The sequence below is a fragment of the Phyllobates terribilis genome, unplaced genomic scaffold, assembly GCF_046119375.1.
Source record: "Phyllobates terribilis strain yellow unplaced genomic scaffold, ASM4611937v1 Scaffold_29__1_contigs__length_15306474, whole genome shotgun sequence".
Lineage (NCBI taxonomy): Eukaryota > Metazoa > Chordata > Amphibia > Anura > Dendrobatidae > Phyllobates > Phyllobates terribilis.
Window position 1 is genome coordinate 8,348,944 of NW_027362789.1, and position 66,253 is coordinate 8,415,196.

Consider the following 66,253-nt stretch of genomic DNA (forward strand, 5'->3'; position numbering starts at 1 on the left):
GGAGAATGGTAACTTGCGGCTTCTTCTCCAAACTCTTCTCCTCTTCCGAGCGCAACTATTCCATAGGAGACCGAGAATTATTGGCCATTAAGCTGGCATTGGAGGAGTGGCGTTACCTGCTCGAGGGGGCTCTTCACCCGGTAATAATTTACACAGACCACAAGAACTTGGCTTACCTCCAGACTGCCCAGAGACTTAACCCGCGCCAAGCCCGGTGGTCCTTGTTTTTTGCTCGCTTTGATTTTGTTCTTCATTTTCGCCCGGCTGACAAAAACATCAAAGCTGACGCCTTGTCCCGATCCTTCCTGGTGTCTGATCTTGAGGAGGAACCTAAACACATCATCAATCCCGCCAGAGTAATGCAGGTGGCCCCAGTGAGTCTAAATCGTCTCCCTCCCGGTAAGACGTTTGTAATGGTACCTGATCGGGAGAAGATCCTACACTGGGGTCACTCGTCTAAGCTTGCTGGCCATGCCGGTCAGAAAAAGACCCTCCAGCTTATCACCCGGCACTACTGGTGGCCTACCCTGCACAAGGACGTAATAGACTTTGTTTCTGCCTGTGTGTCCTGCGCCCGCAACAAGGTTCCGAGACACCTGCCAGCCGGTCGCCTCCTTCCTCTTCCAGTACCTGCTGCCCCCTGGCAGCATATAGCAATGGACTTCATAACAGATCTCCCTGTCTCTGCCGATTGTACGGTCATTTGGGTGGTCGCTGACCGCTTTTCCAAAATGGCTCATTTCATTCCCCTGCCAGGCCTCCCGTCTGCACCCGAGCTGGCTAAAGACTTTATCCGCCACATCTTCCGTCTCCATGGCCTGCCCCTCCACATCGTGTCAGATCGTGGGGTTCAGTTCACCTCACGCTTCTGGAGAGCCACATGTAAGCTGCTAGACGTCACCCTGGACTTCTCCTCCGCATACCACCCACAGTCCAATGGTCAAGTGGAGCGGATCAATCAGATCCTGACCAGTTACCTCCGGCACTTCGTTAATGCCCACCATTCAGACTGGGTGGATCTCCTGCCATGGGCCGAATTCTCTTACAATAATCACGAGAGCGAATCTTCCTCCAGATCCCCGATTTTTGTAGTCTTCGGTCAGCATCCTCGGATCCCATTTCCCGTCTCCACCTCGGTGGACAATCCGGCTGCGGAATCTCTCGTTAGCAAATTTTCCTCCATTTGGGAGAGTACCCGATCCGCACTCCTTCAGTCGTCCGAGCGGATGAAAAAACACGCTGACAAAAAACGCCTGGATCCTCCACAATTCCGTCCTGGAGATAAAGTCTGGCTCTCGTCCAAGTATGTCCGGCTCAAGATTCCTTCCTACAAGTTAGGGCCTCGGTTCATCGGCCCACTAGAAGTTATCAAACAAATCAACCCAGTGGCCTATAAATTGAAACTCCCGGCCAACTTGCGGATCCCTAACTCCTTCCATGTATCTCTCCTCAAACCCGTGGTACTTAACTCTTTTTCCAAGTCTACAGGTACGCCTCCTGCTCCAGTTTCCGCTGAAAACGAGTTTGAGGTAGAGAACATTCTGGCCACCAAAAGGGTAAGAGGAAAGACCTTTTTTCTGGTAGATTGGAAGGGGTTTGGTCCTGAGGAGAGAACGTGGGAGCCCCGTGAGAACATCCATGCCCCTCTCATCCTTGATAAATTTCTGTCTGGCCTAAAAAAGGGGGGGGCCTAAAGGGGGGGGTACTGTAGCGTCGGCGTCCCTGCCTCCTGCTAGGCAGGGACGCTGTTCCCCTCACCTCTCCACTCCGTGCCCGGCGTCCTCCTCCCGCTCTGCTGGCAGCGCGCGCTGCTTCCCGGCCACTGTGCTTAGGGCGCGCGCGCGCGCTCCCCCTCTCTTAAAGGGGCCGCGCGCGCCGTCCTAAGGAGTCCCCGGCCAATGGCCGGAGGACCTCATCATATATAAGGCACCTCCTCCAAAATGGAGGTGTCCGAGCAATGTTGTTGCAAAGCCTTCACTCTGCTTCAGCCCTCAGGTCCCGTTACCAGTTACCTGCCAGTCACCTGCCAGATTCCTGCTTGATACCTGCCTGATATCCGTTTACCTGCTTGCAAGCCTGCGGTCCGACGGTCTGCCTTCCGACACCTGTCAGTCTGTCTATGGACCAGCCTGCCCGCTCACCTGGGAGCGCTCACCTGCTACCTGCCTGCTAGCCTTCCTGGAGGCTCTGCCGTCACTTGCCGTGACCACCTGCCTGTCCAGAGACTCTTGCCTGCTCACCTGGGAGCGCTCACCTGCTACCTGTCTGCTAGCCTACCTGGAGGCTCTGCTGTCACTTGCCGTGACCACCTGCCTGTTCAGAGACTCTCGCCCGCTCACCAGGGAGCTCTCACCAGCCACCTGCCTGCTGTCCTTCTACCCAGAGACTGTCCCTGTCACTTGCCGTGAGTACCCGTCCTTCTACTCAGAGACTGTCCCTGTCACTTGCCGTGACTACCTGCCCTTCTACCCAGAGACTGTCCCTGTCACTTGCCGTGACTACCTGCCCTTCTACCCAGAGACTGTCCCTGTCACTTGCCGTGACTACCTGCCCGTCTTCCCCGGGAGCCACCCGCTTCCTTACAAGGACCGCCCCCTTGTATTGTTGCTCAGAGGCTCCGCCTCCCAGACCCGTTACACCCTATGATGCGTAGACGGCTGTGAAGGTCTTGTGTTGAGTCTTGTTTTATCCACCAGTATTGTATGTTTTATACTTGTGTACTGAGGACGGTGGAGATGGCAGGATTAGAGCTGATCATAGATGGGACTTCTCATCTGTCTGTGACTTTTACAATATTTGTTTCAGGGTGAAGATCCGACCCATATTAATACTATAGAGGCATATGTGAGGGGTGATGAGTGGTGTAAAGAGGAGATTCCTACATATGACTACCCAGGTGAGTAGTAACCACTAAATGCAGAGAAGTCACAGATTCTTCTCAATCACCGGCTGTGGCTGCTTTATCAGTGGTGTAGTCCGGCTGTATCACAATTGTGTGATCACCATTTTGCCGCTAGATCACAACATTCTCCTCGACCCAAAACAAAACTGTTCAAATGACTTTGGGCATTAAAAGTCCTTTCTGTGCCACTGAATGTGCTCATATGGTCCCTACAAGACCAGGTCCAGTCTTTTTGACCAAACTTTGCTTTTATAATCGACAATATCAAATGTGCAGTGAGGCCAAGTGTGAATTTCTGTACAATAACAACAGAGTTTGCCTTTATCCTCACTTTTCAATTTATTTTAAAACCAACTAACTTCAAACAAGATTGCGATAAACTACATAAAAAACATTACACCTGTGCCATGATATATCTCTAAGCTAAATTTAAGACACCTCAGTTCTGCACTATTATAAAAAGTTCTCTTTGAACGTCTAATATTTCATCTTGAAACTCATCTGACAGAAAATATTGTCCCTTACGATAGTTTAGATTGCCAAGAGCCACCGAGCCCCATACTCTAATTACCCCCGAGAGGTTTCACCACTAGTTACTCACTTCTTACTGATGGAGACTGTTGAGTTTGATCATTTCAGTAGATGTTACTGTCTATACTTACAGTTTTCGACTACAGTGGTTAGTTCCCAAAATACTCTGATTAATCCACTTCCCGCAGCCAGTTTTCTGTTCCTAATTAGGCCCCATTTTTTAAATCTGACGTGTGTCACATTAAATGGTGATATCTTTGGAATTCTTCACAAAGGATAATAAGATACAGATGGACCTTACAAATTATTTTCCACCTTCCACCAACAATACCCTATATACGGTTATATCCTACTATCTGGTCACATGGCAGAGTTAACCCTCCGTCAGGGGCAATTGATCTGACAGGCGCAGCTCACTTAGTTTCATTTCTCTATTTTCAGTGGTTTGTCTGGTTAGTAAACATTTTTTTTCCACCTGATTATGTGTATTCTCATTTATTACATTCCTATTAAGGTAACTGATCACTTTTAGAGCATTGAAATTTAAAAAAAAGGAAAATATAGTCAATTTTCTAGGCTGTGCCTGACAGGCGCAATGCCCCTAAACTCGTTATGAAACATATTGCCCCTGACGGAGGGTTAAGAAGGGAAGGAGCGCCATTTAGCTATTTGAATGCAGATTTTGCTGGAATATATTTCAGATACAATGTATTGGGGGCGCTGTTCATGGTCACCTGACAGCTCAAAAGATGGTCACCATGAACAGGCTTGGCGCGATCTACTCCGTTTTCTCCGTATCTGGACTTACACAGAGACCCCTAGGCTTGGGCCACGGTGTTACCTGCTATTCGGTGGAGTGAGATGAGAAGAAGAATAGTCAGGTAGCCGGGTCAGAACCTGGAGAGAAGAGAAAATGCAAAATCAGAAGACACAAAAGTAGTCAGTAAACGGGCCGGGGTCACAACAGGAAACAAATACACAAGCCAGGAGCTGAGCCCAGAGGACTGAACCAGAGGAGAACAAGGCTGTATCTGGCAGCTTCCGGCAATATGCTTCCAGCTTTAGTAGGGTGCGGTGCTTTCCAAATGGCTGATGTAGGGAGCAGATTACTTCAGTTGGACAGTACACACACCCATACTGCCAGACTGGATGGTACTACAGGTCCCAGGCAACCTAATCTTAGTGGCTGGACAGGGCCTGGGCCGCCCAGAGCTTCTGGTTCTGATGTCTCCTCCATCACCAGCGCTGCCTGCAGGATGAATAAGATGGCACCTGGTGACAGAAGCAGACCTCGCAGGAGCAGAACCCAAAGGAGATGGGACCCACCATTTGCAGAAGCCATAATATGACAAAAGGCTGAAAACTAGAGCAGTAGAAATCCCCATAAAGTGACTCCATTTTAGAAATTATAACCCTGAATGAATTACTCTTTAGAAGTAGGGAATATTTTGACTCCACAGCCTCTTTCCAGAAATTAGCACGCAGTGGATGTTATAGAGTGAAAATTGCACATTTGCCATTTTGTTACCCAACACATAGTGCCCAGATTGTGCTCCAGGAGACACACTCTGTAAATTAAATGGGTTCTTCTCACTATAGTAATGCCAAATACATGGAGGCTAAATGTGGTTTGAGCACACTGCAAGGCTCTGAAGTGAGGGGGAGATTTTACTTTGGGAGAGCAGATATTGCTTAATTGGTTTATGGAAGCCATGTTGCTCTTCAAGAGCCTTTGAGACACTAATAATGTGGAAACCTCCGTTTTTCCACCGACAGATGATAGGCCTGAGTGGGGGCTTGTTCTTTGCGGAATGAGTGGAACTTTTTATTGGTATTATTTTTCCCAACATAACAGGTTCATCCTATGAGGTTTTCTATTAGATTGTGAACTGTCATTGTCTTGCTGAATAATTCATATTTTTACAGAGCGTTTAAGTAGAAATGTTAAAGAATATAAAATTCAAGGATATTTTATTGAAACATAATAATTGATTTTTATCATAGCAGATGACTGTACCAGGAGATCAGAGGGACAGCTGACATCTTCAATTTTTAAATCAGATGATCTTGAGATCCCACAGGATACAATTGAAGTGAATGCCATTACTGCAGATATACCATCATCCCTTCACAGCAAAGATCTGTCATCTGATCATTTGAAACAGGTCCTGTCTTCTGATTCATTACCGACTACTAAGGAAAATCATAGTCACAAAATAAGCATTAAAAAACGAACTGCTCCTAAAGCAAAGACGCCATTTTCACGTTCAGAATGTGGTAATAGTTTTCCCCACGAAAAGTCTTTTCCTATACATCAAAAAATTAATACGACAGAGAACAGATTTTCTTGTTCCAAGTGTGGGAAATATTTTAGCAGGAAATCAAATCTTGTTATTCACCAGAGAACACACACAGGGGAGAAGCCTTTTTCCTGTTCAGAATGTGGGAAATGTTTTAGCCAGAAAAAGAGTCTTAAGAGCCACCAGAGAACCCACACAGGGGAGAAGCCTTTCTCATGTTCACAATGTGGAAAATGTTTTCCACATATGACTAGTTTTGTCAGACATCAGAGAATTCACACAGGGGAGAAGCCTTTTTCATGTTCAGAATGTGGGAAATGCTTTCCACACATGACTAGTTTTATCAAACATCAGATAATTCACACAGGGGTGAAGCCTTTTTCATGTTCAGAATGTGGAAAATGTTTTACACAGATATCAACTTTTATCAGACATCAGAGAACTCACACAGGGGAGAAACCTTTCTCATGTTCAGAATGTGGGAAATGTTTTAACCAGAAATCAGCTGTTATACACCAGAGAACTCACACAGGGGAGAAGCCTTTTTCATGTTCAGAATGTGGGAAATGTTTTACACACATGACTAGTTTTATCAGACATCAGAGAATTCACACAGGGGAGAAGCCTTTTTCATGTTCAGAATGTGGAAAATGTTTTCCACACATGACTAATTTTATCAGACATCAGAGAATTCACACAGGGGAGAAGCCTTTTTCATGTTCAGAATGTGGGAAATATTTTAACCAGAAATCATCTGTTATACACCAGAGAACTCACACAAGGGAGAAGCCTTTTTCTTGTTCAGAATGTGGGAAATGTTTTACACAGTTATCAACTTTTATCAGACATCAGAGAACTCACACAGGGGAGAAACCTTTCTCATGTTCAGAATGTGGGAAATGTTTTAACCAGAAATCAGCTGTTATACACCAGAGAACTCACACAGGGGAGAAGCCTTTTTCATGTTCAGAATGTGGGAAATATTTTAACCAGAAATCATCTGTTGTTATACACCAGAGAACTCACACAAGGGAGAAGCCTTTTTCTTGTTCAGAATGTGGGAAATGTTTTACACAGTTATCAACTTTTATCAGACATCAGAGAAGTCACACAGGGGAGAAGCCTTTTTCATGTTCAGAATGTGGAAAATGTTTTCCACACATGACTAGTTTTATCAGACATCAGAGAACTGACACAGGGGAGACGCCTTTTTCATGTTCAGAAAGTGGGAAATGTTTTGTGAAGAAATCATCTCTTCTTAGTCACCAGAGCAGTCACACAGGGTAGAAGCTTTTTTTATATTCTTAATTTGGGAAATGTTTTTCTTGAAAATAAACTCTTAATAAACTTTAGAGAAGTCACACAGGGGAGAAGCCTTTTCCATGTCCAGAATGTTGGAAATGTTTTAACTGAAAATTGTACAATCTTAAAGAGGTTGTTCACTACTAGGACAACCCGTGTCATTCCTCATGTTTGGCCTAGTTAAAATAAAAACACTCATACTCAGCTCCCATGCCAGCGCCGTTCCAGCGGTGTCGGGACTCACATTACCGGGGTTGTTACATCACATGAGCCCTGCGCCCAGTCAGTGCTGACTTCACTATCACCTGTCACCACCTTCGGACATATTGAACATCAACAGGGAGCCAGGGCTGCAGCTGCTCTCAGATTTCCTCATGTTCGATTTTTCTGAAGGTGGAGACAGTGATTCCAGCACTCACTGGGCTCAGACGACGTAACAACCTCACATGAGCCCCGGGAACGCACGTGCCGACACCGCTAGAATGGCGCCGGCATCGGAGGTTTGATACAAATCTTACAGACTGTTTGATAAAGAAAATATAACATAATAAAACATCACATTTACAGGATTTAAAAAAACACCCTCAACCTTCCCCTCCAGAACCCCCCCTTTTCATCCCTTACCCATCTGATTTTGCATAAGACTATCGTCCCTCCTTGACGTAGAAATACTAAATGTATCATGAATTGCACAACATTCTATCCGTCCTATTATGTTGCTATTAAAGAACTAGCATATCAAATATTATGTCTCTGACCAACTCATCCAACGCCACACTTGAGCATTTAACCCAATCCCCCCACTGTTTCCCAAATTTAGCTGTGGCCCCTTTTTATATAGACCCGTTTTTCCATTAGAATAGTACTGTTTAAAGCTCCACTACTTCTTCTATTAAGGGAGCATTGCTTGCCAACCAATGCCTATGTATAGTCTTTCTAGTATGATATAGAATCTTGGCTATTGGCAATTGTATAGGAGGCAAATCCCTAGCCTCCTCCACATACCCAGCACACATACCTTGGGAGCTAGAACATATGGATGAAATCTGCCCCTTCCTCCCCTCCATGGACACCGATCATCTGCTCTAATGCCCATTCTAAACAGTGTTCTAGGAGTTCTATAGGCTCTGTGTAAAAGAAATAATTGAGATCTTCTTTGGGTCCAATTTATAGATAATTTTCCTGGTGACTCCAGGCTTTCCTCCCACTCCTCCTGAGTGACTAATCTCACATCCCTCTCCCATTTAGGTTTAATTGTAGCCAGAAGATCTCCCACAATCTTTAATAGCAGAGAATTATACATCAGAGAGATAAGATCTCTCATGTTCTTTGCATTTATTACTGAGTCCAGTATCCCATTAAGAGAAATGGTCAAATCTGAGATAGACTCCTGAGCTCTAACGGCGTGACGCAATTGTAAATATCTGAAAAATTCTGAGTTATCCCAATTAAAAGTTTGCTTTAAATATTCGGATGAGCAAAAGTGCCCTTCCACGTATAATTGGTGTAGATATTTCATTCCCTTACTTTTCCATGTCCCAAAGCCCTCCGACCTTTTGTAATTCTTTCAAATAGGGGTTGGTCCACATAGAAGTATATTTCGAGTACACATCCATTCTCAACCATTTCTTGCAGGGCCACCAAATTTTATGCATAAGAGTTAGAGTTGGAAAACCTCTCAAATCACCCTTGAACTTTTTCATCTCTAGGATATCTACAAAATTGTAACAAATGCGGTAGCATAGCTACTGGGGGGGAGAGGATGCGTCGCTCCTGGTTCCTTGCTCAGACAGGCCCACCCGGAGAAACTGCTACTCTAAACTATCACTGTGTGCAGTGCGCCGATCTGGTTAAACTGCAGTGGAGCGGGGACACATGATCTCTCTGCACTTCCGCTTCACATTCTGTAGACTGCAGGTCGATTTAACGATTAATCCTGTGGTCTACAGAAAAGTAGGGAGATAGGACAAAGTGGATTCTACATGCCCCAGCATGATGATATCACCCTATTGGTCCTCTCATGCCTTGGTCCGGTCTGCCAGCGGACTTTCGGGAACCATGGTTGAGTATAAGATGTTTCTTTTTATTTTAATAGCGCTCAAGGGGGGACTACTGGGGGCCATCCACACAGTGTGAGGCAACTACTGGAGCCATCATACATTGTGGGGGGAAGACTGAGCTCCAGCCATACAGTGTAAGGGGCTACTGGACTACTGGGGGCCATCCATGCGCTGTGTGGAAAGACTGGGGGCCATCCATAGTGTAGGGGGACTAATGAACTACAGGGAGCTATCCATACAGTGAGGGGGACTACTTGAGGCCATCCACACAGTGTAGGAGGAAACTGGGGGCCATCCATACAGTGTGGAGGGAATACTGGGGACCACTTACAGTGTGGGGGAACTACTGGGGGCCATTATACAGTGTGGGGGACTATTGGGGACCATCATACAGTGTAGGGGACTACTGGGGGCCATTTACAGTGTGTAGGGACTACTGGGGGCCATCATACAGTGTAGGAGAACTACTGTGGGGGCCATCATACTGTGTATAGGGAGCGGTGGGCCCAACATGTTGTGTATGTGGGAGCTGTAGGGGCCATAATGCTGTATAGAGGGGAAATATATATGGGGGACTTGGGACATTATTACATTTTAAGTGTGCACTTAAGATGCATAATTAATATAGGGACACTCAGGGTATTGTGAATGCCAAATGTGCCCACTGGAGGCATTATTATTTTCTATGGGAAAAATGTGGGCACTGTTTTCGGGAGCACAGTTTTACCATCTAAGGGCACAAAGGAGGCATTTTACTTTGTAAGAGGCACATTGGTTGGCATTATTATGTGGGCACTAAGAGGATCAGGAATAGGGACACAGCAGCGGTTCAGCATTGGGGTGACAGTGGAATGAGGAGTTTGTGCAGGTTGGGAATAGATGGGGACGGTGCTGGAGGTGTGAGAAGTCAGATGTGTCTTAGTTGTAATCTCTGCAGTCATTGCTGGAGAAGTCGTGATATCGGCCCGGACCAGATGGAGAAGACGGGAAAAGTGAATGACTACATCAGAAAGAAAACGTCAGCTGTGAGTTAATTTAATATAACACATATACAGTTGAAACCAGAAGTTTACATACACTATATAAAAAGACACATCTGCATGTTTTTCTCAATATCTGAAATTAAATCAGAATAAACCTTTCCCGTTTCAGGTCAATTAGGATTACAATAATTTGCAATATTTGCCAAATGCCAGGATAATGAGAGAGAGAGAGAATGTTTAAGGCATTTTTATTACTTACTGCAAAGTCAAAAGTTTACATACATTTCATTAGTATTTGGTCCCATTGCCCTTAAACTGAATGACTTGGGTCAAACGTTTGAGATATCCTTCCACAAGCTTCTCACGATAGTTGGTTGGAATTTGGGCCCATTCCTCCGGAGAAAACTGGTGTAACTGATCCAGGTTTGTAGGTCGCCTTACTCGCACCTGTCTTTTCAGCTTTGCTCATAAATTTTCAATAGGATTGAGATCAGGACTTTTGTGATGGCCGCTCCAAAACATTGATTTTGTTACCCTTAAGCCACTTTGTTACCATTTTGGCAGTATACTTCGGGTCATTGTCCATGTGGAAGACCCATCTCCGCCCAAACTTTAACTTCCTGGCTGATGTGTTGAGATATTGTTTCAGTATTGCCACATAATCTTTTTTTCTCATGATGTCATTGTGACAACACAGCTTTTCTTCTTAATTATGCCAGACATACTTTCTGATGGCAAGAGAAATATACCTTTATTTTTATGTTGACTTTTTAACCTGTGATCTTCTGTGGTTGATTAACACAGACTATTGTTTGAATAATCCTGATTGTTGACACTTGAGTTAAGATGATCTACAACTTATTGTCTGCAAATCTTGCAAGATAGGGTGAGCAATACTGTTTGATAATATGCTGATTACATATTATACCAGCTAAAGGGAGTTGTTGATTTGCCGAGCAATAGAGGACAAACTATTCAAGTTGATTAAATGCTCAAACATGAGCTCTTTCCACCTTCATCCCTGACCCTTGACTTGTGAATGATGGCTGCAAGGACAATTGTGATCAATAAAAAGGGGGTCTCTGTCTCTATTCGGTGAGCATGTCAGCTTAGGGGACTTCGGCCCCAGCTGGAGGAATACAGATTGGCTCCATTGACCATTGCTGAACCCTCAGAGAAGTCTTAAAGAATCCAGGTTGGGACAAACAGGTCACCTGGCCCCAGATCTCACTGCCCTCGGCTAGTTTCCTAAGCTTGTCATTACCTCCTCTCTTTGGGGGCACGCAAAATGCGGGGTGCCACTAGTGGGGGTAGTCAGCCCTGGAAGCCCCAAAATCGCGACTGTTCTATCCCAGATGGGCCAGTGGAAGGGTGAGGATTCTGTAATTTGCACCATCTTGTGTACTTGCTGGGACTGTTCTATGTGTTTATTGCCCTATTTTGTGGTTCAATAAAGTATTGCCACACTGTTTAACCCTCACCCTGTGTTGTCTGAAAACCCCGGGTTTTCACGGCCATCTATTTTGTGAAGTGCACCAGTCCCTCCTGCAGCAAAACAACCCCACACCATGATGCTTCCACCCCTGTGTTTCACAGTTAGGATGGTGTTTTTAGGCTTACAAGCTTCTCCCTTTTTCCTCCAAACGTACCGATAGTCATTATGCCCAAAAAGTTAAATTTTAGTTTCATCAGACCAGAGGACGTCTCCAAAAATTAAGGTCTATGTTCCTGTGTGCATTTGCAAACATTAATCTGTCTTTTTTATGTTTCTTTTGGAGTAATGGCTTCTTCCTGGCAGAGTGGCCTTTCAGCCCATGTTGATACACTACTCATTTCACTGTGGATATTGACACACTCTTATCAGCTTCCGCCATCATCTTCACAATGTCTTTTTCTTTTGTCCTTGTGTTGATATGCAAATATCAGAAAAAAGCATGTTCATATCTGGAACACAGAACCCATCTCTTTCCTCAGCGGTATAATGGCTGGACATTCCCATCTTTTTTGTACTTGCGTATAATTGTTTGTACAGATGAACGAGGCACCTTCAGGTATCTTGAAATTGTACCCAAGGATGAGCCAGACTTGTGCAAGTCCACAATTCTCTTCCTGATATCTTGGCTGATTTCTTTAGACTTTCCCATGATGCTACACAAAGAAGCAGTGTGTTTCAGGTGTGCATTTAAAAACATCAATAGGTGTGTCTCAAATTAACTCAGATGTTAATAAAAAAAAAACAACTTCCAATTATATGGGCAGTCCAGAATTGTTAAAAGGCATAATGATCCTGGCCCCGGGCACTTCAGACTGTGTGGACCCCCGACAGGTCACATGACGGGTCATCATATACCTGAAACAGATTATTTCTGAAAAAAATAGCTGCTGAGTGAAACTATAACCAAAAAAAAACATCAATTAATATAAAATTTACCTACAGTTAAAAGATTGTTTAAGCCATAGTATTGAACAGACCAAATTTAATATGTAAACAAGTCTCTTTCCAATTGTCACAAGCTTTTCATATCAATAGTGCAGCACACAACACACTCTAGAAAACATTTACAGTATCATATTTCCAGTATGTGACACGTGCTGATCGGACACTGCAGCTCTCATCTCAGTCCTGTCCTGCTGCTGTGAGACGAGAGCTGTAGTGTGCGATCAGCATTTATCCCAGGTACCGGGAAGTTATTCCCCAAAGCCTGGGACGGATGCAGAGCAGTATATGGAATCACACATCTCAGCATAGTAATTGCTGGAAGTGAGATTTTTTTCTTAACTAGTTAGACGTGTATTATATCAGATCCTGAGAAATCCAGTTCTGATATTCTCTGGGGGTGTGCTCTTTATCCTCTGCCTGACACCTCTTGCATATTATTGGACAACGTCATACAGGGGAAAAGTAAACGCCCCCTTAGTTGAAAGGAAAATTGGCGTAAAGTTTACAAGTAAATATCTCTTCAATGCAGATGAGAAATGAAAGAAACCATGTTTTATTCATATCTTCAGCCACTTGAATGTAAAGTAACTAGTTCCTCTTTAAAGGGAATCATTTAATAATATGAACCTGGCCAAAACCACATATATAGACATGCAGGTCCTTGAAACCTAAATCCAATGACACCTTTATATCTTTTATCTGCTGCTGCATACCCAAGAAATCAGTTTTGCAACTGGACTTGAAATATAACTAATGGGTGACTGGTCTGGTGGGCGCTGTTTTCCTTAGACTAATTGTTCCACAGTCCCACTAATCATGTTATCATGCCCTGTGGGTTTAAGTGACATTATTTGCAAGAGCGGTGCCACTAACAGCCCTTTGTAAATTTCAGCATCGCTGATAATGCACAATAAGCCAGGTGTCTACCTTGGCTTCATCGGAACACTGAGCATGCGGGGTATGCAGCACGGACGCAGGACACAGCCAACTGTGGAATTTGCAGAGAACCGTCTGTGAAGGCTGGCTGTGTCCTGTCATCATTGCCTGCAGTTAATACACTGTGCCCTGATAAAATTGGGGTGCATACGCCTGACTTACTGCGCAATGTCAAAGAGCCAGTGGTAACAACGCTCTTGTAACTAATGTGACTCATGCTCACAGGGGTATAACGTGATTAGTGGGACAATTAGTCTGGGGAAAACAACACCCCCACAACTAGTCCCCCACTACTTATCAAATTGCAAGCCCTGTTATAAAACTGATTTTATGCATAGGCAGCAATTAATAAGCCCAAAAAAAGCCTTGTAAGAAAGGTATAAAGGGATCAATAAATACGTGGTTACAGATTGGAGATCCTGACCAGTTCCCTTTAAAATGAAAATTTAGGGGAAATTAATAGACATGAATATTAGTGAAGGGCGAGCACTAAAATGCTCGGGTGCTCGTTGCTCGGGTCGAGCACATTGGAATACTCGGGTTCTCGACCCGAGCAACGAGCCCAATGTAAGTCTATGGGAAGCTTGAGCATTTTTTAGGCGGCTCCCCCCAGCGGTGTGCAGAGTGCCTAAAAATTGCCCAAATCGATGGGAACAGTGCTCAAATGGCATGGGAACAGCATGGGGAAGACCCCTGGAAGCATTTCTGACTCCCAGGTCACTGCTGTCAACAATGTTGTCAGAGGTATTACGCCACTTTTACGGACTCACAATAAAACATACAAAAACAAAATGGATTTTCCTGGGAAATATGTTAAGGAACATCCTTTCCAGGGTAATGACTTGTATATAAGGCAAAATAAATAACCATAAACAAAAACACTCCTCCGCACCATAGGCTATGTTCACACGTAGCGTTTTTGATGCGGTTTTGCACTTTTGTATTGCTTTCAACCTTGACATATGCATTCACCAGTAAATGTCATTTTAACATTTTACAACATTATCTGGCCATGTGGTGTGTGAGTCATGATCAGACACATCCTGTTTCATTTATGAAGGAGGGACTCTGAAAGTCACAAAACCTATTTTTATAGGGCCATCAGGCGGCCTTTACTATTCTTAAAGGGCCAGCAGCCGGCTATGCTTTGTTGTTCCCATTACTAAAGAGTGGGTCTCCTATACTGTTATTGTTTATGCAGTGAGTGGCAGGGCTGCCCCAAATTTGGATGCACCCCAATACCCCTTTGAAAATTTCGATGCACCCCAATACCCCTTTGAGACGACTTAGAGGAGAGCCTCCTGAAAACAATGTTCCCATTATTAGGAAGTGTGTCTCCATACTGTTTACCTATGCAGTGAATGCAAGGGTTGTCAAAAATTTGGAGGCACTCCAATGCCCCTTGGAAGAGACGCGGAGGTCAGAGGGCCTCCTGAAAACAATGTTCCCATTATTAGGAAGTGGGTCTCCCATTGTGTTTGCCTATGCAGTGAATGCAAGGGCTGACAAAAATTGGGAGGCACGCCAATGCCTCTTGGAAGAGACGCGGAGGAGGGCCTCATAAAAAAATGCTCCTATTAGAATGGAGTGGGTCTCCTATACTTGTAATGCCCATGTACTAAGTGTATGAATGTATGGGCTGACAAACATTTACCCCTGGGGGTATACATGAACATACTGTATAAAAAATTTTTTTTACGGGCATCATAAACACCCTTTAAAAGAATTGGGTGGGTGTTGCATCACGGACCATGGTCACCCTGGTGATATGTGGTGGAGGATGAGGAGAAGGAGGAGGACAAGAGCAAATAGCCAAAATCAGGAATCGTATACCCATGTGTGGGTGTGAAAAGGTGCATGGGAATACACCTCCCAAAAAAAGACACTGGATTTGAGTTTATGTTACCCTGCTATCGTTCAGTGGTGTTGATAGGTCTGGCCCAATCCAGCCCTTGTTCATTTTTATAAGAGTCAGCCTGTCAGCATTTTCAGTTGACAAGCGGATGCGCTTATCAGTTATAATTCCACCAGAGGCACTAAAAACCCGCCCTGATAAAACGCTAACGGCAGGCAGGCCAGGACCTCCAAGGCATAGAGAGCCAGTTCATTCCACGTGTACAGCTTGGATACCCAATAATTATAAGGCACAGAGGAATCAAGGAGGACATTGGTACAGTCGGCAAGGTACTTCCTCAGCATCTTCCCAAACTTTGCACTCTTTCTGAGAGTAACCAGCGCTTCAGGGCCTGTGCGATGGGAGGGGCTGAGAAAACTCTCACAGAACTTTGACAGTGTTTCCCTGCCTCTGTTGGAGTTGTGTCTCTCTCGACTGTACTCCTTGGTTCTCCAATGAACTGTGACCTCTGCCGCCAGCAATTTCAGATGGGAATTTTTTTAATAGTTCCGCAAGAAGGGCCTTCTGGTACTGCCCCATTTTTGCAGACCTGTCCGCCTCAAGAATAAGAGATATAAAGTTCTCCTTGTAGCATGGGTCTAGAAGTGTCACCAACCAGTAATGACTGTCACTCAAAATTTTGAGAACGCGAGGGTCATGGGAAAGACAGCATAACATAAACTCAGCCATGCGTGCCAGATTGCTAACAGGCAAGACTTCCATGTCCTCACCAAGAGGACGACTGACCATGCTCTCCTCCTCCTCCTCCCTGTCTTCAGGCAATCCACGCTGAACAGACGGTATGACAGTTGTACAGATAGTACCATCTATAGCGCATGAAACTAGCTCCTGTTCTTCCTCCTCCTCTTCCTCATTGTCACCCAATCCACGTTGGGACGAGATGGGGCTGGGCTGTGTGTAATCACCCTGTATGGTTCCTTGCTCCATCTTCTTGTGCTACGCCTGCAATGCATCCTCTTTGACTGTGAGCTGAGAGCGTTTCAGAAGACAGAGAAGCGGGATCCACTCCTGAGGCCTTATGTGTGGAGTCTGAACTGAATACCGACGGCCTTGTTGATGCAGGTAGTCAACAACTGCCTTCTTCTCACAAATCGTTCATAACATCTGCAGTGTAGAGTTCCAACGCGTTGGGACATCACACACCAATCAGTGAGCCGGAAGCTGCAAACGCTGCTGAAGCACGGCAAGGGCGGCGGAAGCTGTAGCTGACTTTCTAAAATGGGCACACAGGCGGCGTATTTTGACAAGCAGATCCGGCAGCTCCGGTAGCTTTTGAGAAACCGCTGAAACACGAGGTTAAGCACATGGGCCAGGCATGGTACATGTGTGAGCTCGCCTTGCCTCAGAGCCGCCACCAGGTTCCGGCCATTGTCACACTCGACCATGCTTCGCTGTAGGTTCACCGGTGTCAGCCACAGATCTGCCTGCTCTTTCAGAGCTGTCCACAACTCTTCAGCATTGTGCGGTTTGTTACCTAAGCATATTAGCTTCAGCACAGCCTGTTACCGCTTGGCCAAGGCAGTGCTTCCAGCTTATGAGTGATGTGGTCATTTCGGAGATGGAGGCTGAAGAGTAGGAGGAGGATGAGGTGCAGGAGCTGTAGACTGTGGGGGCAACCCTGATTGACCTAGGGCCCACAATCCTCGGCATTGGGAGGATGTGTTCCGTCCCAAGATCTGGTGGGTCCCGGCTTCCACTATGTTAACCCAGTGTGCCGTCAGCGACATGTACTGTCCCTGCCCACAAGCACTTTTCCACGTGTCCGTGGTTAGGTGGACTTTCCCTGTATCTGCATTGTTGAGGGCACTGCCGATGTTGTGGGACACATGCTTCTGTGATGCGGGGACGGCACACCAGGAAAAATAGTGGGGGCTGGGGACCGAGTACAGAGGGACGGCCACTGCAATCAGGTTGCGGAAAGCTTCCGTCTCCATGAGCCTAAAAGGCAACATTTCGAGCGCAAGAGTAGTGAAATGTGGGAATTTAATAGTGTGGCCTGTGGGGCGTCGGCTGCGTATTTGCACTTACATTCCAAAGACTGGGGTATGGACAACTGAACGCTGTGCTGGGACAAGGACATGCTTGCTGATGGTGCTAGTTAAGAGTGTGCAACGAGAGGTGCAGGGCAGGAGGCATCTTCGCATGGCATGCGCCATGGGCAGGGGATTGGCTTGCATGCACAACAGCAGAAGAAGCAGCGGTGTCACCCGCAGACACTGTTCCTGGACCCTGGGATTCGGTCCACAAAGTCGGGTGCTTTGCTGCCATGAGCCTGATCATGCTGGTGGTGGTCAGGCTGGTAGTTTTGCTACCCCTGCTGATGCTGGCCAGGCAGGTGGTGCAAATGACCTTTTTGGGGTTATCGGAAGAGTATTTAAAAAACAACCAGACTCGGGAAGACGTAACAGTTGTACTGGCAACTTCAGTCGTGTTGGTGTTACGGGGAACGGTTGCCCGCCTTCTGTCTGTGGTCACCACACTGCTTCTTCCTGCCTGTTGGGGCGCTCTGCCTCCCTCCTCCTGTGTGCTGCTGTCCTTGCTCTGCATGTCCTCCTGCCAGGTTAGGTCAGTTACTATATCATTCACCACCTTGTCTTCCACTTCCGCACCCTGGTCTTCCTTCTGACTTTCTGGCAATTGTACCTCATCATCGTCCACCTCTTGTGACACTTTCCTACCGTCACCTTCGTATGACCGTGGCTGCTCAAATATTTGGGCATCACTACATGCGATCTCCTCTTGCCCCGCTTCAAGTGGACCAGGTGAGACGTCCGAATCTATAAATGGAAAAGTGAACAGCTCTTCAGCCTGTCCAAGTGTGGGATCAGTTGTCTCTGGGCACTCGGCATGGTGGGAGGAAGGAGGTTCAGGGTGAGGAATATGTGGTCCAGACTCACAGCTACTGAGACTTGACCGCGTGGAAGACACGGTGGTGGTGGTGGCTAAGTGACGGAAGCATTATCTGCTATCCAACCAATAGCCTTTTCACACTGCTCTGTGTTCAATAGTGGTGTATTGCAGTCCCCTATTAACTGGGACAGGAAGGTCGAGCGAGAAGATGTGGGTGTTTGTTGTGGCACAATTTCAGCTTGCCCACGGCCTCGGCATGCACCATCACATCCAGTTCCCCGTCCCTTGTCACGTGCCTTGCCCATTTTAAATGGAGGACAATATCTTCCACGCTCACTACAAATGGCTGAATTTGGAGCAAACTTAAATGTGATCCGTGTGACGGACAAACCACAGTTTAAAATAGCCGGCCTGTAGGTCACTATTTTTAACAGCATCGACCTCGTGTCAATAAGTTCACTGACACACTGCAACAAAATTTCAATGGAGGCCAGAAATGGCAGTATTTTCAGCACAATTATATGTGATCCGTGTGACGGACAAACCACAGTTTTAAATAGCTGGATATTTAGCGCTTTAATATGGAAAGGACCTGGCTGTATTCTGCATTGCCAACAAGCAAATGGCACAGATAAACGGTATTCTCTGGACTGCTTTTTAAGCAAATAATCAGGATTAAGATAAAAAATAAATTATTCCTGGCCCCTGATACCTGGGCCTATTTCTACAAATAATAATCTTTATTTTTATATAGTGCTAACATATTCCGCAGTGCTTTACATACATTATTGTCGCTGTCCCCATCGGGGCTAACAATCTACATTCCCTATCAGTATGTCTTTGGAGTGTGGGAGGAAACCGGAGAAAACCCACGCAAACATGGGGAGAACATACAAACTCCTTGCAGATGTTGTCCTTGGTGGGATTTGAACCCAGGACCCCAGCGCTGCAAGGCTGCAGTGCTAAGCACTGCGCCACCATGCTGCCTGTAAAAGCACCAGCAGACAGAACTTGAATGGATCCTCCTGCTATGTGCACTGCCGTCTGCTATATACCCTGCCTGCCTGCTTAGCATGGCGGCGCCAGGTCTGATATAGACCTGATGACACTGTGCGGCCAGCCAATCACTGTAATGCCACAACCAACATGGCTGCGGCATTACAGTGTGTGGCCGAAAATCCCTGCATGTTGATTGGCGTTCTAAAGTGCGCCAAACATGCAGGGTGGGGACCCAAACTCCCACCGAGCAACCCCGGAAAGTGTCACAAGAGCAGTGAGATGCTCGGGCGAGCACCGAGCAGTAGCGAGCATGCTCGCTCATCACTAGTTACGGTTCATTACAACATTCCACTCTAAAGCGACAGAATTACGTGACTGTCTTATTAAATCATGGCCCATCTTAATGGCTGACCCCATATTAGCAAAATATCTACCAGAGAGGCAGCAAATCACCTTCAGAAAGGCAAAAAATCTCTGTGATCATCTTATGAGAAGCCACTATTATCCTACCACTCCCCCTAATTTTATGAAAAGACCACCTCCAGTAAATGGATGTGTACCATGTGGTAGATGTGTGGCGTGTCCTAATGTCGAACATGCTAACTCTTTCACAGATTCTCAGGGCTCTAGGACCTATTATATCACCAAACCGATAACTTGTACCTCTAAAGCGGTGGACTATTATGCAACATGCCTGTGTCCTAAAATCTATGTAAGGTTCACAACTAGACAACTTAGGACAAGAATACGTGAACACGTCCTAGGTATTGAAGCGGCGGTAAATTAAACTGATATTTCTACGTTAAAAACTATTCCCAAGCATTTTAGAATACACCATACGTGTGATGCATCTAAACTTAAAGTTCAGGGTATTGACATGATCACCACTAATATTAGGGGAGGTAGAGTGAGCCAACTATTAGCCCAGAAAGAGAGCAGATGGATTTGGACTTTAAAAACACTCCATCCATTGGGCTTGAAGGAAAATATTAGTTATGCCCCATTTCTCTGATCTATATCCACATTGTTTTAGCTATTTTGTCTTACCTTTTTATCTAGTATGGTTGGGTAGTTTTTTTTGTATTTTAACTTTTTTCTATTTCTTTAGTGTTCCTCCATGAGAGTTCGCCGTCTTTTTCTACCAAATTTTCATAAAGGCATTACATGGTGATTGGCATGTTTGTATACGTGATATCTCCATTTCTATCCGTCAATGACGTTGATGACTTCCATTCTGCTATTTGATAACATGGACATAATTGCTGGCACTGCATTGTCTCTCAAGATCTGTAACTATTTTCTGTGTGCGCATTTTTTGTCCATACAGTTATTATTGTATATATTTCGCATTTATAGATCGATATTTTCTTATATCTTATTATGCATTTATACTATAATCTCATATAATCATGTTATATTTCATGCTTTTCTTAAAGATATACTTTATTTGTTTTGTCATGGTCAATTAACTTCTCTGACTTATTTATAATTGTCTATCGCCTACACCCCTTAGATATACAGTACAGACCAAAAGTTTTGACACACCTTCTCATTTAAAGATTTTTCTGTATTTTCATGACTATGAAAATTGTACATTCACACTGAAGGCATCAAAACTATGAATTAACACATGTGGAATTATATACTTAACAAAAAAGTGTGAAACAACTGAAAATATGTCTTATATTCTAGGTCCTTCAAAGTAGCCACCTTTTGCTTTGATGACTGCTTTGCACACTCTTGGCATTCTCTTGATGAGCTTCAAGAGGTAGTCACCGGAAATGGTTTTCACTTCACAGGTGTGCCCTGTCAGGTTTAATAAGTGGGGTTTCTTGCCTTATAAATGGGGTTGGGACCATCAGTTGTGTTGTGCAGAAGTCAGGTGGATACACAGCTGATAGTCCTACTGAATAGACTGTTAGAATTTGTATTATGGCAAGAAAAAAGCAGCTAAGTAAAGAAAGACGAGTGGGCAAACTTTGAAAGTGTCCCCAAGTGCAACTGCAAAAACCATCAAGCGCTACAAAGAAACTGGCTCACATGAGGACCGCCCCAGGAAAGGAAGACCAAGAGTCACCTCTGCTTCTGAGGGTAAGTTTATCCGAGTCACCAGCCTCAGAAATCGCAGGTTAACAGCAGCTCAGATTAGAGACCAGGTCAATGCCACACAGAGTTCTAGCAGCAGACACATCTCTACAACAACTGTAAAGAGTAGTGTTGAGCGATACCTTCCGATATCGGGAAATATTGGATCGGACCGATACCCAAAAAGTATTGGATATCGCCGATTCCGATACCGGAACCCAATGCAAGTCAATGGGACAGAAATATCGGAATAAAAATAAACCCTTTCTTTCCTTGTAGGTTAATTCTACATCAAGGAAAACAACTAAGAATAATGTAGAATGTATTGGGGGAGGTGGGGGAGACAATAAAGGCATAGAGGTTTAGCCCAATCAAATGGAATAGCAGGAATTAATATTTTTTTAAGACGTTCTGAGTTACGGAAATATTGACTATGTTAAGTTTTTTTATATTTTGTCAGATATTTATGTTTCACTACTTCCATGCTCTTCACCTTCTTTTTTACTACTCCCACACTTTCTCCTTCATCATCCTCAGCATCAGCATCTTTTTCATCAACTTCTTCTTCACCTTCTTCGTATTATTCTTTTTTTTTACATTCTTCATATTCTTCTTATTCAACTATTATTCTTCTTCATATTCTACTTCTTCATCTTCTTCATATTCTTCTTCTTCATCATATTCTTATTTGTGACAGGCATTCCTGTAGTTGTTATCTATAAAAGTTTGAACATTACACCTTTCGTTCTGCCCGTCACAAAAGATTTACAACAGGATTTGTCCGCATTCAGTTTGGCCTGCAGCAGCAGGTCTTTTCCAGGGGCACCACGAGGAGGAACGGACTCACCCCCATACACTGCTTAGTCATCTTCTGCTTATAATTTAGATAATATCTTTTGCTTTGATTTTTAGTCTTATGCTTAATGTTCTTCCGCTTTTTGTTCTGCAGCTTCTTGTACTTCTGTTTCTTGGTTTTCTGTCTCTTGTTCTTCTGTATCTTGGTGGTTGTCTTCTTGTTCTTTGTCCTCTTGGTCAACTTCTTCAGGGTCATCTTCTTGGTCTTCTTTGGGGTGGTCTTCAGGGTCGTCATCTTCAGGGTCGTCGTCTTCGGGGTCCTCGTCTTCTTCGGGGTGGTCTTCAGGGTCCTCGTCTTCAGGGTCGTCGTCTTCGGGGTCCTCGTCTTCTTCGGGGTGGTCTTCAGGGTCCTCGTGTTCAGGGTTGTCGTCTTCGGGGTCCTCGTCTTCTTTGGGGTGGTCTTCAGGGTCCTCAGGTTCAGGGTCGTCATCTTCGGGGTCCTCGTCTTCTTCGGGGTGATCTTCAGGGTCGTCGTCTTCAGGGTTGTCGTCTTCAGGGTCCTTGTCTTCTTCGGGGTGGTCTTCAGGGTCCTCGTGTTCAGAGTCGTCGTCTTCGGGGTCCTCGTCTTCTTCAGGTTGGTCTTCAGGGTCCTCGTCTTTAGGGTCCTCGTCAGGGAGATCCAGTGTGATTACCAAGAACCATTTCAAAAAGCTTGAACTTGGAAATGTAGCAGAAGGTACAAGAAGGCTGAGGAACTGCCGAGAACCAGCTGATGGTACTGGAAACCGGATGGGTAGCAGAAGGTACAAGAGCCAATGGAACTACCGAGGACCAGCTGACGGTACTGGAACTCGGTTACTAAGCAGGAGGTACCTGTGCAGAAAGCACTACCAAGGACCAGCAGACGTTGGTGGAACTTGAATACCGCGAAGGAGGCACCTAAGCCAAAGGCACTGCCGAGAACCAGCTGACGGTACTGGAACCTGGATGGGTAGTAGAAGGTACAAGAGCAAATGGAACTACCGAGGACCAGCTGACGGTACTGGAACCCGGATGGGTAGCAGAAGGTACAAGAGCCAATGGAACTACCGAGGACCAGCTGACGGTACTGGAACCTGGATGGGTATCAGAAGGTACAAGAGCCAATGGAACTACCGAGGACCAGCTGACGGTACTGGAACTCGGTTACTAAGCAGGAGGTACCTGTGCCAGAAAGCACTACCAAGGACCAGCAGACGTTGGTGGAACTTGGATACCACGAAGGAGGCACCTAACCGAAAGGCACTGCCGAGAACCAGCTGACGGTACTGGAACCCGGATGGGTAGCAGAAGGTACCCATGAAAAAAAAAGTTGCAAGGCCGCGAGCCGGCCGCAGTTACCAAATCCCACAGTCCTACAGGGGGTGCTTGTCCTATTGCCACTATGGAACCAGCCTTCATTGCCAGATCCCGCAGCCCACATAGGAGTCACCTAAACTGAAGGCATCATAGAGTCGGCTAACCCGGCCGCAACACGACAGCACAACGCATTGGAGGCAAAGTGACGTTGACACTACCCGGAAACAGCTGGCGTGCTGGAACCAGGCTGGGCAGGAGGGAGTACCCGTGCCAAAGACACTGCCGAGAACCAGCTGACGGTACTGGAACCCGGATGGGTAGCAGAAGGTACAAGAGCCAATGGAACTACCGAAGACCAGCTGACGGTACTGGAACTCGGTTACTAAGCAGGAGGTACCTGTGCCAGAAAGTACTACCAAGGACCAGCAGACGTTGGTGGAACTTGGATACCGAGGAGGCACCTAAGCCAAAGGCATTGCCGAGAACCAGCTGACGGCACTGGAAGCCGGATGGGTAGCAGAAGGTACCCATGAAAAAAAAAGTTGCAAGGCCGCGAGCCGGCCGCAGATACCAAAACCCACAGTCCTACAGGGGGTGCTTGTCCTATTGGCACTATGGAACCAGCCTTCATTGCCAGATCCCGCAGCCCACATAGGAGTCACCTAAACTGCAGGCACCATAGAGTCGGCTAACCCGACCGCAACACGACAGGACAACGAATTGGAGGCAAAGTGACGTTGACACTACCCGGAAACAGCTGACGTGCTGGAACCAGGCTGGGCAGGAGGGGTACCCGTGCCAAAGACACTGCTGGGAAACAGCTGGCGGTGCTGGAACCCAGGGTAAATACTAAAAACAGAGTGGAGCCAGAGGCGTAATTGGAGCAACTTTAAAATCTGTAGTAGTGTGAATGTGGACAGAGCAGGAGAATTTGCCAGACACACAGCAGGGGAACAGCTGACGTTACTGAACCCCAATAACACGGCAGCAAGCGTTGACTGTGCAGACGGCACTTCTGAGCAGCAACTAGCGGTATTGGAGCCCAGGGTAAATACTAAACATAGAGGAGCCAGAGGTGTAATTGGAGCAAGTTTTAAATCAGTAGCACAGTGGATGTGGACAAAGCAGGAGAATTTGCCGGACACATAGCTGGGGATCAGCTGACGTTACTGAACCCCAATAACACGGCAGCAAGCGTTGACTGTGCAGACGGCACTTCTGAGCAGCAACTAGCGGTATTGGAGGCCAGGGTAAATACTAAAAACAGAGGAGCCAGAGGTGTGATTGGAGCAAGTTTTAAATCAGTAGTACAGTGGATGAAGACAGAGCAGGAGAAATTGCCGTCCGCACAGCATGGGAACAGCTGACGTTACTGAACCCCAATAACACGGCAGCAAGTGTTGACTGTGCAGACAGCACTTCTGAGCGCCAACTGGCGGTGCTGGAGCTCAGGGATAATACTGAAAACAGAGGAGCCAGAGGTGTAATTGGAGCAACTTTAAAATCTGTAGTAGTGTGAATGTGGACAGAGCAGGAGAAATTGCCGTCCGCACAGCAGGGGAACAGCTGACGTTACTGAACCCCAATAACACGGCAGCAAGTGTTGACTGTGCAGACAGCACTTCTGAGCGCCAACTGGCGGTGTTGGAGCTCAGGGATAATACTGAAAACAGAGGAGCCAGAGGTGTAATTGGAGCAACTTTAAAATCTGTAGTAGTGAGAATGTAGACAGTGCAGGAGAAATTGCCGTCCGCACAGCAGGGGAACACCTGACGTTACTGAACCCCAATAACACGGCAGCAAGTGTTGACTGTGCAGACAGCACTTCTGAGCGCCAACTGGTGGTGTTGGAGCTCAGGGATAATACTGAAAACAGAGGAGCCAGAGGTGTAATTGGAGTAACTTTAAAATCTGTAGTAGTGAGAATGTAGACAGTGCAGGAGAAATTGCCGTCCGCACAGCAGGGAAACAGCTGACGTTACTGAACCCCAATAACACGGCAGCAAGTGTTGACTGTGCAGACAGCACTTCTGAGCGCCAACTGGCGGTGTTGGAGCTCAGGGATAATACTGAAAACAGAGGAGCCAGAGGTGTAATTGGAGCAACTTTAAAATCTGTAGTAGTGAGAATGTGGACAGAGCAGGAGAATTTGCCGGACACACAGCAGGGGAACAGCTGACGTTACTGAACCCCAATAACACGGCAGCAAGTGTTGACTGTGCAGATGGCACTTCTGAGCGCCAACTGGCGGTGTTGGAGCTCAGGGATTACAGTTCAGGTGGTAGAAACATGAACACAACAGGAGACCTGGATACTGTTGCCAACCAATTATTTATTCTGGAAGAGGACTGGCAAATTCATGAGAGATCCAGGCCTTGTTCATTTTGAGAAAAGTAAGTCGGTCAACGTTATCGGAGGATAGTCGCATGCGACGGTCTGTTATACACCACCTGCGGCACTAAAGACGCGTTCCGATAATACACCAGCAGCAGGGCAAGCTAGCACCTCCAATGCATACTGGCTAAGCTCTGGCCATGTATCCAGCTTACAGACCCAAAACTTGAAGGGAGAAGAGCCGTCTGGGAGTACACTGAGAGGGCAAGACATGTAGTCTGTCACCATCTGACGGAAACGTTGCCTCCTGCTGACTGGAGCCGTCTGTGATGGTGTAGACATTTGTGGCGGCGGGGACACAAAACTTTGCCACATTTGGGCCATACTGGTCTTGCCTTGTGCTGAGGCGCTGCTTCTGCTCCCTCTTTGTGCAGAGCTTCCTCCACTGCCTCGACGCACTGAGCTGCTTTGTAAAGCACTAACAGCACTGCTCTCGGTTGGAATGGAGAACATGATGGAATGCACCAGTGCGTCTTGGTACTCCACATTTTACGCTCCCGGTTCAACGGTGTTATGAGGCTTTGTAAGTTGTCCCGGTAGCAAGGATCTAGGAGGGTGGACACCCAATAATCAGCCGTGTTGAGAATGTGGGCGATGCGGCGGTCGTTTCTCAGGCACTGCAGCATGAAATCAACCATGTGCTGCAGACTGCCAACTGGCCAAGAAACGCTGTCCCCTGCTTGAGGCGTGATCTCTGCCTGCTCTGCATCACCCCACCCTCGCTCTAGATACTGACTACTAGAGCATTGTGTACCTCCCTCCTCTGGACAGATGTCTTCCTCCTCATCCTCCTCACAGAGTGTCCCCTGCCTAGGCCTTTGTGAGGAACCACGTTGCGCAGACTGTAGAGAAGCAGATGGCATTTGTGACTCCTCATCCTCCAAAACCTCGTCCCTTAGTGCTTGCAGTGTTTTTTCAAGCAGGCAGATAAGGGGGATAGTCATGCTGACTAGTGCATCATCTGCACTCGCCATCTGCGTGGAATAATCGAAGGCACGCAAAACGTGGCAAATGTCCTTCATAGAGGCCCACTCAGTGGTGGTGAAGTGTGAACGGCGTGCACTGCGACTTGTTTGCGCCTGCAGCAGCTGGTACTCCATTACTGCTGCCTGCTGCTCACACAACCTCTCCAACATATGTAACGTTGAATTCCACCTGGTGGGTAGGTCACATATGATGCGATGTTCCGGAAGACATAATCGGCGCTGCAGAGCTGCAATGCGCGATCTTGCGTTGCTGGAACGCCGCAAGTGAGCGCACTCTATGGGGACCTTGTGAAGCAGTGCATCAAGATCCGGATAGTCCCTCAAAAAACTCTGCACGACCAAGTTGAGCACATGTGCCAGACATGGGATGTGAGAGAGGTTGCCTAGGCCCAGAGCTGCCACCAGATTTCGGCCATTATCACACACTACCATGCCTGGCTGGAGATTCGCTGGCACAAACCACACGTTGCTCTGCTGCTTGATGGCATTCCAGAGCTCCTGCGCTGTGTGGCTTCGATTCCCCAAAGAAATAAATTTTAATACGGCCTGTTGACGTTTGGCCACGGCTGTGCTCATATCGGTCATCAGTTCACGGGTCGATGTGGAGGTAGACCGTGACGGCTCCTGCAGCGCTGATTCAGAGGAATTGGAGTATGAGGAGGAGTCAATGTGTACAGACTGGATTCCTGCAATCCTTGGAGTTGGCAGAACACGTACAGCGCCACTCTCAAGATCTGTACCCAGCTCCACAACATTTACCCAATGGGCAGTGAGGGAAAGGTATCGTCCCTGTCCATGCTTACTGGTCCACGCATCAGTGGTCAGGTGGACCTTGCTACTGACGGCGTTTTGTAGCGCATGTTTAATTTTTTCCTCCACATGCTGTTGCAGGGCAGGGACGGCTTGCCTGCTGAAATAAAAGCGGCTGGGCATGTTGTATTGTGGGACTGCCAATGTCATAAAGTTACGGAAGGTGTCAGTCTCCACCAGCCTGAATCATAGCATTTCAAGGGCCAGTAGTTTAGCAATTCCAGCATTGAGAGCCTGTGCTCGGGGGTGGTTTGCCGAGTATGGGCGCCTTTTCTCCCATGCCTGTGCTAACGATGGCTGTAGACTGGCCTGGGAGTGTGAGGATGACAGGGAAAGTGGTGCTGTGGGTGGAATTACACTGTGTCTCTGTACAACAGTGCCAGAGATTCTTCCATGGCGATCCTGTGAGAAAGCCGAACCAGCTGCGTGTGAGCTGGAGGAAGAGGCTACAACACGAGCTGAAGAGGTGGTAGGTGGTGCTGTAGGTTGGCCTAGGTCTTCAGTGTGTTTTTGTAACTCCACCACGTGCTTGGTCCGCACATGTTTCCACATATTTGTCGTATTGAGGTTGCTGATACTTTTCCCTCTTTTCACCTTCTGATTACACAGCTTGCATTTGACAAAGCAAATGTCATCTGCAACTGTGTCAAAAAAGGACCAGGCACTACAAGTCTTGGGAGCGCCCGCTTTGGATTTTGGAAGAGCCATGCTCCTAATGGGTGCCGAAGTGGAGGCTACAGGCAACCAAGTCTGCCCCCTCCCCCTCCCTCCTTTTTGGGCCGTTTGGAACCAATGTAGCTGAATACGGATGGAACCACTACACTAATAGGAGAAATCAGGAAAAATGATCTATTAGCAAAAAAGGACAATGTATGAGGCAGTGACGCACACTGAGTGCACTACAACCAGACGTGGCTGAAGCACACACTACAGCGTGAGCTGCACTCACACACAGAGACCATGCAGACAGGCGTGAACAGTGCAGATGCAGAGCACTGTGCACTAGCGCTGAAAGACCAAAAAAAATTCTCTATCTACTCCTATATAGTGTGTTTGGAACCAATTTAGCTGAATACGGATGGAACCACCACACTAATAGGAGATATCAGGAAAAATTATCAATTAGCAAAAAAGGATAATGTATGAGGCAGTGATGCACACTGAGCGCACTACAACCAGACGTGGCTGAAGCACACACTACAGGGTGAGCTGCACTCACACACAGAGACCTTGCAGACAGCGGTGAACAGCACAGAGAACTGTGCAGTAGCGCTGCAAGGCACAGCGATTTATAAAGTAGCTTGGGTAAAGCAGAATAGACCAAATAGGTAGCTAAAACTGTCCCTCAGAACAACAGTGTCCTATCCCTAACTGAATTCACAGCAGAGTGAGCTCAAAATGGCGGCAGCGGCTTTTATAGTGCATCATGACATCATTTCAGCAGCCAATCACAGCCATGCCATTAGTTAAGATGCCTTAACTGCCCACACTTCTTAGGATCCTCATTGGCTGAATAAAATGAAACTGGCTCATTGCATTATGGGAACTTCCGATTCCGGTATACGATATTGTAAAAGTATCGGAATTAAGTATCGGAATTCCGATACTGCGAATATCGGCCGATACCCGATATTTCAGTATCGGAATGCTCAACACTGGTAAAAAGGAGACTTTGTGCAGCAGGCCTTCATGGTAAAATAGCTGCTAGGAAACCACTGCTAAGGACAGGCAACAAGCAGAAGAGACTTGTTTGGGCTAAAGAACACAAGGAATGGACATTAGACCAGTGGAAATCTGTGCTTTGGTCTGATGAGTCCAAATTTGAGATCTTTGGTTCCAACCACCGTGTCTTTGTACTACGCAGAAAAGGTGAATGGTTGAACTCTACATGCCTGGTTCCCACCGTGAAGTATGGAGGAGGAGGTGTGATGGTGTGGGGGTGCTTTGCTGGTGACACTGTTGGGGATTTATTCAAAATTGAAGGCATACTGAACCAGCATGGCTACCACAGCATCTTGCAGCGGCATGCTATTCCATCCGGTTTGCGTTTAGTTGGACCATCATTTAATTTTCAACAGGACAATGACCCCAAACACACCTCCAGGCTGTGTAAGGGCTATTTGACCAAGAAGGAGAGTGATGGGGTGCTACGCCAGATGACCTGGCCTCCACAGGCACTAGACCTGAACCCAATCGAGATGGTTTGGGGTGAGCTGGACCGCAGAGTGAAGGCTAAAGGGCCAACAAGTGCTAAGCATCTCTGGGAACTCCTTCAAGATTGTTGGGAGACCATTTCCGGTGACTACCTCTTTAAGCTCATCAAGAGAATGCTAAGAGTGTGCAAAGCAGTCATCAAAGCAAAAGGTGGCTACTTTGAAGAACCTAGAATATAAGACATATTTTCAGTTGTTTCACACTTGTTTGTTAAGTATATAATTCCACATGTGTTAATTAATAGTCTTGATACCTTCAGTGTGAATGTACAATTTTCAGTCATGAAAACACAGAAAAATCTTTAAATGAGAACATGTGTCCAAACTTTTGGTCTGTACTGTATATATATATATATATACATACATACATTTGGGATACGCTATTATTGACAGTTTACCGCATTATGCTAGTTTCTTTTTCTATCCGCTTGTATTTGACTATATATGTCTGTGGACTGGGCGGTACGCATGGCTTCACTGTTCTCTGTGGTGTCCTCACTGGCTGTATCAATATGTGCTCACATGACGCGGTTGCCGTGGATGGCGGTGTAGCGGTGATTGCCATGTGTCATGCCACACCCTTCCCACACCCATTGGCGGAGACTACACACCCCCTTTTCTATTGGCTCAAGGGTTTCTAAACCCTACCCACCTTCATTGACGCCACCTCCTGACGAAGGCAGCCGTGCTGAAACGCGCATCAGGGTGAGCGCCATTGAGGAGCGTGTTCACATCCACTGTGGCTGTAAGTATTCTATAGGATTCATGATGCTCTCTTTTTGCTGCCGTTCTTTAATCTTTTTTCCTACTTAGGTGCATTTTCTAGGCTTTAATATGTATTAGGATATACTTTTACTCTGTAGCCTAAGAGGTCAGGACACTGATACCACTTATAAAGATCTGCTGTCCCCGGTATGAGCTATCTATATTAGTACCTATATATAGACAGCGGTATGACTAACATCTTATATAGCAACTACTTCTGACCTGCCTCATAAGCACCTGCACTTTTATTGAATGCTTCACGGCATTTTAACAATATATTCTTATTTTTTTGGCAGCCCAATTATGTATTTACATCAGAAAATAATCATCTTAATTTGTCTCATGCTCCTCATTAGTGATCCTCCATTGTTTTACTATTAACTGTCTCTGTGATTCATATTTTTTTCCTGTATAAATTATAATTAATAAAATGTTATTTTTTCACTGTTATATGGGACTCTGACTTGAAGTTTTTCCCTCTTGTTTCTTATGTATGGAAGACTATGTGGGGCCCATTATACTGTATGGAGGACTATGTGGGGCCATTATTCTGTATGGAGGACTATGTGGGGCCCATTATACTGTACACTGGTCGGCCCACGACTTTGTCCAAGTTTTTCATTTTGGCCCTCTGCATGTTTTGCGCTTTACATTCCTGATGTAAAATCAGTATGGGTAATGTACATGGAAATGGCAATAATGCAAAGCTGCTAATTGGACTTTGCTACAAGCCTCCTAATATAGCTGAACACGTAGAGGATGATATGCTGCAACAAATTAAAAAGGCAAAAAAAACAAGTTATGGTCAAAAGTGTTGAAATTGTTCCAGAAAATGAAGTCATTCTCTCAGAAAATTATTGCAATTACAAGTTTTGTTATACACGTTTATTTCCTTTGCATGTATTGGAACAACACAAGAAAACAGAGAAAAAAAAGGCAACTTTGAACATAATTTCACACAAAATAGGTCGGACAAAATAGGTGGCACCTTGCCAAAATTGTGGGTAAACAACTTTGTTTCAAGCATGTGAAGCTTGTTCAAAAGCAATTTTGGGGAAGCACGCATCGTGCAGGTTCCCAGTCTCCCACTCAGGTAACTATGCTGGATTTTGACCGTGTGAGATACTAAGGGAAGGGATATCTATCTTTGAGATATAGCTATTTATAGCATATAGATGGTTGTTTTCATGTTGTCCCTTCACATGCGTTATAGTCTCTTTAAACATTTGACAATGGGGAGGAAGGGAGTTGTGAGACGAGATACCGGCATCCTATGTGTTACCTGCTTGTTTTTATCTATGTTTTAATGTTTTGTATGGTGATTTGGCACCGATTTGTCTCCTTAGACACTCTGCTCTATTCTTTATGTAAAAAATCTTTTTGAATAAAGTTTATACATGTTTTCTACATCATTGGCCATGTGATCGTTGTTTCCGCTTCGGCACCCCCTAGTCAAATGCAATTTTGGCAAGTAACAGGTGTGGGCAATATGAAAATTACACCTAAAACCAGATAAAAAAGGGAGAAGTTGATTCAATATTTGCATTGTGTGAAAATGTGTGGCACACTAAGCATGGAGAAAACAGAAAAAGGAGAAGAGAACTGTCTGAGGACTTGAGAACCAAATTTGTTGAACAATATCAACAATTTCAAGGTTATAAGTCCATCTTTAGAGATCCATATGTTACTTTGCCCAAGGTGCACAGCATAAAGAATTTACAACCCATACAGTCAAATATAGTGGCGGTTCAAAGGTGGTTTGGGGTTGCTTTGCTGCCTCCGACTGTGTGCAAGGCATCATGAAATCTGAAGATTAGCAAAGTATTTTGGGTCACAATATAGTGCCTAGTGTCAGAAAGCTGGGTTTGCATCCTAGGTAGTGTTGAGCGAGTATGTTCGATTAACCCTTTCGCCGAGTATGCTCGGGCCGAGTTCCGAGTATTTACAGCTGCTCAGTGATATGTTTGAATCACTCCCATGTGCATGATTTGCAACTGTTTGACAGCTTTATTACATGTGAGGAATATCTATTTCTTACACATTCCTCACATGTAATAAAGCTGTCAAACAGTCGCAAATCATGCACACGGGAGTGATTCACACATAACACAGAGCAGCTGTAAATACTCGGAGCTCGGCCCGAGCATACTCGGAACAAAACACACTCGCTCAACACTAGTCCTAGGTCATGGGTCTTCCAGCATGACAATGAGCCCAAACATACTTCAAGAAGCACCTAGAAAATAGATGGAAACAAAGTGCTGGAGAGTTCTGACCAGCAATGAGTCTGGATCTAAATCCCATTGAACACATGCGGAGAGATCTTAAAATTGCTGTATGGAGAAAAATATTACAATTTGAGAGTCCTCAGTGGTTGATACCATCTTTTGAGTTAGCCATTAGTCAGTAAGCTTTCGAGACTACTCAGGTCTCTTCATGAGACATAGTATAACACAAAATCTGAAGAGTCACATATTTATACACAACAGGGCACAGGAATAATGCAATAGATAAGACAAGTGACGTGAAGCAGAACTATCAGTTTCGGAAAAGGATAAGCAGTTGTGGCCGTAAAAATGTGTGGCCACAAGTAGATCTATTCTTTTTTTTGTGTGGCGATGAGAATTCATACTTGTTTTAAGTTTTTGCCCTGTCTCCCCTACATACAGACCCCCAGTTGGATAATTGGTACATATAATTAAGTACATTACATTAGATTTGATGCAGCTGAAAGTACCTGGGATCTTGTAATCCTCATGTAAGTTGGGAATCTTTATCTTGTCCGTGGTCATTATAAACGGACAGGTTTACATACAGTGCCTACAAGTAGTATTCAACCCCCTGCAGATTTAGCTGGTTGACACATGCGGAATTAACTTGGCATTGTGACATTTGTACTGTAGATCAGCCTGGAAGTGGGAAATGCACTGCAGCAAATTTTGTTTTTGTTTTGTCTTTAAAAACGTTAAAAGTTAATTCAGAGTGTCATTTATTATTCAACCCCTCAAAACAAAAGAATTCTGTTTGGTCCCCCTAAAGTATTAAGAAGTAGTTCAGGCACCAAGAATAATGAGCTTCACATGTGTGGATTAAAGATCTCTTTTGCCAGCCTTTTCTGACTATTTAAGACCCTCCCCAAACTTGTGAACAGCACTCAGACATGGTCAACATGGGAAAGACAAAGGAGCATTCCAAGGCCATCAGAGACAAGATCGTGGAGGGTCACAAGGCTGGCAAGGGGTACAAAACCCTTTCCAAGGAGTTGGGCCTACCTGTCTCCACTGTTGGGAGCATCATCCGTAAGTGGAAGGCTTATGGAACTACTGTTAGCCTTCCACGGCATGGACAGCCTTTGAAAGTGTCCTCCCGTGCCGAGGCCAGGCTTGTCCGAAGAGTCAAGGCTAACCCAAGGACAACAAGGAAGGAGCTCCGGGAAGATCTCATGGCAGTGGGGACATTGGTTTCAGTCAATACCATAAGTAACGTACTCCACCGCAATGGTCTCCGTTCCAGACCTTTACTTTCAAAGCGTCATGTCAAGGCTCGTCTACAGTTTGCTCATGATCACTTGGAGGACTCTGAGACAGACTGGTTCAAGGTTCTATGGTCTGATGAGACCAAGATCGAGATCTTTGGTGCCAACCACACACGTGACGTTTGGTGACTGGATGGCACTACATACGACCCCAAGAATACCATCCCTACAGTCAAGCATGGTGGTGGCAGCATCATGCTGTGGGGCTGTTTCTCAGCCAAGGGGCCTGGCCATCTGGTCCGCATCCATGGGAAGATGGATAGCACGGCCTACCTGGAGATTTTGGCCAAGAACCTCCGCTCCTCCATCAAGGATCTTAAGATGGGTCGTAATTTCATCTTCCAACAAGACAACGACCCAAAGCACACAGCCAAGAAAACCAAGGCCTGGTTCAAGAGGGAAAAAGTCAAGGTGTTGGAGTGGCCTAGTCAGTCTCCTGACCTTAACCCAATTGAAAACTTGTGGAAGGAGCTCAAGAATAAAGTCCACATGAGACACCCAAAGAACCTAGATAACTTTGAGAAGATTTGCATGGAGGAGTGGGCCAAGATAACTCCACAGACCTGTGCCGGCCTGATCAGGTCTTATAAAAGATGATTATTAGCTGTAATTGCAAACAAGGGTTATTCCACAAAATATTAAGCATATGGGTTGTATAATAATTGACCCACACTTTTATGTTTAAAATTTAATAAAATTCAACTGAGCAACATAACTTTTTGGTTTGTAAGATTTATGCTTCTGTTCATAAAACCTACTCTCGTTTGCAGTTTGAAGGCTCTAACTTATTTGCATCTTATCAAACCAGCTAAATCTGCAGGGGGTTGAATACTACTTGTAGGCACTGTATACAGGTGAGGATGAATTTTATAAAAGTTTCACCACAAAGGTGAAACTATCCTCCCGGTCAGTTTGCTTTTCCTCCCAGTACCTTTTAAGTCTAACAATGTTAGGTTTCTGGGAGATTATACTTGTTCCTTTTATTTTTGGTTCTCCTTAGCTTGCCTTCTTTGCCCTATATGAATGTGTTTTTGCTTCTCATTCAGGGTTTTCGTATTTTACTTCATACTTTCCTTTCCCCTTGTTGCAGCCTCCCCTCTGGTTACTCAGGAGGTATGAGAAACTCCTCAACGACTTATTAGGGAGTTAGGTCTGTGGTGGCGTTTCTAGTTGTACAGCTAGGGCCTTTCTTGTCTGTACAGAGACTAGTTGGGTGTAGTTGCGGCATTCTCCCCTGTGTGGGTTCTCCGGTGGTTATCAAGATGCGCTTTCTGTTTAAAACATTTCCCACATTTTCAACATGAAAAAGGCTTCTTCCCTGTGTGAATTCTCTGATGTTTATTAAGATGTGATTTCTGTCCAAAACATTTCCCACAATCTGCACATGAAAAAGGCTTTGCCCCTGTGTGGGTTCTCTGATGGATGATAAGAGTTGATTTCTCTGTAAAATATTTCCCACATTCTGAACATAAAAATGGCTTCTCTCCTGTGTGAGTTCTCTGATGGTTGATAAGAGTTGATTTCTCTGTAAAACATTTTCCACATTCTGAACATGGAAAAGGCTTCTCCCCTGTGTGAGTTCTCTGATGTTTGAAAAGATTTGATTTCTTTGCAAAACATTTCCCACATTCTGAACATGAAAATGGCTTCTCCCCTGTGTGAGTTCTCTGATGTATATTAAGACATGATTTTTGTACAAAACATTTCCCACAATCTGAACATGAAAATGGCTTCTCCACTGTGTGGGTTCTCTGGTGCTTAAGAAAACTAGATTTATGGTTATAACATTTTCCACATTCTGAACATGGAAAAGGCTTCTCCCCTGTGTGAGTTGTCTGATGTTTAATAAGAGTATACTTCTCTGTAAAACATTTCCCACATTCTGAACATGAAAAAGGCTTCTCAACTGTGTGAGTTTTGTGATGGTTGATAAGAGTTGATTTCTCTATAAAACATTTCCCACATTCTGAACATGGAAAAGGCTTCTCCCCTGTGTGAGTTCTCTGATGTTTGATAAGATTTGATTTCTTTGCAAAACATTTCCCACATTCTGAACATGAAAATGGCTTCTCCCCTGTGTGTGTTCTCTGATGGTTGATAAGAGTTGATTTCTCTATAAAACATTTCCCACATTCTGAACATGAAAATGGCTTCTCCCCTGTGTGAGTTCTCTGATGTATATTAAGATTTGATTTCTGTACAAAACTTTTCCCACAATCTGAACATGAAAAAGGATTCTCCTCTGTGTGGGTTCTCTGGTGTGCGATAAGATTTGATTTCTCTGTAAAAAAATTCCCACATTCTGAACAGGAAAATGGCTTCTCTCCTGTGTGAGTTATCTGGTGCCTAACAAGACTTGATTTCTGATTAAAACATCTCCCACACTTGGAGCAAGAAAATCTATTTTTCGCTGTGTGAATTTTTTGATGTTTAAGAAAAGACTTTTTGAGAGGAAAACTATTTCTATATTCTGAATGTGAAAATGGCTTCTTTGCTTTAGGAGCAGTTTGTTTTTTAATGCTTATTTTGTGACTTTGATTTTCCTTAGTAGTCGGTAATGAATCAGAAGACAGGACATGTTTCAAAGGATCAGATGACAGATCTTGGCTGTGAAGGGATGATGGTATATCTGCAGTAATGGCATTCACTTCAATTGTATCCTGTGGGATCTGAAAATTATCTGATTTGAAAATTGAAGGTGTCAGCTGTCCCTCTGATCTCCTGGTACAGACATCTGCCAAGAATAAAAACAATTATTATTTTTTAATAAAGAATCCTTGAATTTTATATTTTTGAACATTTCTACTTAAATTGTCTGTAAAAAAGGCAAGTTATATTAAAAAAAAAATCACTGGACAATGACCATCTAATAGAAAACCTCATAGGATGAAGCAGTGGAGCGTGGTGTTCACCTGTTTGTTTATTCTGCCTCCCAAATATGGAGTAAAAGGTACAGGCTCTGTCCAGCCACTAAGATTAAGGTGCTTGGGACCTGTAGTACCATCGAGTCTGGCAGTATGGGTGTGTGTGCAGTCCAGCTGGAGTAATCTGCTCCCTGCTTCAGCAATTTGGAAAGCACCGCACCCTACTAAAGCTGGAAGCATATTGCCGGAAGCTGCCAGATACAGCCTTGTTCTCCTCTGGTTCAGTCCTCTGTGCTCAGCTCCCGGCTTGTGTATTTGTTTCCTGTTGTGACCTCGGCCCATTTACTGACTACTCTGGTGTCTTCTGATTTTGTATTTTCTCTGCCCTCCTGGTTCTGACCCGGTTACCTTACTATTCTTCTTTCCATCTCACTCCACCGAATAGCAGGTAACACCATGGCCCAAGCCTAGGGGTCTCTGTGTAGGTTCAGATCCATGTAGAAGAGTTAAAGGGTGATGAGCAAAGTAATTTGTGAAATCTGTAAACAGGGTAGATCGTTATAAGCCTGTTCATGTTAGCCATCTTTTGAGCATTCCTAATAGCTAAATGGCGCTCCTTCCCTTCTCAACCTCCCATGTGCCCAAACAGTAGTGTAGAACCGCATATAGGGTATTGTCAGATTCAAAAGAAGTTGGAAAATAATTTGTAAGGTCCATTTGTTTCCTATTATCCTTTGTGAAGAATTCCAAAATTATCACCACATAAAGTGACACACGTCAAATTTGAAAAATGGGGCCTGATTAGAAACATAATACTGACTGCGGGAAGGGGTTAAAGCAGAGGATTACTGAAGTCAAAAACTGTGTCTACAGACAATAACACATCTACTGAAATGATCAAACTGAACAGTCTTCATCAGAGAAAAATGAGTAACTAGTGGTGAAACCTCTCTGGGGTAATTAGAGTATGGGGCTCGGGGGCTCTTCTCAATCTAAACTATCGCTAAGGGCCAATATTTTCTGGCAGATGAGTGTCAAGAAGAAATATTAGACATTCAAAGAGAACTTTTTTATAATACTGAAGAGCTGAGGTGTCTTAAATTTAGATCTCAGGCATTTGGAAGAGGTAATGGAGATCTTTTTGAAAGACGACCAGGGAGTTACAGACTCACATAAGTGAGGCCGGCCGATCCCACCAGAATGAAACTATCATAAAGAGTGAAATAAATAAAAATATGTAAAAAAAAATAAAGAATATATAAACATGTAACATCCCCAACAACCACGTATGTATGAGGGGAGAAATCCAACACTAAACTGGAGTTGCACTCATTTATGGTGGACCATTTGGCGCGAACAAACCGGAACCCCGAAAACTAACCCGAATTTGAAATGCCGAACAAATTCGCTCAATACTATTTATGACGTGGAGTGAATCCATGAAACCAGGGCTGGAGCCATGCCAACACATCTCCTGCAGGCGTGAATAAATGTATATTACAGCCATCAGCCACGCACAACTTAGAGATATATCATGGCACAGGTGTAATGTTTTCTGTGTAGTTTATGACAATCCTGTTTGAAGTTAGTTGGTTTTAAAAGAAATTGAAAAGTCAGGATAAAGGGAAACTCTGTTCTTATTGTACAGAAATTCACACTTGGCCTCACTGGACATTTAATGTTGTCGATCATAAAAGTGAAGTTTGGCCAGAAAGACTGGACCTGGTCTTGTAGGGACCATATGAGGACATTCAGCAGCACAGAAGGGAGAGAAGGTAGATTCATCTAATAAGATATCAGGGATCTAGGAAGCCAACAGCATCATTACCCTCCGCTTTCTCTCACAGGCCCATCATATTTTTCTTCAAGTGATTTTTTAATTTGTCAGCACATTCTACGTACGCTGTCATTTGGCTTTATAGTTTACAGACCTGGGCAGGTAACGGTCAGCGTCTCCTAATCCCAGGGGGTAGGTGGATCCTTCAGGTTGTAAGTTCTATAGAAAAGGTCTTTCACAATTACACAAAGTAATTTGAATATTTTCGAACAGAGGAGAATGTTGGAGTCTAGCGGCAAAATGGTGATCACACGATTGTGATACGACTACACCACTGATAAAGCAGCCACAGACAGGGACTTCTCTGTATTCAGTGGTTACTACTCACCTGAGTAGTCATATGTAGGAATCTCCTCTTTACACTGCTCATCAGCCCTTCCATATGTCTCTGTAGTATTAATATGGGTCTGATCTTCACCCTGAAACAAATATTGTAAAAGTCACTGACAGATGGAGAAGTCACATCTATGATCAGCTCTAATCCTGCCATCTCCACCATTCTCATTACACAAATATAAAACATAATAATGATGGATAAAACAGAACTGAAGACATGACATTTACAGCCGTCTACACATCATAGGGGAGATCTCATGACACCTTCTCTCTATCTACCTGAGGAACATTTGGATTTTCTTGTTTACAGTCCTGTGGAAGAAGACGACGGGGACATCTCTCTGGTGTTGTCCTCTTACTGGATAGATCTGGAGGAAACACATACAGGGACTGAATTCATTCTTTACATACAGATAATTATAGGCCGTGTGTATTTAGTCCTGTCTATTACCTGGTGATGTGAGGGGCTGGGGAACCTCCATCATGACGTCCTTGTACAGATCTTTGTGTCCTTCTAAATACTCCCACTCCTCCATGGAGAAATAGACGGCGACATCCTGACATCTTATAGGAACCTGACACATACAATGATACCGTCATCCCCCCGATCCCTTCACAGCGTTACTGTATAATGTTCCAGCATTCCCAGCAGTGTCACCTCTCCAGTCAGCAGCTCAATTATCTTGTAGGCGAGTTCTAGGATCTTCTGGTCATTGATGTCCTCATGTATTAGGGGGTGAGGTGGAGGCCCCGTGATTAATCTCTGGTTATGGAGAGTCACATTAATAAATCTCACTACAGACATTTCCAGAGTCCTCACCTCTCTAGTTCTGTCCATCTGTTATTTCCAAGAATGCTGTAATGTGACGTCATCAGAATCGCTCACCTCTCCAGTAAGCCGGAAGAGGATCTCTAGGGTGAGGTGTAATATCCCCTCCACCATCTTGTCCATGATTTTCCTGGATAAATCAGGAAAATTTTCTTATATAGACGATCTTCACTGAGAGGATCCGGTATTTTAGAGATCTGAATGAGGAAAAGATAAGCTGATGGATAAGACCATTTTTCTGCAAACGATGATGCGGAATCCAAAATGTACCACGAGTACCCTTCATCCCTTAATCTGGTGTTCAGGTCTATTGCCTGTATATTAAAATCTGTGACAGTCGAGCAGTACCTTCTCAACCATAAAAATTGTCCCTTGGATTTTCCTCTTTTTATGGGGATGGGGGTGGTGGTTATCCCACTTCAGTAGTTTATTAGTGCTTGAAGGTTTCTGGTAGATGAGTGTCCCTAGGGTCCCGTTACAATCCTTCTTGATCAGTACATGCAGGAAAGGCAACTGGTAATAATTGGTGTTGGTCTGCTCCTTTAAATAAAATGTACTTTTCAGGTTATATTCTCAGTACCCTCACTTTTCATCCCTTCTTTTGAGGTCCACACAGTCAGACTCTACCGGCCCTTCTCCCTGCGAGTGGCGGTTGTGTATCGCCCTCTGGGCCCCTCCCGTCAGTTTGTGGATCACTTTGCCACTTGGCTTCCAAAATTTCTATCCTATGACATCCCCACCCTCATCATGGGAGATTTTAACATCCCAATAGGCGATTCCCTCTTCCCATCTGCCGCTCATCTTTTATCGCTAACTTCCTCCTTCGGCCTTTCACAGCTTACTAATTCTCCTACACATGAAGATGGAAATACTCTTTGACCTGATCTTCACCCGGCTCTGTTCAATACATGACATTACTAACTCTCCTCTTCCACTCTCTGATCACAACCTTCTTTCATTCTCTGTCAAGAACTGTCACCCTGCTCAAGACACCCCCACTTTCCACACTTATAGAAATATACATTGGCATTAACACCCAGAAATTTATGAAAACGTTGCAATCATCATTGGCCCCAATCTCCTCCCTCTCATGCCCTGACTCTGCACTGAAGAATTATAACGAAACATTGCAATGTGCCTTGGATGAAGGCGCACCTTCTACACAGAGAACAACTCGGCACAGACGGCGACAACCTTGGAACACGCTGCAAACACGTTTTCTCCAGCGGGGCTCCGGGTGTGCCGAACGGCTGTGGACAAAATCTAATCTGGCTGAAGATTTCCTCCATTATAAATTTATGCTTAAAACCTATAACTCCGCCCTTCACCTCTCCAAACAAACCTACTTTGAGGCTATGTGCCCACGATGCAGAAATGAAGCAGAAAATTTCTGCAGCATTTATGCATCTCCCTGGCGGAAAAAACGCATGCAGATTGTGCATGCATTTTTCCTGCAGAATACATGCGGAATACATGCGGATTCACATGCGTTAACGCATGTGTTTCCGCATGCGGACTGACAAGCACTTTCCAGGCGATAGCATCACTTGGAAAGTGCTTGACAACTAGGTCACACTGTATAAATCCATGCAAACGGCATGGATTTATACAGTGTGAACGTAAAAATAAAAAAATAAAGCTATACTTACCTCCGATGCCGCCGTGTGTGCTGTCGCGCTCCTTCCTGGTTCCTTCCTGGCTTGCCGGCATCTCGCGAGACAGCCTGCGGTCACATGACCGCGACGTCATCTCAGGTCCTGGAAGGAGAAGCGCTGCAGGGGCCGCCGGACAGGTGAATATAAACTTTATTTTTTATTTTATTCTTTTTTTTTACAGGTACAATGGTACCCAGGTCTGGATGAGAGTCTTCTCTCCTCCAGAACTGGGTACCATCCGCACATTGAAACGCATATTATCCGCTTGTACAAATGTACAGACACGGATTCTATGCGTCTCAATGCAAGCCAATGGCATGGCTTCCGCTGCGCTTCCGCAAAATTAATGAACATGCTGTGGATTTATGAGCGCTGCAGAAACGTTGCGGAAAAATCCGCAGCATGTGCATTGACATTGCGGAATGCCATTGGGGACCATGGGGTGCGGATTACCATGCATTTTTGATGCGTTTCCGCAGCGGAAACGCATGAAAAAAGCATTGTGTGCACGCAGCCTAACAACCTCATCATCTCATGGCCCAATAATCCTAAACACCTGTTTGACACTTTTCATTCTCTCCTTAATCAAACAGCACAGGACCCAACCAACAACCTCAGCACTGACGATCTGGACAATTATTTCAAAGAAAAAATTGACCATATCCGACAGGAAATTTTCTCTCAATCCCCAAATGTTATGCATGCTCCTCCCTCCCACATTGTATCTTGATCATTTTCTGACTTCGAACCAGTCACGGAAGATGAAGTGACAAGACTCCTTGCTTCCTCTCGCTCTACCACCTGCACCAGTGACCCTATGTAGTGCCGGCGTCCCTGCCCTCTGCTAGGCAGGGACGCTGTTCCCCTCACCGCTCTGCTCCGTGCCCGGCGTCCCTCTCCCGCTCTGCTGGCAGCGCGCGCTCCTTCCCGGCCACTGTGCTTAGGGCGCGCGCGCGCCCTCCCTCCCTCTTAAAGGGGCCGCGCGCGCCGTCCTAAGGAGTCCCCGGCCAATGGCCGGAGGACTTTACCATATATAAGGCACCTCCTCCAAAATGGAGGGGCCCGAGCAATGTTGTTGCACCGTTCTACTCTGCTTCAGCCCTCAGGTCCCTTGCCAGTTACCTGCCAGATTCCTGCCAGCTTGCTGTCCTAATCCTGCCTGATTTCCTGTTGCCTGCCTGCCTGCCTGAGGTCCGACGGTCTGCCTTACAACTCCGGTCAGTCTGTCTAAGGACCAACTTGCCAGCTCACCTGGGAGCGCACATCAGCTACCTGCCTGCTTGCCTGAGGTCCGACGGTCTGCCTTACAACTCCGGTCAGTCTGTCTATGGACCAGCTTGCCCGCTCACCTGGGAGCGCTTCTCCGCTACCTGCCTGCTTGCCTGCCCGGAGGCTCCGCTGTCACGTGCTGTGACCACCAGCTATTCCAGACTTTTGCCCGCTCACCTGGGAGCGCTTCTCCGCTACCTGCCTGCTTGCCAGCCCGGAGGCTCCGCTGTCACGTGCTGTGACCACCAGCTATTCCAGACTCTTGCCCGCTCACCTGGGAGCGCTTCTCCGCTACCTGCCTGCTTGCCTACCTGGAGGCTCCGCCGTCACGTGCTGTGACCACCTGCTATTCCAGAGACTCTCGCTTGCTCACCTGGGAGCACACATCCTCCATCTGCCTTGCTAGCCTACCTGGAGGTTCAGCCATCACAGGTCGTACCTACCCTTTACCCAGAGACTGCCCTGATCACTTGCCGTGACCTCCAGCCCGTTCTTCCAGAGACTGCCCCGGTCACTTGCCGTGACCTCCAGCCCGTTCTTCCAGAGACTGCCCTGATCACTTGCCGTGACCTCCTGCCCGTACACCCAGAGACTGTCCCGGTCACCTGCTGTGACTGCCTGCCTGGTCGCCACCCGCTCCCTTACAAGGACCGCTCCCTTGTATAGTAGCCCAGAGGTTCCGCCTCCCAGACCCGTTACAGTTTGCTCGGGCCATGGAACCCGGTGGCACCCAAGCTCCCTCGCTCTCGGACCTGTGTCATGAACTGTCCCGTCAGAGGTCCCAACAGGAGTCCATCCTGGGTCACCTGCGGAATGTCAATACTCGCCTGGACACTCTGACTGCTCCACCAACAACCTCCGCCAGTGCCATGTCTCGCAATCCGGCAGCTCCGCTGTCCACTAACACCATGATATCCTACCCCGGACCTCGGCTTTCTGCACCTCCTCGCTTCGGAGGCGACTCAGCCCAGGCTCGGGGCTTCATAAATCAGTGCACCCTGCACTTTGAACTATTGTCCCACCAGTTTAACTCCGACCGAGCCAAAATTGCATTCATCATGTCCCATCTCACCGGGGAGGCCCTGGCCTGGCTAAATTCTCTATGGGAGAGAGGAGACCCCCTGGTGTCCAACTTGCCTGCTTTTCTCACGGCTTTCCGGAAAGTCTTCGACGAACCCGGACGGAAGACCTCATCCGCATCATCGTTGCTACGCCTCCGTCAGGAAAATCTCACCGTGGGCCAATATGCCATACGGTTCCGTACCCTTGCCTCGGAGCTGGCCTGGGATAACGACGCTCTGGTTTCCGTCTTCTGGGAGGGTCTGTCCGGCCGTATTAAAGATGAACTTGCCGGTCGGGACATTCCTACCACTCTCGATGACTTAATAACTCTTGCCACCCGGATTGACCTACGGTTCCAGGAGCGTGCCAGAGAGGTCACCCGTGAGAGGAGGTTACCACGTCTAGCTCCTACTTTTCAGAAACCCGTCACTCCTTCTGTCTCTAACCAGGTACACCCTCCTGAGCCTATGCAGGTCGACCAGACCAAGATGGTCAAGACCCGTCAGGACTTACGCCGTGCCGAGGGGACCTGCTTCTACTGTGGCAGTAAGGAGCACCGGATCCGTGCCTGCCCGGAGAGGTCGGGAAACGCCTGTGTCTAGGTTCGCTCAGAGAGGTCCACCTAGACAAGAATAAATCCTCTCCATCCCTGCTGTTGTCAGTTTCAATCGTCTACGGGGAGAACCGTTATTTCGAACTAGCCCAACTGGACTCTGGAGCAGCCGGGAATCTTATTTCACAGTCCCTGGTAGAGAAATACCGCATCCCCACCAAACCTCTGGCTGTACCCTTGTCTGTTGCTGCCGTGGATGGGGGGCTCTTACCACGCCCCATCCAACTCATCACCAAATCCATTACTCTGCAGGTGGGAATGCTGCATTCTGAAAGTATCTCCTTCCATGTTCTGCCTGGACTCTCTCACGCCCTCTTGCTAGGCCTACCTTGGCTCCAGAAACATGCACCCGTTCTTGACTGGCAGACCGGAGAAGTCCTTCGCTGGGGACAGGGCTGCCATAAGACCTGTCTGGTTCCCGTTCATCCCGTCCGTCCTTCTCCTACCCCAGCTAATCTACCTGGACTTCCGATTCCTTATTGGTCTTATGCTGATGTCTTTAATAAAAAGGAGGCAGAGACACTACCCCCTCATAGACCATACGACTGCCCTATCGACCTGTTACCTGGTACTTCTCCTCCCCGTGGGCGTATTTATCCATTATCCGCTGCTGAGACCCGGTCGATGTCCGAATATATTGAGGAGAATCTGGCCAGGGGATTCATCCGGAAATCTACCTCCCCGGCGGGAGCAGGCTTCTTTTTCGTCAAAAAGAAGGACGGCTCTCTCCGTCCCTGTATAGACTATAGAGGCCTTAACCAGATCACGGTGAAGAATAAGTACCCCCTTCCGCTCATTCCGGAGTTATTTGATCGTCTGAGGGGGGCTAGAATCTTCACCAAACTGGACCTCCGTGGGGCGTACAACCTGGTTCGTATCCGTCAGGGGGATGAATGGAAGACGGCATTCAACACCCGGGACGGCCACTATGAATATCTGGTAATGCCCTTTGGCCTCTGTAACGCTCCTGCCGTCTTTCAAGAGTTGGTCAATGACATCTTCCGGGACCTTCTCTACTCCTGCGTAGTGGTGTACCTGGACGACATCTTGGTCTTCTCTCCGGATCTCCAGACTCACCGGAGGGATGTTCGTCAGGTCCTGCTCAGGCTCAGGCAGAACCATCTCTACGCTAAATATGAGAAGTGCCTCTTTGAGCAGACCTCACTTCCGTTTCTGGGCTACATTATCTCTCAGACCGGACTACAAATGGATCCTGAGAAACTGTCTGCCATCGAGAAATGGCCCTGACCAGAGGGGTTGAAGGCTATTCAACGGTTCCTGGGTTTCGCCAACTATTACCGCCTCTTCATCCCGCACTTCTCTTCCCGGACTGCCCCAATTTCCGCGCTCACCCGTAAGGGTACTAATCCCAAAGAGTGGCCGCCCGAAGCAGAGGAGGCCTTTCTTTCCCTAAAACAGGCCTTCTCTTCCGCCCCGGTGCTGCATCGCCCGGACGGCAACAAGCAGTTCTTCCTGGAAGTTGACGCCTCCTCCTCTGGAGCCGGAGCGGTACTTACTCAAAAATCATCTTCCGGGAGAATGGTAACTTGTGGCTTCTTCTTCAAACTCTTCTCCTCTTCTGAGCGCAACTATTCCATAGGAGACCGAGAGTTATTGGCCATCAAGCTGGCGTTGGAGGAGTGGCGTTACCTACTCGAGGGGGCTCTTCATCCGGTAATAATTTACACTGACCACAAGAACTTGGCTTACCTCCAGCATGCCCAGAGACTTAACCCGCGCCAAGCCCGGTGGTCCTTGTTTTTTGCTCGCTTTGATTTTGTTCTTCATTTTCGCCCGGCTGACAAAAACGTCAAAGCAGACGCCTTGTCCCGATCCTTTCTGGTGTCCGATCTCGAGGAAGAACCTAAACATATCATCGATCCCGCCAGAGTAATGCAGGTGGCTCCCGTGAGTCTAAATCGTCTCCCTCCCGGTAAGACGTTTGTTTCAGTACCTGATCGGGAGAAGATCCTACACTGGGGCCATTCGTCTAAACTAGCTGGCTACGCCGGTCAGAAAAAGACCCTCCAGCTTATTGCCCGGCACTATTGGTGGCCTACCCTGCACAAGGACATAATAGACTTTGTTTCTGCCTGTGTGTCCTGCGCCCGCAACAAAGTCCCGAGACATCTGCCAGCCGGACGCCTCCTTCCGCTTCCTGTACCTGCTGCCCCCTGGCAGCATATAGCAATGGACTTTATAACTGATCTCCCCGTCTCTGCCGGTTGTACGGTCATTTGGGTGGTCGCTGACCGCTTTTCCAAGATGGCTCACTTTATTCCCCTGCCAGGCCTTCCGTCTGCACCCGAGCTGGCTAAAGACTTTATCCGCCACATCTTCCGTGTTCATGGCCTGCCCCTCCACATCGTGTCGGATCGTGGGGTACAGTTCACCTCACGTTTCTGGAGAGCCACTTGTAAACTACTAGACGTCACCCTGGACTTCTCTTCCGCTTACCACCCACAGTCCAATGGTCAAGTGGAGCGGATCAATCAGAACCTGACCAGTTACCTCCGGCACTTCGTTAATGCCCACCATTCTGACTGGGTGGATCTCATACCATGGGCCGAGTTCTCTTATAATAATCACGAGAGCGAATCCTCCTCCAAATCCCCGTTTTTTGTAGTCTTTGGTCAGCATCCTCGGATTCCTTTTCCTGTCTCCACCTCTGTGGACAACCCGGCTGCGGAGTCTCTCGTTAGCAAATTTTCCTCCATATGGGAGAGTACCCGGTCCGCACTCCTTCTGTCATCCGAGCGTATGAAAAGACACGCTGACAAAAAACGCCTGGATCCTCCACAATTTTGTCCAGGAGATAAAGTCTGGCTCTCATCTAAATATGTTCGACTCAAGATACCTTCTTACAAGTTAGGACCTCGGTTCATCGGCCCTCTGGAGGTCATCAGTCAGATCAACCCGGTGGCCTATAAATTGAAACTCCCGGCCAACTTACGGATCCCTAACTCCTTCCATGTATCTCTCCTCAAACCCGTGGTGCTTAACTCTTTTTCCAAGTCTACAGGTACGCCTCCTGCTCCGGTTTCTGCTGAGGACGAGTTTGAGGTAGAGAACATTCTTGCCACCAAAAGGGTAAGAGGAAAGACCTTTTTTCTGGTAGACTGGAAGGGGTTTGGTCCTGAGGAGAGAACGTGGGAGCCCCGGGAGAACATCCATGCCCCTCTCATCCTAGCTAAATTTCTATCTGGCCTAAAAAAGGGGGGGCCTAAAGGGGGGGGGGTACTGTAGTGCCGGCGTCCCTGCCCTCTGCTAGGCAGGGACGCTGTTCCCCTCACCGCTCTGCTCCGTGCCCGGCGTCCCTCTCCCGCTCTGCTGGCAGCGCGCGCTCCTTCCCGGCCACTGTGCTTAGGGCGCGCGCGCGCGCCCTCCCTCCCTCTTAAAGGGGCCGCGCGCGCCGTCCTAAGGAGTCCCCGGCCAATGGCCGGAGGACTTTACCATATATAAGGCACCTCCTCCAAAATGAAGGGGCCCGAGCAATGTTGTTGCACCGTTCTACTCTGCTTCAGCCCTCAGGTCCCTTGCCAGTTACCTGCCAGTTACCTGCCAGATTCCTGCCAGCTTGCTGTCCTAATCCTGCCTGATTTCCTGTTACCTGCCTGCCTGAGGTCCGACGGTCTGCCTTACAACTCCGGTCAGTCTGTCTAAGGACCAACTTGCCCGCTCACCTGGGAGCGCACATCAGCTACCTGCCTGCTTGCCTGAGGTCCGACGGTCTGCCTTACAACTCCGGTCAGTCTGTCTATGGACCAGCTTGCCCGCTCGCCTGGGAGCGCTTCTCCGCTACCTGCCTGCTTGCCTGCCCGGAGGCTCCGCTGTCACGTGCTGTGACCACCAGCTATTCCAGACTCTTGCCCGCTCACCTGGGAGCGCTTCTCCGCTACCTGCCTGCTTGCCAGCCCGGAGGCTCCGCTGTCACGTGCTGTGACCACCAGCTATTCCAGACTCTTGCCCGCTCACCTGGGAGCGCTTCTCTGCTACCTGCCTGCTTGCCTACCTGGAGGCTCCGCCGTCACGTGCTGTGACCACCTGCTATTCCAGAGACTCTCGCTTGCTCACCTGGGAGCACACATCCTCCATCTGCCTTGCTAGCCTACCTGGAGGTTCAGCCATCACAGGTCGTACCTACCCTTTACCCAGAGACTGCCCTGATCACTTGCCGTGACCTCCAGCCCGTTCTTCCAGAGACTGCCCCGGTCACTTGCCGTGACCTCCAGCCCGTTCTTCCAGAGACTGCCCTGATCACTTGCCGTGACCTCCTGCCCGTACACCCAGAGACTGTCCCGGTCACCTGCTGTGACTGCCTGCCTGGTCGCCACCCGCTCCCTTACAAGGACCGCTCCCTTGTATAGTAGCCCAGAGGTTCCGCCTCCCAGACCCGTTACACCCTATTCCTTCACATCTCCTTCAGTCCCTTTCTCCAGCTGTCACCACTCACCTAACTAAAATATTCAACCTCTACCTCTCATCTTGTATTTTTCCCTCCTTTTTTAAACACTCCAGCATACATCCATTACTTAAAAAAACATCCCTCGACCAGAACTGTGCTGCTAACTACAGACCTGTTTCCAATCTTCCCTTTATATCTAAACTCCTGGAACGACTGGTCCACTCCTGTATAATACGCTATCTCTCAGATAACTCCCTTCTTGACCCTTTACAATCTGGTTTCCGCTCTTTACATTCTACTGAAACTGAACTCACTAAAGTTTCTAATGATCTACTAACAGCCAAATCTAATGGTCACTACTCCCTGCTGATTCTCCTGGATCTCTCTGCAGCATTCGACACTGTGGATCTACCTCTCTGACCGCTCCTTCACTGTGTCTTTTGCTGGCTCCTCTTCTTCTCCCCTCCCCCTTATTGTCGGGGTTCCTCAAAGATCAGTCCTAGAAGCCCTTCTTTTCTACTTATATATCGCTCCTATTGGACAAACAATCAGCAGATTCGGTTTTTAGTACCATCTCTATGCTGATGACACCCAATTATACACCTCTTCTCCGGACATCACCCCTGCATTATTACAAAATACCAGTGATTGTCTTTCCGCTGTCTCTAACACTATGCCCTCCCTCTATCTAAAATTTAATCTGTCAAAAACTAAACTACTCCTATTTCCTCCCTCCACTAACCTATCTATGCCGGATATTGCCATTTCTGTTTTGTGACTCCATCATTACTCGCCAGCAACATGCCGGCTGTCTTGGGGTCAAGCTTGATTCAGATCTTTCCTTCACTCCTCACATCAAATCACTCGCTCGCTCGTGTCATCTACACCTCAAAAACATCTCTAGAATCAGAAATTTTCTTACCTTTGACTCTGTAAAAACTCTTATGTAGCTCTTATTCATTCTCGTCTGGACTATTGCAACTCTTTACTTATCGATCTCCCCCTTTATAAACTTTCCCCTCTCCAATCCGTCCTGAACGCAGGAGTCAGGGTCATATTCCTCACCAACCGATACAACGATGTCTCTTCCCTGTGCCAGTCATTGCACTGATTGCCCATCCAATACAGAGTTCAATATAAACTTATCGCTCTTACCCACAAAACTCTTGATGATTCAGCACCGCCCTACATCACCTCCCTCGTCTCAGTCTACCACCCTACCCGTGCCCTCCGTTCTGCTAATGACTTAAAACTAAAATCCTCCGTAATCCGAACCTCCCACTCCAGTCTCCAAGATTTCTCGCATGCTGCTCCAATTCTTTGGAATGCACTACCCAGGACAATTTGATTAATTCCCAATACCCACAGTTTAAAGCGTGCCCTAAAAACCCATTTCTTTATACTGGCCTATCACCTCAACACACTTATCTAACTGTCCCAGTTTGGCCCATATTAAAATTTTCTTCAAAATCATGCTCATACCATCCATGCACTGAATAGCCTCTGTCTGTACTGTACACATACTGGCTGGCGACCAGTTCATGTGGTGTTATATACTTACTCTATTTAGTATATTAAGGCTGTATTATACAATATACGTACATTTTACCTTTTGTGTCTCCCCTATTTCCTTATAGACTGTAAGCTTGCGAGCAGGGCCCTCACTCCTTTTAATATCTGAGTTATGCTTATTCTGTAAAGTCTGTATTGTCAATATAAGTCCCCCTTAAAATTGTAAAGTGCTGTGGAATATGTTGTCGCTATAAAAATTATTATTATAATAAATTCAGATGTAAATCTAAGGCCCACTCTATTGATGCTGAGTTCCCCGACAAATTAAAAAGATTGTTCACTCGTCCCTGACCAGGTGATAAAAATGCAGTCAATATATTTATACCATACCCCAATATATGGATGCCATCCCTGAATATTGAGGATTCCTCCCACCAGTCCAGGGATAGGTTAGCATATAAGGGGGTACAGAGGCTACCCATCGCAGTACCCCTGAGCTGGTGGAAATACTTCCTATCAAAAAGAAAGAAGTTATGCATAAGAGTGAATTTTAGAAGATCCTCCATCAAGTCATTATGTCTGCTACACTCTATTGATCTCAATTCAAGAAATGTCTTACTCCTCTGATACCATCCTCATGCGGAATATTACTGTACAAAGCCTCAATATCTAGTAAGGCCTGCTCCCCTACATGCATGTATACATGCTCGAGGGTATATATGGAGGGGAGCAGGGAAAGGAAAAAACATTCTCCAGAGGGATTATTCCAACTGCAGGACCTCAGGCGGTACTGGGGGAACATTATACTGTGGGGGGGGGGGTCATACACACTGCATAAGGGGCATAATGGGGGCATTACACTGTGTGGGGGCATCATACATACTGCATAAGGGGCATAATGGGGGCATTACACTGTGTGGGGGCATCATACATCCTGCATAAGGGGCATAATGGGGGCATTAAACTGTGTGGGGGCATCATACACACTGCATAAGGGGCATAATGGGGGCATTACACTGTGTGGGGGCATCATGCATCCTGCATAAAGGGCATAATGGGGGCATTACACTGAGTGGGGGCATCATACATCCTGCATAAGGTGGATAATGGGGACATTACACTGTGTGGGGGGCATCATACATACTGTATAAGGGGCATAATGGGGGCATTACACTGTGTGGGGGGCATCATACATACTGCATAAGGGGCATAATGGGGGCATTACACTGTGTGGGGGGGGCATCATCACACTGCATAATGGGGGTGAAACCCTGTGTGGGGGGGGCATCATACATCCTGCATAAGGGGCATAATGGGGGCATCATACATACTGCATAAGGGGCATAATGGGGGCATTACACTGTGTGGGGGCATCATACATACTGCATAAGAGGCATAATGGGGGCATTACACTGTGTGGGGGGCATCATACATCCTACATAAGGGGCATAATGGGGGCATTACACTGTGTGGGGGCATCATACATACTGCATAAGGGGCATAATGGGGGCATTACACTGTGGGGGCATCATACATCCTGCATAAGAGGCATCATGGGGGCATTACACTGTGTGGGGGCATCATACATACTGCATAAGGGGCATAATGGGGGCACTACACTGTGTGGGGGCATCATACATCATGCATAAGGGGCATAATGGGGGCATTACACTGTGTGGGGGGCATCATACATACTGCATAAGGGGCATAATGGGGGCATTACACTGTGTGGGGGGCATCATACATACTGCATAAGGGGCATAATGGGGGCATTACACTGTGTGGGGGGCATCATACATACTGCATAAGGGGCATAATGGGGGCATTACACTGTGTGGGGGCATCATGCATACTGCATAAGGGGCATAATGGGGGCATTACACTGTGGGGGCATCATACATCCTGCATAAGAGGCATCATGGGGGCATTACACTGTGTGGGGGCATCATACATACTGCATAAGGGGCATAATGGGGGCATTACACTGTGTGGGGGGGGGGCATCATCACACTGCATAATGGGGGCGAAACCCTGTGTGGGGGGGCATCATACATCCTGCATAAGGGGCATAATGGGGGCATTACACTGTGTGGGGGCATCATACATACTGCATAATGGGCATAATGGGGACATTACACTGTGTGGGGGCATCATACATACTGCATAAGATGCATAATGGGGGCATTACACTGTGTGGGGGGCATCATACATCCTACATAAGGGGCATAATGGGGGCATTACACTGTGTGGGGGCATCATACATACTGCATAATGGGCATAATGGGGACATTACACTGTGTGGGGGCATCATACATACTGCATAAGAGGCATAATGGGGGCATTACACTGTGTGGGGGGCATCATACATACTACATAAGGGGCATAATGGGGGCATTACACTGTGTGGGGGCATCATACATACTGCATAATGGGCATAATGGGGACATTACACTGTGTGGGGGGCATCATACATACTGCATAAGGGGCATAATGGGGGCATTGCACTGTGTGGGGGCATCATACATCCTGCATAAGGGGCATAATGGGGGCATTACACTGTGTGGGGGCATCATACATACTGCATAAGGGGCATAATGGGGGCATTACACTGTGTGGGGGGCATCATACATACTGCATAAGGGGCATAATGGGGGCATTACACTGTGTGGGGGCATCATACATACTGCATAAGGGGCATAATGGGGGCATTACACTGTGTGGGGGCATCATGCATACTGCATAAGGGGCATAATGGGGGCATTACACTGTGGGGGCATCATACATCCTGCATAAGAGGCATCATGGGGGCATTACACTGTGTGGGGGCATCATACATACTGCATAAGGGGCATAATGGGGGCATTACACTGTGTGGGGGGGGCATCATCACACTGCATAATGGGGGCGACACCCTGTGTGGGGGGGCATCATACATCCTGCATAAGGGGCATAATGGGGGCATTACACTGTGTGGGGGCATCATACATATTGCATAATGGGCATAATGGGGACATTACACTGTGTGGGGGCATCATACATACTGCATAAGAGGCATAATGGGGGCATTACACTGTGTGGGGGGCATCATACATCCTACATAAGGGGCATAATGGGGGCATTACACTGTGTGGGGGCATCATACATACTGCATAAGGGGCATAATGGGGGCATTACACTGTGGGGGCATCATACATCCTGCATAAGAGGCATCATGGGGGCATTACACTGTGTGGGGGGCATCATACATACTGCATAAGGGGCATCATGGGGGCATTACACTGTGTGGGGGGCATCATACATACTGCATAAGGGGCATAATGGGGGCATTACACTGTGTGGGGGGCATCATACATACTGCATAAGAGGCATCATGGGGGCATTACACTGTGTGGGGGCATCATACATCCTGCATAAGGGGCATAATGGGGGCATTACACTGTGTGGGGGCATCATACATCCTACATAACAGCATAATGGGGGCATTATACTGTGTGGGGGCATCATACATCCTGCATAAAGGGCATAATGGGGGCATTACACTGTGTGGGGGCATCATACATACTGCATAAGGGGCATAATGGGGGCATTACACTGTGTGGGGGGCATCATACATACTGCATAAGGGGCATAATGGGGGCATTGCACTGTGTGGGGGCATCATCCTACATAAGAGCATAATGGGGGCATTATACTGTGTGGGGGCATCATACATCCTGCATAAAGGGCATAATAGGGGCATTACACTGTGTGGGGGCATCATACATACTGCATAAGGGGCATAATGGGGCCATTACACTGTGTGGGGGCATCATACATCATGCATAAGGGGCATAATGGGGGCATTACACTGTGTGGGGGGCATCACACATCATGCATAAGGGGCATAATGGGGGCATTACACTGTGTGGGGGGCATCATACATACTGCATAAGGGGCATAATGGGGGCATTACACTGTGTGGGGGGCATCATACATACTGCATAAGGGGCATAATGGGGGCATTACACTGTGTGGGGGGCATCATACATACTGCATAAGAGGCATAATGGGGGCATTACACTGTGTGGGGGGCATCATACATCCTACATAAGGGGCATAATGGGGGCATTACACTGTGTGGGGGCATCATACATACTGCATAAGGGGCATAATGGGGGCATTACACTGTGGGGGCATCATACATCCTGCATAAGAGGCATCATGGGGGCATTACACTGTGTGGGGGGCATCATACATACTGCATAAGGGGCATAATGGGGGCATTACACTGTGTGGGGGCATCATACATCCTGCATAAAGGGCATAATGGGGCCATTACACTGTGTGGGGGCATCATACATCATGCATAAGGGGCATAATGGGGGCATTACACTGTGTGGGGGGCATCATACATACTGCATAAGGGGCATAATGGGGGCATTACACTGTGTGGGGGGCATCATACATACTGCATAAGGGGCATAATGGGGGCATTACACTGTGTGGGGGGCATCATACATACTGCATAAGGGGCATAATGGGGGCATTACACTGTGTGGGGGCATCATGCATACTGCATAAGGGGCATTACACTGTGGGGGCATCATACATCCTGCATAAGAGGCATCATGGGGGCATTACACTGTGTGGGGGGCATCATACATACTGCATAAGGGGCATAATGGGGGCATTACACTGTGTGGGGGCATCATACATCCTACATAACAGCATAATGGGGGCATTATACTGTGTGGGGGCATCATACATCCTGCATAAAGGGCATAATGGGGCCATTACACTGTGTGGGGGCATCATACATCATGCATAAGGGGCATAATGGGGGCATTACACTGTGTGGGGGGCATCATACATACTGCATAAGGGGCATAATGGGGGCATTACACTGTGTGGGGGGCATCATACATACTGCATAAGGGGCATAATGGGGGCATTACACTGTGTGGGGGCATCATACATACTGCATAAGGGGCATAATGGGGGCATTACACTTTGTGGGGGCATCATACATCATGCATAAGGGGCATAATGGGGGCATTACACTGTGTGGGGGGCATCATACATACTGCATAAGAGGCATAATGGGGGCATTACACTGTGTGGGGGGCATCATACATACTGCATAAGAGGCATAATGGGGGCATTACACTGTGTGGGGGGCATCATACATACTGCATAAGGGGCATAATGGGGGCATTACACTGTGTGGGGGGCATCATACATACTGCATAAGGGGCATAATGGGGGCATTACACTGTGTGGGGGCATCATACATACTGCATAAGGGGCATAATGGGGGCATTACACTTTGTGGGGGCATCATACATCATGCATAAGGGGCATAATGGGGGCATTACACTGTGTGGGGGGCATCATACATACTGCATAAGAGGCATAATGGGGGCATTACACTGTGTGGGGGGCATCATACATACTGCATAAGGGGCATAATGGGGGCATTACACTGTGTGGGGGGCATCATACATACTGCATAAGGGGCATAATGGGGACATTACACTGTGTGGGGGCATCATACATACTGCATAAGAGGCATAATGGGGGCATTACACTGTGTGGGGGGCATCATACATACTGCATAAGGGGCATAATGGGGGCATTACACTGTGTGGGGGGCATCATACATACTGCATAAGGGGCATAATGGGGGCATTGCACTGTGTGGGGGCATCATAAATCCTGCATAAGGGGCATAATGGGGGCATTATACATACTGCATAAGGGGCATAATGGGGGCATTACACTGTGTGGGGGGCATCATACATACTGCATAAGGGGCATAATGGGGGCATTACACTGTGTGGGGGCATCATACATACTGCATAAGGGGCATAATGGGGGCATTACACTGTGTGGGGGCATCATGCATACTGCATAAGGGGCATAATGGGGGCATTACACTGTGGGGGCATCATACATCCTGCATAAGAGGCATCATGGGGGCATTACACTGTGTGGGGGCATCATACATACTGCATAAGGGGCATAATGGGGGCATTACACTGTGTGGGGGGGGCATCATCACACTGCATAATGGGGGCGACACCCTGTGTGGGGGGGCATCATACATCCTGCATAAGGGGCATAATGGGGGCATTACACTGTGTGGGGGCATCATACATATTGCATAATGGGCATAATGGGGACATTACACTGTGTGGGGGCATCATACATACTGCATAAGAGGCATAATGGGGGCATTACACTGTGTGGGGGGCATCATACATCCTACATAAGGGGCATAATGGGGGCATTACACTGTGTGGGGGCATCATACATACTGCATAAGGGGCATAATGGGGGCATTACACTGTGGGGGCATCATACATCCTGCATAAGAGGCATCATGGGGGCATTACACTGTGTGGGGGGCATCATACATACTGCATAAGGGGCATAATGGGGGCATTACACTGTGTGGGGGCATCATACATCCTACATAACAGCATAATGGGGGCATTATACTGTGTGGGGGCATCATACATCCTGCATAAAGGGCATAATGGGGGCATTACACTGTGTGGGGGCATCATACATACTGCATAAGGGGCATAATGGGGGCATTACACTGTGTGGGGGCATCATACATCATGCATAATGGGGGCATTACACTGTGTGGGGGGCATCATACATACTGCATAAGGGGCATAATGGGGGCATTACACTGTGTGGGGGGGCATCATACATACTGCATAAGGGGCATAATGGGGGCATTACACTGTGTGGGGGCATCATGCATACTGCATAAGGGGCATTACACTGTGGGGGCATCATACATCCTGCATAAGAGGCATCATGGGGGCATTACACTGTGTGGGGGCATCATACATACTGCATAAGGGGCATAATGGGGGCATTACACTTTGTGGGGGCATCATACATCATGCATAAGGGGCATAATGGGGGCATTACACTGTGTGGGGGGCATCATACATACTGCATAAGGGGCATAATGGGGGCATTACACTGTGTGGGGGGCATCATACATACTGCATAAGAGGCATAATGGGGGCATTACACTTTGTGGGGGCATCATACATCATGCATAAGGGGCATAATGGGGGCATTACACTGTGTGGGGGGCATCATACATACTGCATAAGGGGCATAATGGGGGCATTACACTGTGTGGGGGGCATCATACATACTGCATAAGAGGCATCATGGGGGCATTACACTGTGTGGGGGGCATCATACATACTGCATAAGGGGCATAATGGGGGCATTGCACTGTGTGGGGGCATCATCCTACATAAGAGCATAATGGGGGCATTATACTGTGTGGGGGCATCATACATCCTGCATAAAGGGCATAATGGGGGCATTACACTGTGTGTGGGCATCATACATACTGCATAAGGGGCATAATGGGGCCATTACACTGTGTGGGGGCATCATACATCATGCATAAGGGGCATAATGGGGGCATTACACTGTGTGGGGGGCATCATACATACTGCATAAGGGGCATAATGGGGGCATTACACTGTGTGGGGGGCATCATACATACTGCATAAGGGGCATAATGGGGGCATTACACTGTGTGGGGGGCATCATACATACTGCATAAGGGGCATAATGGGGGCATTACACTGTGTGGGGGCATCATGCATACTGCATAAGGGGCATTACACTGTGGGGGCATCATACATCCTGCATAAGAGGCATCATGGGGGCATTACACTGTGTGGGGGCATCATACATACTGCATAAGGGGCATAATGGGGGCATTACACTTTGTGGGGGCATCATACATCATGCATAAGGGGCATAATGGGGGCATTACACTGTGTGGGGGGCATCATACATACTGCATAAGGGGCATAATGGGGGCATTACACTGTGTGGGGGGCATCATACATACTGCATAAGGGGCATAATGGGGGCATTGCACTGTGTGGGGGCATCATACATCCTGCATAAGGGGCATAATGGGGGCATTACACTGTGTGGGGGCATCATACATACTGCATAAGGGGCATAATGGGGGCATTACACTGTGTGGGGGGCATCATACATACTGCATAAGGGGCATAATGGGGGCATTACACTGTGTGGGGGCATCATACATACTGCATAAGGGGCATAATGGGGGCATTACACTGTGGGGGCATCATACATCCTGCATAAGAGGCATCATGGGGGCATTACACTGTGTGGGGGCATCATACATACTGCATAAGGGGCATAATGGGGGCATTACACTGTGTGGGGGGGGCATCATCACACTGCATAATGGGGGCGACACCCTGTGTGGGGGGGGCATCATACATACTGCATAAGGGGCATAATGGGGGCATTACACTGTGTGGGGGCATCATACATATTGCATAATGGGCATAATGGGGACATTACACTGTGTGGGGGCATCATACATACTGCATAAGAGGCATAATGGGGGCATTACACTGTGTGGGGGGCATCATACATCCTACATAAGGGGCATAATGGGGGCATTACACTGTGTGGGGGCATCATACATACTGCATAAGGGGCATAATGGGGGCATCATACATCCTGCATAAGAGGCATCATGGGGGCATTACACTGTGTGGGGGGCATCATACATACTGCATAAGGGGCATAATGAGGGCATTACACTGTGTGGGGGCATCATACATCCTACATAACAGCATAATGGGGGCATTATACTGTGTGGGGGCATCATACATCCTGCATAAAGGGCATAATGGGGGCATTACACTGTGTGGGGGCATCATACATACTGCATAAGGGGCATAATGGGGGCATTACACTGTGTGGGGGCATCATACATCATGCATAATGGGGGCATTACACTGTGTGGGGGGCATCATACATACTGCATAAGGGGCATAATGGGGGCATTACACTGTGTGGGGGGCATCATACATACTGCATAAGGGGCATAATGGGGGCATTACACTGTGTGGGGGCATCATGCATACTGCATAAGGGGCATTACACTGTGGGGGCATCATACATTCTGCATAAGAGGCATCATGGGGGCATTACACTGTGTGGGGGCATCATACATACTGCATAAGGGGCATAATGGGGGCATTACACTTTGTGGGGGCATCATACATCATGCATAAGGGGCATAATGGGGGCATTACACTGTGTGGGGGGCATCATACATACTGCATAAGGGGCATAATGGGGGCATTACACTGTGTGGGGGGCATCATACATACTGCATAAGAGGCATAATGGGGGCATTACACTTTGTGGGGGCATCATACATCATGCATAAGGGGCATAATGGGGGCATTACACTGTGTGGGGGGCATCATACATACTGCATAAGGGGCATAATGGGGGCATTACACTGTGTGGGGGGCATCATACATACTGCATAAGAGGCATCATGGGGGCATTACACTGTGTGGGGGGCATCATACATACTGCATAAGGGGCATAATGGGGGCATTGCACTGTGTGGGGGCATCATACATCCTGCATAAGGGGCATAATGGGGGCATTACACTGTGTGGGGGCATCATACATACTGCATAAGGGGCATAATGGGGGCATTACACTGTGTGGGGGGCATCATACATACTGTACAAGGGGCATAATGGGGGCATTACACTGTGTGGGGGCATCATACATACTGCATAAGGGGCATAATGGGGGCATTACACTGTGTGGGGGCATCATACATACTGCATAAGGGGCATAATGGGGGCATTACACTGTGTGGGGGCATCATACATCCTGCATAAGGGGCATAATGGGGGCATTACACTGTGTGGGGGGCATCATACATACTGCATAAGGGGCATAATGGGGGCATTACACTGTGTGGGGGGCATCATACATCCTGTATAAGGGGCATAATGGGGGCATTACACTGTGGGGCAGTAAAGGGGTCCTGTACTATGAGAACAATACGTTTCCCCCTTCCTGTCTCCATAGTTGGGTCGTATGTATCTATTACAGGAAACAGAACAAAAACCTTATGATTCTTATAAAGGGGCAACACAAGACCCTAAAAGAGTCTCTATGCTGAAGGGGTTAATGCCCCCTGCGCCCAGTAATGGGGTCTCCACATACCTCCACCCGCAGAGCCGCCACCACATATATGGCTGCTCTGTGCGCACAGGAGCTGTGATGAGGTCACAGGAGGGGAGGAGTCAGGGGTCACATGATCAGGGGCCTCAGTGGATGCAGGACTCTGCTGTGCTGGTTGTCATGGTGCTGGATGAGCTGAAGTTTATGTGTGGGGTCAGGAGGGGTTTACTGTGTGGATGTAGCAGAGCCGCGTGTGTACGAGGTGTACGGAGCAGAGCCGCGCGTGTACGAGGTGTACGGAGCAGAGCCGCGTGTGTACGAGGTGTACGGAGCAGAGCCGCGTGTGTACGAGGTGTACGGAGCAGAGCCGCGTGTGTACGAGGTGTACGGAGCAGAGCCGCGTGTGTACGAGGCGTACGGAGCAGAGCCGCGTGTGTACGAGGAGTACCGAGCGGAGCCGTGTGTGTACGAGGTGCACGGAGCAGAGCCGCGTGTGTACTAGGTTTACGGAGCAGAGCCGTGTGTGTACGAGGTGTACGGAGCAGAGCCGCGCGTGTACGAGGTGTACGGAGCGGAGCCGCGTGTGTACGAGGTGTACGGAGCAGAGCCGCGCGTGTATGAGGTGTACGGAGCGGAGCCGCGTGTGTACGAGGTGTACGGAGCGGAGCCGCGTGTGTACGAGGTGTACAGAGCAGAGCCGAGCGTGTACGAGGTGTACGGAGCAGAGCCGTGTGTGTACGAGGTGTACGGAGCGGAGCCGCGTGTGTACGAGGTGTACAGAGCAGAGCCGAGCGTGTACGAGGTGTACGGAGCAGAGCCGTGTGTGTACGAGGTGTATGGAGCGGAGCCGCGCGTGTACGAGGTGTACGGAGCAGAGCCGCGCGTGTATGAGGTGTACGGAGCGGAGCCGCGTGTGTACGAGGTGTACGGAGCGGAGCCGCGTGTGTACGAGGTGTACAGAGCAGAGCCGAGCGTGTACGAGGTGTACGGAGCAGAGCCGTGTGTGTACGAGGTGTACGGAGCGGAGCCGCGTGTGTACGAGGTGTACAGAGCAGAGCCGAGCGTGTACGAGGTGTACGGAGCAGAGCCGTGTGTGTACGAGGTGTATGGAGCGGAGCCGCGCGTGTACGAGGTGTACGGAGCAGAGCCGCGTGTGCGAGGTGTACGGAGCGGAGCCGCGTGTGTACGAGGTATACGGAGCGGAGCCGCGTGTGTACGAGGTGTACGGAGCGGAGCCGCGCGTGTACGAGGTGTACGGAGCGGAGCCGCGCGTGTACGAGGTGTACGGAGCGGAGCCGCGCGTGTACGAGGCGTACGGAGCGGAGCCGCGCGTGTACGAGGCGTACGGAGCGGAGCCGCGCGTGTACGAGGCGTACGGAGCGGAGCCGCGCGTGTACGAGGCGTACGGAGCGGAGCCGCGCGTGTACGAGGCGTACGGAGCGGAGCCGCGTGTACGAGGCGTACGGAGCGGAGCCGCGTGTACGAGGCGTACGGAGCGGAGCCGCGCGTGCACGAGGCGTACGGAGCGGAGCCGCGCATGTACGAGGCGTACGGAGCGGAGCCGCGCGTGTACGAGGCGTACGGAGCGGAGCCGCGCGTGTGCGAGGCGTACGGAGCGGAGCCGCGCGTGTGCGAGGCGTACGGAGCGGAGCCGCGCGTGTGCGAGGCGTACGGAGCGGAGCCGCGCGTGTACGAGGCGTACGGATCGGAGCCGCGCGTGTACGAGGCGTACGGAGCGGAGCCGCGCGTGTACGAGGCGCACGGAGCGGAGCCGCGCGTGTACGAGGCGTACGGAGCGGAGCCGCGTGTACAAGGCGTACGGAGCGGAGCCGCGTGTACAAGGCGTACGGAGCAGAGCCGCGTGTGTACGAGGCGTACGGAGCGGAGCCGCGCGTGTGCGAAGTGTACGGAGCGGAGCCGCGCGTGTGCGAAGTGTACGGAGCGGAGCCGCGCGTGTGCGAAGTGTACGGAGCGGAGCCTTGTGTGTGAGAGGTGTACGGAGCGGAGCCGCCGCGCGTGTACGAGGCGTATGGAGCAGAGCCGCGCGTGTACGAGGTGTACGGTCAGTATATCGCTTATCTCTATAAATGTACATACAGTACAGAATATATACATACTGACCCTATATACATACAGTACAGAATACAGTCATATGAAAAAGTTTGGGCACCCCTATTAATCTTAAGCTTAATGTTCTATAAAAATTGGTGTTTTTGCAACAGCTATTTCAGTTTGATATATGTAATTACTGTTGGATACAGTAATGTTTCTGCCTTGAAATGAGGTTCATTGTACTAACAGAAAATGTGCAATCTGCATTCAAACAAAATTTGACAGGTGCATAAGTATGGGCACCTCACCAGAAAAGTGACATTAATAGTTAGTAGATCCTCCTTTTGCAAAAATAACAGCCTCTAGTCGCTTCCTGTAGCTTTTAATGAGTTCCTGGATCCTGGATGAAGGTATTTTTGACCATTCCTCTTTACAAAACAATTCCAGTTCAGTTAAGTTTGATGGTCGCCGAGCATGGACAGCCCTCTTCAAATGATCCCACAGATGTTCAATGATATTCAGGTCTGGGGACTGGGATGGCCATTCCAGAACATTGTAGTTGTTCCTCTGCATGAATGCCTGAGTAGATTTTGAGCGGTGTTTTGGATCATTGTCTTGCTGAAAGATCCATCCACTTTGTAACTTCATATTTATCACTGATTCTTGAACACTATTGTCAAGAATCTGCTGATACTGAGTGGAATCCATGCGTCCCTCAACTTTAACAAGATTCCCAGTGCCAGCATTGACCACACAGCCCCAAAGCATGATGGAACCTCCACCAAATTTTACTGTGGGTAGCAAGTGTTTTTCTTGGAATGCTGTGTTTTTTTGCCACCATGCATAACGCCTTTTTGTATGACCAAATAACTCAATCTTGATTTCATCAGTCCACAGGACCTTCTTCCAAAAAGAAATTGGCTTCTCCAAATGTGCTTTTGCATACCTCAGCCAACTTTGTTTGTGGCGTGCTTGCAGAAACGGCTTCTTTCGCATCACTCTCCCATACAGCTTCTCCTTGTGCAAAGTGCCTTGTATAGTTGACCGATGCACAGTGACACCATCTGCAGCAAGTTGATGCTGCAGCTCTCTGGAGGTGGTCTGAGGATTGTCCTTGACTGATCTCACCATTCTTCTTCTCTGCCTTTCTGATGTTTTTCTTGGCCTGCCACTTCTGGCCTTAACAAGAACTGTCCCTGTGTTCTTCCATTTCCTTACTATGTTCCTCACAGTGGAAACTGACAGGTTAAATCTCTGAGACAGCTTTTTGTATGCTTCCCCTGAACAACTATGTTGAATAATCTTTGTTTTCAGATCATTTGACAGTTGTTTTGAGGAGCACATGATGCCACTCTTCAGAGGAGATTCAAACAGGAGAACAACTTGCAAGTGGCCACTTTAAGTAGCTTTTCTCATGATTGCATACACCTGGCTATAAAGTTCAAAGCTCCATGAGGTTACAAAACCAAAAAAAGTGCTTTAGTAAGTCAGTAAAAAGTAGGTAGGAGTATTTAAAACAAGAAAATGATAAGGGTGCCCATACTTATGCACCTTTCAAATTTTGTTTGAATGCAGATTGCACATTTTCTGTTAGTACAATAAACCTCATTTCAAGGCAGAAACATTACTGTGTCCAACAGTTATTACATATATCAAACTGAAATAGCTGTTGCAAAAACACCAATTTTTATAAAACATTAAGCTTAAGATTAATAGGGGTGCCCAAACTTTTTCATATGACTGTATATACATACTGACCCTATACACATACAGTACAGAATATATACATACTGACCCTATACACATACAGTACAGAATATATACATACTAACCCTATACACATACAGTACAGAATATATACATACTGACCCTATACACATACAGTATAGTATACATACTGACCCAATATACATACAGTACAGAATATATACATACTGACCCTATATATATATACAGTACAGAATATACACATACTGACCCTATATACATACAGTACAGAATATATACATACTGACCCTATACACATACAGTACAGAATATATACATACTGACCCTATATACATACAGTACAGAATATATACATACTGACCCTATATATATATATATATATATATACATTACAGAATATATACATACTGACCCTATATACATACAGTACAGAATATATACATACTGATCCTATACAGTACAGAATATATACATACTGACCCTATATACATACAGTACAGAATGTATACATACTGACCCTATACACATACAGTACAGAATATATACATACTGACCCTATACACATACAGTACAGAATATATACAGTACATACTGATCCTATATACATACAGTACAGAATATATACATACTGACCCTATATACATACAGTACAGAATATATACATACTCAGGGTCGGACTGGGGTGTCTGGGGCCCACAGGGAGAACTGACTCTAGGGGCCCACCTACAGCCATATGCAAATATCTGTTATCCGCTATCCCTGTTATAGTGGAGCATTGACTGGCGGCTCCTGCACATCTACTGTGCACCACTATAACTGGGATGTACAATTACGGTAGTTTGCATTAAAGGGCTTCTTTGGTTAAAACAAGTTATCACCGATCCATGGGATCCACAGGATCGGTGATCACTTATTGATCGTTTGGGTCCGAACATTGGAAAAGGCGCCTATCAGAAGAATGGGGAAGTTTCATCCCTGACAGGACACTTATCCCCATTTTAAAATGCAGCTTCCAAAAAAGAGCAGCGCTCACAGTCACTGAGGGAATGACTGGATGAGTGGTCGCATCTCACATGCCGCTCCAGTCTAATGGGGAGAAAAGCTCCACATTCTGCCGATTGTGTCCCAGCAGTCAGACCCCCACCAATCAATATCATCACTGATCCTGTGGAGAGGTGATTACTTGTTTTCACCAGAGAACCCCTGTAAGTGCATCTCTGCCGCTCTGGTCCAAGTATTTAATCTCTAAGGCTGCGGCCCCACTATCAGTATTTGGTCAGTAATTTTTCTCAGGAGTGGGAGCCAAAACCAGGTGAGGAACAATCAGAGAAAAGGTATAATAGAAACAAGTCACCAATTCTGTATTTATCACCCACTCCTGGTTTTGGCAGCTACTCCTGAGAAAAAATACTGACCGAATACTGATGGTGGGGCTGTGGCCTAATGGAAAAAAATCTTTTCCTAGTTAATATCAGCAAGAACAAAATGACTGCCATACACAACACAGTCCACTATATCAACACCAATAATACCACTTACAAAAGAGACAAATATCGCCACACCATGACTAGATCACATATTACCACCACATAGTGACCGAATAATACTACATACAAGGAACAAATACGGCCACACCATGACCAGACCACATATTACCACCCCAAAGTGACCAAATACTACAATACTGATCATGAATACAAACCACAATACTAACAACACTGTTATTACCACCAGTGACATTATACACAGGAGCTCTGTATATAGTGTCAGTGTACAGGTAATACAGGGATCACCAGTGACATTATACACAGGAGCTCTGTATATAGTGTCAGTGTACAGGTAATACAGGGATCACCAGTGACATTATACACAGGAGCTCTGTATATAGTGTACAGGTAATACAGTGACCACCAGTGACATTATACACTGGAGCTCAGTATA

General features: G+C 47.1%; 1 protein-coding gene across 1 annotated transcript; it reads right to left on the bottom strand.

Annotated features, from left to right (window-relative positions):
* Window positions 1–32,722: 32,722 nt before the first annotated feature.
* On the bottom strand, window positions 32,723–60,660 carry LOC141178618 (uncharacterized). Its single transcript, XM_073660501.1, has 6 exons — window positions 60,575–60,660; window positions 39,835–40,202; window positions 39,628–39,751; window positions 39,456–39,544; window positions 39,169–39,259; window positions 32,723–36,873 (listed from the first exon to the last, which is right to left on the bottom strand). The coding sequence occupies exons 2-6, from the start codon at window positions 40,012–40,014 to the stop codon at window positions 35,435–35,437; spliced, it is 1,923 nt and encodes a 640-aa protein (XP_073516602.1). The 5' UTR covers window positions 40,015–40,202; window positions 60,575–60,660; the 3' UTR covers window positions 32,723–35,434.
* Between the last annotated feature and the right edge of the window lie 5,593 nt (window positions 60,661–66,253).

What these genes read in the sequence shown, in the direction of transcription:
- LOC141178618 (XM_073660501.1), bottom strand. Translation starts at nt 40,014, where the DNA reads ATGGACAGAACTAGAGAGGTGAGGACTCTGGAAATGTCTGTAGTGAGA. An exon ending in AAAATCCAAATGTTCCTCAG is followed by an intron (nt 39,260 to 39,455) that starts GTAGATAGAGAG and finishes TATTTGTTTCAG; the next exon opens with GGTGAAGATCAGACCCATAT. An exon ending in TCCTACATATGACTACTCAG is followed by an intron (nt 36,874 to 39,168) that starts GTGAGTAGTAAC and finishes TATTCTTGGCAG; the next exon opens with ATGTCTGTACCAGGAGATCA.